Below are 63,051 nucleotides of genomic sequence, written 5' to 3'. Positions count from 1 at the left end.
CCATCTACTGGCCGTTAATAGAGTCTGAGACAGAAACTTCTTGTTTCAAGACAGGTTGAAGTCGCTGCATGTTCACGTTACAAGTCAGCAGTTAACAGTGTACAGTATGTTTAAAATAGCACAGTACTATTAATATTTCTAGTATGTATACGGTATCCAGATTGTGTATGTATACATAGATTAATCTACTACATCTGCCAAAATACTTTGTACACCCAATATTTTTTTAATTAGACAGTCACAAAACTGGATTTCAAAATGCAAAATAGCATTTAAAAATATTTTATTTAAGGATAACTGAATTAATAAAAACAGGATGTAGTATACAGTATTTACAGTGCAGTAGTTACTCCGAACATAAAAGTGCTAAAATAAATGTTCTTCTTCACCATTCAGATATAGGGCAAAATTCATTAATATTTAACAATTCATAAACATAATACTGGCCAAATGACTAAAACACATGCCCACTCACTCTACAATAATGCTAAATCATTTGTTTAACCACTCTGTAAACCCAGCCTTCCAGGCATTTCTTTTTGTAGTTTTCGGTCATGTCAAAGCTTCAAATAACCAGCGGTCTACAGCTACGATTAAACTGCTTCATAAAAACACAATGACTGCACATGCAGTGCAAATATGTCTTTCTATGTGAAGTCCGTCCCTGGATCAATTATTGTTAACACTAGATCCTTCTCTTGTAGGACATGATGTTACATCATAAGGATGTTGAGCTGTACAAAGTGTTATAAAACCATCAAACATCTGATAATGACCTTCAGATAATGTGCAGCAGATGCAGTGTTAAACAGATGTGTAATTATTCAACTCCAAATGCTTTCATTCATCTCTATCTCTCATCCATAATTCCACACTGTCTCAATGGACCTATTTATCCTAAATATCACACATGCAAAGTACTGTTCAAACATTTGTGGTTGCTAAGATGTTTTTAAAAGGAGTCTCTTCTGCTCACCAAGGCTGCATTTATTTGTTCAAAATACAGTAAAACTAATATTGTGATTACACTTTCAAATAACTGTTTTTCTATTTGAAAATATATAAAAAATGATATTTATTTTGTGATACAAAGCTGAATTTTGAAAACACTTCTCAAGGTTTTGATTATTATAAAAGTTGAACAGCAGTTTTTCATATTTTTGGGAAACTGATCTTTTTTTTCAGGATTCTTTGATGAATGAACATTCAAAACAACAGAATGTATTTTGAAATATCTTTATAAAATTACAAATGTTTTGTTAATGTCACTTTTGAGCAAATTAATAAATCCATGCTAAACAGAAGTATTGATTTCTTTACATATATATATATATATATATATATATATATATAACTTTTTTATTCTTGCAAATCCAGTGCAAATTAATTCTCAATAATTAATCAATAATTTAACAATATTATTATTATTTAATTAATAAATTACATTTAAATGCAATTTTAAAACTCAAAATCCACTTGGATCAAAAATCGGAAACTGGCAAGATATTTTTGCTTTCACAGTTCTGTAATTCTTATATCAACATTTCCCTTCTATTGCCCTCATAAGATCAGATAGATAAGCGATCACGACACTCGCTCAGGCTGCCATGCAGGGGTTAAACGCTCAGATACCAGACACACAGCTCTACCGTGGGCTGTTGTCTCAAAGCAAATGTAAGTGTCCGTAGGGTGATAGTTTTAGTCATCATAAATTATATTTTTGTAACACTGAATCAATCAATAAGAGTCACTTCCTTTAACCATTATGTACAAACCTTCACATACAGGTACTTAATGCATTGGATGTTTTCTATTTAAATATTGACTTTATTTATGGTTTTAACAACCACACAGCCTACTAAGTTATCTTAACATAAGACACTACAGGTTAACAGGGTAATTGTTTAACTAATAGATATAACCATACTTCCCCAGTTAACTAATCACAGTACATTAAGGCATTACATTTTGTATTACATGGTATATTTTAAATATGCATATGTGGCATTATCTAATTAAAAATGTGCTAAATTGAATACATTTTGTATATTTCTGTCAAACTGTCAAACACGTTTATGATGCTTTTAGGGGAAAAAAAATTAAACCAGTTTTATTTTAGCATCATTGATTGTTTGTAAAAATTTGTAATTGTATATTCAGTTTGTTATTTTGGTACTTTAAGCTAAAGTTAATGAAAATGATAAATGTTGCCTCCACAACTATCTGCCATAAAATATTTATTTCAGTTAGCATTTATTTTATTTAACTAACGAAAATGTTTATGGGTTCAGTTTTTGTTTTAGTTAACTATTATAACCCTGGAACAAACCAAAACAAAAGTTTTATCTACTGTTGAAGTGGAGATTTATGGTTCAGTATATATGAAAAAATCATTTTGAGAAAATATCCTTTAGAGATTGAACTGTAATAAAATTTATAGACACAAATAGATGTCGAAATAAACTCTTAAAGGTGCAGAAGTGATTTCTGAGGAACACTGAGGAAAGTGGGATCAAGTGGCAAAACACACTTGTAGCCAATCACCAGAAAGGGGCGTGTCCACTGATGATGCTGCACAGCATGATGATGAATTTGGGGGCGGAGCCATCAAGATACATGTGTGATTCTTTTGATTGGGGGAGTGTTTGTTTCAGTGATTTAAACTATCAACAGCGTTTCTCAGAAATCTTTTTTTTTTTTTTTTTTTTTACTACATTCTCAGAAATAAAGGTACAAAACTTTCACTAATGGGACCTAGTGAAGGCACTAATTTGTAAACTTTAGCCTAAAAATCAATGGCTATAACTGTAGTGCCTTAGTGTCTATGACTGTACCATGAGAAACTTTCGACCAAAGCAGGTGTCCCCCAGTCAGATTTGGCTAGTCTTGTCTCGGAGCGAGGTGATCTTGAGCAGCAGACTCCTGGTGCTGCGTCTGTACTGCGGCTGGGTGAAGTAGAACAGAATGGGGTCCAGAACGCTGTTCATGCTGGCGAAGGGTCTGGTGCATTTGTAGACCACAGACAGCAGGTTCCTCAGTTCGCAGGGGGCCGTGGGAAAGGTCCTCACCAGCAGGTAGAGCGTTTTTGTCACGTGGAACGGCAAGAAGCTGATGGCGAACACCAGCATCACAATGATGATCATCTTCACAGCTTTATTCTTCTTCTCCATGGCTGATACTTCTCTGGCTTCGCCGACCTGCCAGAGAACCCAAGCCATTTTGCAGTACAGCACCACGATCACTAGAAAGGGCACGACGAAGCCCAGACAGGTCAAAGTGATGCCGTATGGGAAGTACGCTGTGGAGCGCTCTGGAACGCTGAGGTCGTAGCACACTGTTCGGTTGCGCTGGATGCCGGTGGCGGCGAACTCGAACGTTGGAGCGCAAAGAAGCACGACAGCCACCCAGACGCCAGCGCAGACCAACCACGCCAGCCTGCGTCCACCTTGTTTGGGCCACACCGTCAGCGGATGGCAGATGCCCATGTAGCGCTGGAAGCTGATGCACGTGAGGAAGAAAATGCTTCCGTGCAGGTTGCTGTAGAACTGGAAGCGAACCAGGCGGCAGGTGAAGTCACCGAATGGCCAGTAATCTTTGCTGGCGTAGTTGTATATGAGAAGCGGAAGCGAACAGACGTACAGGAAGTCTGCCACCGGCTAGATTCAGCATGTAGATTTTGGTCCGTGTCAGAGTGCGTCGGGAGCCCCATATCCGCAGGATGATGATGAAGTTGAGCGGGAGACCAAGAACGAAGACCAGGGTGTAGACGGAGGGGAGGAGGAAGCGCTTGAAGTCCTCCTTGTAGGTGCAGGAAGGCAGACTTGAGGCGGAGTGGTTAAGAGATGCCATCTTATCAGATATTGCTTCACATTCTGAAAAACAGAAATGTTTATGCATCAGTGTAGTCGTACATAAACAGATGCATGAATAAAGTTGTATTCTGATTAGCATTTTACTTATTGTAATTTTTAATGGTGCTTGTCCATGCGCCAGCTTATTATAGTTAACTGAACAAATTTTAAAAAAATCACTGCTTGAAAAAAAAACAGATGTTAACTTGAAAAAAAAGAACTTAATCTCATTTTCATTTAGTTTAACTTAAAATACTAAAATAAACTAAACCTGAAATAAAAAAACTCTACATTATCCCCATATATTATTTTGTATTATTTGATATTATATTATTTTAAACAAATGGATCTCTAAATGTTGCAGATAGCACATTCAATCAGCATGCAAACCACATTTATACAGTCCAAATATAGTAAGTTAGAACCAAATTAGAGGGAAATATAGTTCATTCAAACCCAATTAGAGTAAAAACATTCAAAAACAGCAGGACTGATGCAGACCGTGAGTGAACTAACTGTGTTAACCAGACTCAGGAGCCACTGGGAAAAATTCATTTATCATACTGCAGAGAAAAAGCACACAATGCTATATTTTACTCCATATTCTCTGGTATTGAATAACACTGAATATTAAGACACAGGTCAGATAGTTAAAACTTAAACATGACTGGATTTACAGACAATATTTTCCCATGTGACTTGCCTAGTGTAATTTCACATGAAAATATTAGAATTATATTTATATTGGTGTCGCTAATAAAAATGCAAAACACAGTTTTGAAAATTGAAGGCAGGGAAGCATTACTTGTTCAGCAGTGGACTTTGTTTATTATTGTGTAAAGACACTTTACAAAAAGATGGGATGTGGAGGACATCATCTGCACTTGAGGTTATAATATACTAATATGGCCTTAAAATGTATAATAAATCCTACTTAGCATACTCATTTACAGAAATGACTCGAATGAGGCATTATTTACACCCACTGACCAGATCAGCCACTAGTGGCAGGAAATGGAATTGCAACATTTCTGTTATTCACAATCCTGATAGCATTTTATTCCGGATAATCTATTTTTTAGAGACAAAATTTTATTTTACTAAAAATACTACACACTAAAATAAAGCTAAATATAGCATTCTTGAGCATTTACAAAGCAATTTCTAAGTCGCACAGTTATGCGTTCCTGTAGCTCAAGTGGTAAAGCATTGCGTTAGCAAGTGGTTCGAATCGCAGGGAACACATGTTAGGAGAAAATTGTTAGCCTGAATGCATAATTTTATTTATGCTAATAGAGAAAGAATTCTCTTTGCGGTACATTAAAATTGCAAAAGATTTCATTGCACTTTTAATAGACAGTTAGAGATGCATAGATCATGTGACACACGCTTGCTAAAGACACAGGAAAAGAAAGATTTTACATTCCTCTTTTACTCCTTTCAGTTCCCACTTTGAATGAGTTAATTCATATTTAAATCAAGTGCGCCATTCTTACTATCAAAGGCAAAACATTCACGAGAATGGAGATAGAGGACGGCCGCAAAGACTCCTCTAAGTCTCCATTCATGTTTTCTTTGCCTTTATGTTTAAATCCTAATTTTACTTATCTAAAAAAAGAAAAAAACTACTATATAACAACAGAGTACAATTAGAATAATTAATCTCAATCCTTGGTAGATAAATTCTATAGCTGTTAACACAGAGTGTGTCCTTATATGTGTTATTTTTTAATTGTAGGCCTATGTACACATGCAAATCAAAAGCTTTTAAAAATCTTGCTGTCTGGATCAATTTCCAATACATGCTCTTTCAAGCAGAAACCTTATTTCTGGTTATGCCATCACTGCAGGTAATCCAATCAGCAAATCTGTGTTTATTGCATAATACCTTATCTACGCAATGATTAGTGATAGCTTCACTGCAGTAAAGACTTTCTATAAAGTTCCTGTCTTTAATCACAGTGTCTGACGTCATTATCAAGAAGTGTTGAGCAACAACAGACACGAGACATTCTGTTTCACAAGAACGACTCTGTCTAAGCTTGTGTGTTTGTGTGTGTGTGTCTGCACACTCTTAGTAGATGCTGTTAATCCAGTAGTTTGGCATTAGTCTGTCTTCAGTAACTGTTGATGAAGTGCCCGATTCTCCTGATTCTTTATCATTAGTCAGGCCCAGCCCAGCTCATCAGCTCTTCATCGTTTATCTCAGAGACAAAGCAAATGGCTGGATTTGTCTAGACAGGTTCAGGAACACACATCTGATCGCCCTCAAGTAGAACTGAGCTCTGAAAAAGAGGAATGTTGGTTTGGTTTTCTAACAAGTTTATGTTCGCAGTGGATGCAATGGTGTTACTGTGGTATTTCTAACCTTTGCCGGAGTGTTGCTATGCAGTTTCCAAAATGGTGTGAGTTTTTGCCAGGGCATTGGTTACTATTTTACTGGTCACCTAAGTGTTGTACGCATCGTCAGAGAGTTGCTCTGCAATTGTTTTGGTGTTTTCTGTGGCTGCTAGGATGCTGGGATGCAGTTGCTAGGTTGTTGCTTAGTCAATCACCTAGCCAGCTGTCCAACAAGCAAAATTTGTAGATTAAATGATTGCAAATTTGCACAAATCTTTAACCCAAAATAACAATGATGGTTGCATTTTCATTAGAAACCGCCGGTAAGTCAAAAATTAAAAGTCTATATAAATGGAAAAGTGTCATTCTTCGACTCCAGCCAGGGTTATTTGAGTTCTTGCCTGAAGCAAAAATAGAAGAGCTGGAGTTTGTCATATTTATTGTAGAATTATTTTTTATATTATATTTTTATTTATTTATATAATTTATATTTATATTATAGAATGTTATTTTTTTATCATTGTATCTTGATCAATTAAATTTGATGGAATGAATCTCTTTAATTATTATTCCAAGGACAACCCAAAATAACAGTGATGGTTGCATTTTCAAAAATAAAAGTCTTTGTATATTGTGTCTGGAAAAGCATCGTTCTTCTACTCTTTCACAGGGTTATTTAAGTTGTTGCGTGAAGTCATAATCACAGACAAAAATAGACAGTAAGGCCAAGAACGCAGCTGGAGTTTATCATATTAATGGTAGAATGTGACATGCATCTTAACTGCATTTATATAACAATGTTGAGTGAGCTGGCGGAGCTTCATGGAGTGGTGGTTATGGCTGTTGATTTAAGCAAACAGAGATATCTGTAAGCTGTCTGGTGGCCAGAAGAGCATTCAAGAAACCCCAATCAGGGCTTGTTTGAGTTAAGTGTTGTAAATGGGGTTTCGTTTTTGTGTGACTGCATATAATTCTTTGTGACACTTAAGCAAATATCTGCAAGGGCGGTGACAGAACGTTTTGAGAGAGCCGCAACTTGAAAGTGCAAGAGTCCTAATTTAGCAATTGCTCCACATGACAAGCTCTTACGCAAATTTAAGACAGACATCTGAGTGATAGAATTAAAGAAAGAGAGCATTATGGGTTCATGTTCACAGCATTTACCCTTTTCCAAACACCCTCTTCCACACCTTTTTCTGGGTAAATTTGTCACAATCATTCTTTATAAATACCATTGCAATTGAAAAATGTTCAAATTTTCAGTCAGGTCATGAATTTGATGCATTTGTTTTAATCAATTTTGAATACTTACATTGTGATTACACCTATGACAAGTGACTGAATCCTGGTTATACAATAATGATATAGCCTAGTGTCAGTTTGTGGGCATTAAACTGGAAGCAGATACTGGTCAGAGGATCGTTACCTTGCAAGCATTTATCAAACTAGTCAGGTGCAAAAATAGCACACTAAAGCATGGGTTTGCTTCCAAGCAACATCAAGTGGTGACATTGCTTTACAGCACAATTACAAATATTTCAACAAAGCAATAACAGAAGGAAACTTGCCATTTTGGCAAGGAAAGGAAAGGAAAGGCATGTTTCTGTGTGGGACATTCTCTCTGCTGAGGGCTCAAACAGCCCCTTGGTGCCACTGGTTGTCAATGCGACGAATTTAAGGCAAAAAATAAAATAAAAAAAGGAGTCTATTGTAGATTATGGCCTGGATTAAGAACTTCTTGGAATGTTTTCTACACACATTTCTTCCCACACTATGATGTTATTTCCCTTAATGAGGTGTCAGTGTTTGTACATGTGCATGAAAGAAACACAGAGCACAAAAACCATTCACTAGAGCATCACTAACTTACTGGAATCTGCACTGCAAACAATGACTTACAGTGGAATCCTGCACTTCTGTGGAATCACACTTCCTAGACCTGTTTCTAAACGAGTTAATATCAATCAGGACAGAATGATACTTTTCAGACACAGATGTGATTTACAACATGGCATAACTGGACAAAATACATTAATACGTGACCGACGGTAAATCAATCAATAAATCAATGATTTAAATGATTTCACAGCACATAGTTAAATTATAAACCTAAATGGTTTTTGTCTTGTTTTATAAAATCTATATTAAAAAAGATCATGACCATGTTTTAAGTAACTTTTGATATAAATTTTTTAATTTTAACAACAAAATCTGAATTATGAATATAAAATCCAAAAAGTACAACAGGTGTTAGTCATTAGAATTTGTTATGGGTTATTGCAATTATTTGTTATTGCAATTAAAATCAGTTTCTGTAATGTTTCATTGTTATTAATTTATTTATAGTACTTGAGCAGATTTATATCATTCATTTTGAAACACCAGGAAAGGCAACGGAACATAATATATATTAGTATTATTCATCAGTATTTACAGGCATAAGGAAGGAGCTAAACATCACCATGCACGCCCATTATAAATAACTAATGCAAATAATAAAATGCTCATTGCATGCCTTATAGTAAACAAAGTGTAATTGTTTTAAGAGTCTCCTAAACGTACCTTTGCATCCACTCTTTCGTTATTTCCCCAGTTGAAAACCGCTAAACAAATCTGTCTGCGAAGTAAAAGTGAATCTCCTCAGAGGTAAAGAAAAGAGTAGCATTCAATTACTCAGCACCGACTCTTCTTCTTTCTGCACTTGCGCGTCATCGACATCGTGTTTACACTAACCCGCCCCCGTCTCATTAATATTAATGACGTAACGTTACGTTCCGTTTGATTGGCTGAAGGATTTTGATTAGCGCTACAAATTCTTATTCTTATTCTGTGTGTAGATTTCTGTAGATAAATGTATTCATACGATGTAAGCACACTCAGGCACATTGTGTAGCTGTTTATTATCACATGGAAAGACAACATATTGAGAAACGCCATAATACCTGTATTGTCCAAAACAAATTTCCCGTAAAAGGGACAAATAAAGTGAGAGATAATAGTTCAAAATGCCCCCGAGTTAAAACGGCTCCTGCAATGAAGTGAGCGTTTTCTACCATCAACAAACAACTGTCAATCAACTCAGTTTTCTTTTGTACAGGATTGCAGCCTGCAGGCAGTTGGCTGCTGTTTCACCGAGAAAGGTTTCACCAAACTTCCCCAGCTCTTCTGCAGCTGACTAATTTTAAATGGCATTACAGGTACTGATTTTATGTGATCCTTGCAGATCTCTCACGTTTTTGTTCATTTTGTAATGGTGAAGAACAAGTCAAAGCAGGAATGACCTGAAAACCTGGGTGAGATCAACACTCAGAGATGTCCTTAAACCAACAGTAAATTTGAGCAATTACACTGTATTTCTTACTGCATAACAAGTTGTAGGACAAATAGTCCACCTTGGTATTCAAATGATTTGTGAATCAAAACAAACGGGTTATTTCTTTCCACACACATTGTGTGGCTTCAAAAGTAAGAAAATAAAAACTTGGCAACTGAAAAACCTCTCAAAACTTGGCATATGAAAGAAAGTGAGTGTTTATGAAAATGTTTGCGTATCTTTCCAGTGAACTGGAGCAAATATTCAACAGATGTTGGGTCATAGTGTCAATTTATTTTAGGCTTATGGATCCAGTAATGTTCCGTTTAACAGGAAGAGGTTTTGAACGCATGCAGATTCGAGCGAATCAGTTTTATCAAAACCCAATAACAGAGTTTTTTCATTTTCAAAATAGAACTTTAATAAAATAAAAAAGTTAATAAATGCATTGTATTAATTATAAAATACAATTGTAGCTCTTGACAGTTACCTATGGCCATGACTTTATTAAAACATTTGTCTAGTTTATTTTGCAGTCTCAAACATTCAGAAATCATGCAAAAGAAAACGATTTTCTTCAGTTCAGTTCTGTTTCTTCAGTTTTATATGATAAAAGCATGGTTTATTTTGGCAAGGGTTTTGATGTCCACATGTTTTTTGTTGAATAAATTATAGAGGCTGTGTCATCCGTAGCAAAAAAGTGGCCAAATATGAACAATTAAGTGAATATTTGAATGAAATGTTTGGCCAATAGCCTAAACAAGGATTTGATCCTCCTGTAAGTGTAAAAGCTACCATTTGACTCCCTTTGCAGGCATGTTATAACATGTTATAAATGTGTTTTAACAGTATTATTAACCAATCATTATTGCCTCATTGTTTTTATATAATGCATTTTTAATAATTTCAAAGGCTATTGATGGCTTAGGTCTGTTTTTGAAGTAACAAAACCACGGATAATTTGCAGTTACCATGGCTATAAGAACAATTATTTTTTGGGTGTTATTCTTGGTTTCATAAGGGAACATGGAAAGTCAGAGAGAATTTTAGATGCACTGGTGGTGGAGAAATTATTGCCGACATTAAAACATTTTATTATTAACGCAAACAGCCAAAAAAGTTTCACAGGATTGTGTCTGGAAGTGATGCACATTCTTCGTTTTACCTTTAACAAATGATTTACAATTTATTTTAATAAAACATTTTTAAAGTGTGCATTTCTCCTCGAATGCTATTTATATTTAACATTCCAAAAACTTTAGAAAAAGTAGCAGAGTTTACATATGATTTACAGTTTATTTGAATAAATATCAAAAATGTAAAAGGTTAGCATTACAACTGAAACCTAGGTTTACAGTTGTTTTTATGACTGTAAGTAATTCTCCTTAAATGCTATTGACATTAAGAAAAAAATATCACATGTAACTTCAGAGACGGCCCCTAAATTTGATTTGATTGCTGATGTCTTTTCCACAGGCATAGATGTCCATTCATCAGTTATGAGTATTCCATGCAAACACGAAGGGTGAAAGGTCGTGAGCGCAGATTGGGGGAATGGTGGTGCAGGTTTTTTTGAGTAACTGGGATGGTGCCCCCTGTGAGTTGGTGTCTTATGCAAACTGCACACTCTGTGTATGAGCGGCGGTACTGTAAAACAACGTGAAAATGAAATAGTCTTTAAGAAAGTAAATTTCACAGTAAAGTTGCTGGTAACAAAACCAAACCTCAGTGATAACAAATTCTGTGCTTATATAATATATTAATATATTTATTTTAGCAACAGACATAAAATATGATTTATTTCAAAATAACATGTTACAAATTTTTAAACAAGTTGAGAAAAAAAAACATCCTTTTGTCTGGTTCAGTATAATTGAATTTCATATCAACAAATGATATTTTCTTACAGTAATGCATTAGAGAATTTAGCTATAGATCAGATTATAAAAGGGATGCTATATACAGGCAGTGCACAAAATTTTTTATTAACTAAACATATAACTAAACTAGGCAAACAAACACCCACTCATTCATAGGGAGGCTGGAAGTAGATGACTGAAACTATTAGAGAAACCAGATAAAGCAGTTATGTAAATGAGTCAGTTAACCACCTGAGTGAAACCATCAGCGATGTTTTATAACAAGGTCTACAGCTTATCCTAAACCTCTGTTTCTTTTACTTAAATGTACGATACTTGCATTGCCTTGGCCTTGAACGAGTGTCCGGATGCAGTCTCGGATGAAAGTCTTGATGGTTTTGAGGTTCGGTGGTGTAGGAGTCTGGATCACTTTCTTCCGCGTTTAAAGAGTGATGAACTCCAAAAAGATGTTATTTTGACTCTGTGGTGGTCGGGAGAGTTTTCTCCAAGATGGAAGGTGTAGAAGAGCTAAAAGAGACATCAGCTGAGATCCAAGGAGCATTGGTGAATGTAAAGACAAGGCCGAAGCATGGTGCTAGCTCACATCCTCATCTTCTTAGAATCGGACAGAACCACAGACTGAGAACAGGTCACTGTGAGGGCTTTATCTTCTATCGAGGTCACACCTCCGGGGATCAAGGAGCCAATGGTGTCTTGAACTTTTGGAGGGAAACTTTACGACTCTTTGTCTTTGTCTCCAGCATGGTGTTTTAAAAATGAAACTCAATTGGGTGTTCAAGGGAAGAATCTTAAATATTCTTATAATGTTAATGTCTTGCATCAACATATAATATACACTCTCACAGATACCAAACATCTTATAGCTGAGGTTATATTAACTTGTGATCTATCATAAGCATGCATAAAACATATACAATACACGAAACCATATACAAGAAGGTAGTAATCATACACTATGACCTGGGGATATGCATGATAGAAAAAATGGCCTATAATTAATGTAAGAAGTCATGCCGCAATATGTGTCAGAGAGAATTAAGCAGTAATGAAGATTCTCTCTAAAGTTGATCTGATCGGGCTCAGGTGTCCTGGTTGTCATTCACAGACATATAGTCTGGTGTTGGATGAGGGGTTTGTGATTGTTTCTTAATCTAATGAATAATTGATTTGTTAATTCTAATGAACAATTGTGTGTAAATGCAACAAGTTAATAATTTAAAGAACCATTTTCAAATACACTAATATTTTTTCGTTACTAACATTAAGGTTCCATGAAAAACATTTGAAAATCGATGGAATCTTTCCATTCCACAATCATCAACCTACATTTTTAAGAGTGTTTGGTGACATTTGAGGATGCTAGGCCCAAAATGCCCATAATTATATTCCTTTCCCTTCTCTCTTATAGGTGAATCCAAATCTGGCCTCATTTTAAGCTTGTTTCTTTTTCTTTTGACCACTTTTGTCAAAGTAGTGAGTAAGGAAATCAAATAAATAGTGTTCCTGTAGCTCAATTGGTAGAATATTGTGCTACAGAGCGCAGAGTTGGGGGTTCGATTCCCTGGGAATACATGATAGGTAAAAATTGATAGCCTGAATGAATGCACTGTAAGTTGCTTTGGATAAAAGCACCTGCTAAATGCATAAATTTAAATAAATGGGAATGGGATTGGGAAACACATCACATTGCCCACGTAGAACTTGTAGGAACACGTGCATTTATGTTCCAGTCATCTTGAGTGGGATGCAGAAGTTCAGGTTCTTCAAGACCTCAGGCCTGATTAAGATCTAACAGACATTTCCGTCCATGACAGGGCTGGATTATGGACTCCGGGGCTCTTGAACTGCCTCTGAAACCTCAATCTGTGTGGTCCGAGACCTCCAAAGGAAACATAAACATGAAAATAGTTGAATCCATCTCTATCTGATCTCCGGTTGCCGGGGCTGATTCTTGATCAACAGAGACCCCAGCAGAGGGCCTGTATGATTCTGCACACATGCACTAATGCTAATTAATGAGGAAAATTGGATTGTGGGAAGCATGCAGCTGGGATAACTGGGGCGATTAGGGCAGGAAATGGACACATGCAATACAAACGACCATTACGTCCTTTCTAAATTTACCCAGAAATGACCTCTAATAGTGTTTTTGGGACAGATTCCACAGTCTACTAAATCTTCACTGGAAAACAACTTCTGGGGAAAAAAAACGAATATAAAACAGAGCATTCATGGGAAGGCAAATATAACGTGCTATATTGGTTTCAAAGCAAAAAAGTTATATTGATGATTCAATATTCTTAATAAAGTTATATTTCTGTCACTATTCTTTTCTATTCACTAGAAATTTTCAGGGAAAAAGGCATGATACTTTTTTCCACGTAAGTCTAAGCTGCTTGAATAGAGTTCAGAATTTTCAGAAGATGCATAAAACTGATCAAATGTTACAGTACTACTACTTTATAACGTTATAAAAGATTTCCATTTCAGCTAAATGATTTTACACATGTGTTTGTGTGTATAATATATGTTAAAATTTCAAAATAGCTTTTAAGTGATTTCTCTGTCATATGCATGGTAGTTATTTTACTTTACTTTTATTTATTGTTATTATTATTACTATTATATCTTTTTTTATCTGTGTAAAGAACTTTGAGATGGACCTTTTAAAGGTGCAATAGAAAATAACGTTTATTATTATTATTATTCTTATATTAGGACAAATTGGGAACGTTTTTGCCATTAATGGGAAAAATGTCTCAATTAACCTGAACTCACCCTTTCTATATCATCAATGCAACTTGAAAAATAGCATATATAATATTTAAGCATATAATAACAATTAACAATAATTCAAACATTGTGTGGTAGGAAAAAAAAAAAACAATATATTTTTTTGGAAAGATTTTAATAGTTATTGAATGTTCTACATCTTACAGTAAATATTATACAATTACAAACTTGGCTTAATTATGTCACAGAGATCACTAACTGATCTTCAAAAACAAAAACAAAAACAATAAAAAACCCCAAAATAATAAAAACAGTTTTACACTTCATTTCACAAGCCTGATGTGGGTCTCCTTGCTCAAACGGTTGAACGGCACGGTCCGGACCGCACTGGCGAAAACACGCTCGGACCTGCCACAACCTTGCAGGAATGAGATCTCGACGATGCCAGAACCACGCAGTAGTGCCTAATACATACTATATGGTGTAAGGGCTCTTTAACACTCACTGAAGGGAGTTAGATTCTGGAAGACTTTCCCCTTTTTGCTCTACATTTAGGATGCAAACAATGAAGTCTTATTCTCCGTACAGGTCAAACACAAAAAGCTGTTTTCCTAAACATTAGTGTGAAATAGCAACCCTTCGTTTGTTTGCATTTAAGCCTATGGTACATAGCACAGGTTTTCAGCAAGAGCGTGAAACCAGTGCCACGATTAGTTAAGAAATACCTTAATTAACATACTGGTGAGGTGACACTGACTTCACTAGAGCTAATAACCCATCGCATGCATCACGGGCGCTAGTAAACAATCCTTTGATCGATGCCCTGAAACCAAAGAACAGAACAGTGCATGGGTTTGCAATAGCAACATCAAAACGATCCAAACAAAAAAAAAAAAAAGGAAATCGAAGCCTCTTCCACACCACGACCAAAAAAAAAAAAAAAAACAACACCCAGAAAAGACCACTTGATTTCATACAGAAGACAGGTGGATTTATTTTAGAATGGGAGAAATTCAGCAAAAACCCTCACTGGAATAATTTGTGGTGAGCGTTTCTTGCTATTGGGAAAATACAAGTGTTCAGGATTAAAGGAATAATTCATCCAAAAATGTAAGTGCAGTTATCATTTTGACTTCACATAAAACAAGATGTTTTCAAACAGCGTTTCATTTTTGGATGATCTGTCCCTTTGAATTCACGATGACCCTGCATTAAAACATTGTAAACCATCTTCGCTACAATCTAATTTTCACCGAACGCTGAGTAAAAGTCTGCCACTTTTTGAATCGCAGCTTCAGATGACTGAACTCGGTATTCCGTGTCATTTGGCCGAAAAGTAGAAGAGAAAGACAGATTGGGGAGATGCATGAAGAGGAAGAGGAAACCCTTTGAAGACTTGTGCTCTGAAATGTCTCGACCACATGGACTGTATCACTCCACCCCAGATCAACTATAAAGATCTCCTAGTTAAGAAAAATGAACATCGATCATTAGTTCAAACTTTAAATAACACTTACGGAAAAAGCGCCTAAATTACATGTCAGAGTTGATGGTAATGTCCTCTTATTCGGATTTAAAACCCTTTATTCAGGTTGCAGTGTAAAAGGTCACTCAGAGGTCTGACGGCGGTCTGCTTGCGTTTCAGATGAGTTTCATATGTCGACTACAGTGATTAATTGCATCAATCAAGTCTTGTGATGCAAACTTAGGCAAAGACACAGAAAATATAGCTCACTGCTTGATATAATACTGTATAAGACCAGAAAAGGAAAGAGTAGGGCAGAAAAATGACATCATATGTCATCAAAACATGCTGTGAATTATGCAATTTCATCCAATAATTAACCGATGAGCCAGTTTGACTCATTTGCATTACTTATTGATGACTTCACATGAATAAAATTCAATCGTTACACAAATATTACACACACTGAAGGACTTTTGACTCGCTTTACCTGCTTTTGCCAAACAAATCTGCTCTTACTAAAGGAAAATGATCATACTGCAATGAAGTTACAGTCATTTTCAGATGAAACCTGTCAAGAGCATGTCTAGGTATTTCACCCTAAAAAGAATACATATATTTTGCATAAAGAAAATGAAGCCTATTTTAGATTTTTTCTTCTATTATTATTTTCATGACAATTTCCTTTATAAATGTAGAAATATTATCCACGCATCATGGTGATATTTGTTGACAGCAAATATCTGTAAAAAAAAAATCTATTACAATATTGCAGAAATTCTATTTAGAATAATAAACAATAATTAAAGCTGCAAGCAGCGATGAACGGGCCCTCGCACCCGGGCTCACCGCCATCGTGTGGCTTTAGTAAAAAGGTGAACGTTGAGAAATATGCATTTAATGTCCTAAATATAAGTGGAATATATCAAAGTATGTCCCATATATGTGCCAATCTTACCGTTGCCAGCAGGTGGCACTATCATTATAATGGTATATTGGCCTTCAGATGTGTTCAGGCCATGACTCTTATCAAACATGTGAAGTTTGGGGAAGATTGAACATTTTATGCTTGAGTTACAACAACTTCTCTTGCTGTGGCAAGACATCAAATTTTGTCATGGCGCCATGGAAACGCCCTTCAACAAAAACTCAAGATCTCCACAAGTTAACATTGCACAGGCCTTTAGATTAGACTGACCACAAAATATATGTTAATCTCAAAAAAATTATAGGAGTAGTTTGTCGCAGCGTAAAACATGTCACTTCCTGTTGCCAATAGGTGGCGCTATGACTATAACTGAATGTGGGCATGTAGATCTGTTTAGGGCAGAAGTTTCATCTAACATGTGAAGTTTGGGGCAGATTGGACATTGTATGTCTGAGTTACAGCAACTTCCTTTTTCATGGCGAAACATCGAAATTTGTCAGGCCGCCATGGACCCGCCCTTTAACGAAACCTCAAGTCCTTCGCAATTTATTATCGCAAAGGGCTTTAGATTACACTGACCAAGTTTGGTGTTGATCTGAATAAATGTCTAGGAGGAGTTCGTTAAAGTACAACCCCTGAAAATGGCAAAAACAACAGCAATTTTGAAGGGAAAATTCAAAATAACCGACTTCCTGTTGGGATCCGGATTTCGTACCAACAGACTTTTTTGTATGTATTGGAGTGTTACATGTGTGTACCAATTTTTGTACATGTACGTGAAACATAGCTCGAGGCGCACTCCGTTGAAAGTGTATAGGTGGCGCTATAGAGCCATTCTGCCACACCCGGAGGAATATTGGCCTGAAGATCTGTTCAGGCCAGGACTCTTATCACACATGTGAAGTTTGGGGAAGATCGGACATCTTATGCCTGAGTTATAACATCTTTTATTCGCATGGCGAGACATCGAACTTCGTCGCGGCGCCATGAACAAGCCTTTTAACGAAAACTCAAGATCTTCACAACTGAACATCGCACAGGCCTTTAGATTAGACTGACCACAAAAAATACATTGATGTCATAAAATTTCTAGGAGTAGTTCGTCGCAGCGTAAAATATGTCACTTCCTGTTGCCAATAGGTGGCGCTATGACTATAACTGAATATGGGCATGTCAATCTGTTCAGGTTCGGAGTCTCATCAAACATGTGAAGTTTGGGGCAGATTGGTCATTGTATGTGTGAGTTATAGCAACTTCATTTTTCATGGCGAATCATCGAAATTCGACAGGCCGCCACGGACACGCCCTTCAACGAAAAGTCAGGATCTTCGCAATTTAACATCGCAAAGGCCTTTAGATTAGGCATACCAAATTTGGTGTTGATTTGAAGAACTCTCTAGGAGGAGTTCGTTAAAATACAACACATGGAAATGACCAAAATTACACAAAATATGCTCATAATATTAAAAATAACCGACTTCCTGTTGGGTTTAGAATTTCGCTCCAAGAGTCTTTTTTGTAGGTATTGGTGTGTTACATATGTGTGCCAATTTTCGTGCATGTACGTGAAACATAGCTGGAAGGCTGTTGATTTTCTTGGTATAGGTGGCGCTGTCGAGCCATTTTGCCACACCCTCTTCTGAATCCTATATCAGACGAAAATTTTCACCAGGTTTGACGAGTGTGCAAAGTTTCATGACTTTTTGAGCATGTTAAAGCCCTCAAAAATGCGATTCATTCGGGAGAAGAAGAAGAAGAAGAAGAATAATAATAATAAAATATAGCTGCAAGCAGCGATGGCGGGCTCAAGCCACCAATGCCATCACCACCCCGGTGGCATCAGGTAAACTGTGCCCAGCGGGCACATGCATTCACAATATCCCTCTGGCAGTGAGGTTTTAAAGGATATGGCAGTTAAAGGGTTAATCCGAATCATCTAGACTTTAAAATCACATTCACAGAACAATATATATGTATAACTTTAGTAACACTTTACAATAAGATTCCATTCATAAACATTATGTTAACATGAACAATATTTATATAGCATTCATTCACGTCAGTTAATATTCCAAACTTAAACATTAAAACATTGTTTTATTGTGATTTTTTTCCAAGCACATTTTACCAATTCCTAACCATATAAATCTTAATAACTACCATTATTTTTTATTTAATCATTTATGAGTACTATACAATAGTCCAGGAAAGCTGGAAGAGAAAAACTCCTTATATTCATGTGTGCAGAATTATTAGGCATGTTTTCTTTTACAGATGAAATGCGCTAAAATAGACTTTTAACTCAAACTGTAAGGTCGAAAATTATGAAATACCCATGAGAAATATCAAACACAAATGCAATACAGAAATGGATAAGTTAAGACTTGACCATTGTACAAAAAATACTGACTGGGTCATGAGGTCAGAAAAGAAGAAGAAAAAAGCAGGTCAAGAAGAACTGACAAAAAGAATTGCAAAATAATTAGGAATTAATGTGAAGATTAATTTTTAGTCAATTCTGCAAGACAGACTTTTCAGGAAAGGAGGTGGAATAAAAATGAGCTCCTAAATCTTAATCCTGGATTCTGGAAGATATATTCCTCAAACCATCGAACAAGAGGAGGTGGTGCTGGTCCTTCACGAGTCACTCTAATCTGTTCATAAAGCCTATATATAAAGACTTAATATATAGTATTTCACAATACTTCATGGTATTCTAATTAAATCATTTTTTGGAATCTTAAGTCTCTCAGAGCCTGACACCGAGTAATTCTGGAGACTCCAGGAAAGTGGCAGTTCTGTAAAATGTTGGCGCTGGAGACTAAATGCACCCTGATAGTTTCACACCTAATTCACTTAACACACACACACACACACACACACATTACCCACAGTGACAGTGGGACTGAGTGACATCAGATGTATGATAGTTTTTTTTAATTTTCTATCATCCATACAGTGTTGTATAGTCATGAAACTATGGTCATGAGACCAGTCATTCTGAGGAAATATGCCTCAGAATGACTGGTCTTCTATGTGTACATTTTTTTTTTTTAAGTGTTTAGAAGCTGCACTTTGAAAAAATAAAAAGACATTTACTGGTTCCTTTTTTACTATTATTTCAAAAAATCATCACGGCAAAACCATTCAAGCTAACCAAAATTCATTCACACCTATTCTGTAAGATTAATTCTTTAAACAGTGGTAAAAGAGGATGTGGTGCTGAACCTTCAAGAGTCACTCAAAACGTTATCTGTCCATAAAGCCTATAAAGAATTATTCTTAATATACAGTTCAAAATACTTCAGCTTGTTATTCTAATTAAGTGAATAATAATTAATAATTAATTTATTTTATTTTTTATTTTTTATTTTACATTTTTTTTAGGGAGATTACAGCCTTTAATCTCCTCAAAATAAATGTGCATATAAACCATGAACAATTTAATTATAGCTGTATTTATAAAATGCTTACTATAATATTAATTTTGGGAGAAGGCTATATAAAGCATGAACTGACTATTTACTAATGCTTAGCTAAGAATTGCAGCTATTATGAAGTGTTACCAATGCATTTACTAATGTTAACAATTGAGACATTATTTTAAAGTGTTACCAAATCCTTAAATAATTTAAAAGTGTTTTGTTATGATTTCATTAACCTATAAGCATTTGTGAAATAGTTCTGCTTGCATTAAAGCTTAGTCTTCATCTGTGAGCTGAACAGTTTTACTGTTACATCCTTGAGATTATGTAAATTCAAATAAATGTCATGTCACAGGGTGACAGAGGTCAGTATCAAATGAGTTTGAAATTATTATTTGCAGCACAAATAAGGTTTTTTAGGATTTTTTTTAATCCCTGAAACTGTCAGAAAAGGATAAGGCCTAAGATATTTCTTAAGATGTAATGATAACAGCACAATTAGCAACAACAACAAAAAAATAACTATTTAAAATACAGTTTTTTTTCTGGTGATTAAAGAGATGTTTAAGTCTCTCTCTCTCTCTCTCTCTCTCTCTCTCTGTCTGTCTGCCACTCAGCTCACACCCCTCCCCCACTCACACTCACACACACACACACAGAGTCAGCACACAGAGTGACAGAGTGAGATCAGATGTCTGACAGTTTTTTAATTTTCTTTTAATCATACAGTGCTGTAAAGTCATGAAACTATGCATATTTCCTCAGAATCACTGGTTTTCTAAATGAAAAATGTTTTTTAAAGGTTTGGAAGCTGCAATTTAAAAATAGAAGACGATTAATGTTTCACTTTTTACTGTCATTTCAAAAAATCACCACGACAAAACCGTTCAAGCTAACCAAAATCTGTTCGCAATTTAAGTTCCTCGATGTTTTTTCTTCATGTAGACAAAGTTTTGTGTGTATAGTGTACTTCCCCTGTGAGGAGTATTCATTAATTTTACAACTGTAAAATCTCAAAAATACACATTCAAATCAAAATAGCTGACTTCCTGTTGATCGTAGCTTATAACTATGAATTAGAAAGTTGTCCGTCTTGATAAGAACAATTTATGTACCAAGTTTGGTGTCTGTAGCTAAAACTAACCCCCCCACTTTTGACAAAAGGTGGCGCTATAGAGTGCCTCTTCCACGCCCTTTTCAAAGCTTTTGCCATGGTTTAGCTATCTTTAATACTGATATCTGTTTCGAGTTTCATGTAAATCTGAGCTTGTTGTCTGCCTAAAAATCACCAGAACAGAACATTCAAGTTTGACACGTTGCCATGGCAACACTATATTAGATATCAATATCCCCACAACAGATTTTCTTCGGCCGTGTTTTGTCATTATTCTGATGAAGTTTGAAGCAAATCAAGTAAAAATAAGATGCTGAATTCAAAGCGTTTTGAAAATGATTCACTTCCTGCTGCCAGTTGGTGGCGCTATAACTTTGACTCCTAATAGTCACATATATACGATCGGTATCATACAACGAACAAACAAATTAAGTTTGATCAAATTCAGGAAATGTATGTGGATGTTATTAGACATTTCCTGTTTCTCATTTCTCGCCATAATTTCAACGCCTCGCCACGGGCAAACCGTTCGAGATATCAAAAATCTCTTCGCAATTTAGCATCCCCAATGTCTTGAGATCGTGTTCACCGAGTTTTGTGGTGAACGGGTGGAGTTCCTCAGAGGAGTATATCAAATTCCAGAGCATGTGTTTTTCATAAAACCCTAAATAGCCAACTTCCTGTTGGGCGGAGCTTATGACATGCAGTGTGAAAGTTGTTTGGTTTGATGAGTTATATATATGTACCAAGTTTCATATGTATACGTGCAAGTATGCATGATATATGGCCCTCAGTACTACAGGGGGCGCTGTAGAGCCCCTGTGCCACGCCCGTGTATCAGACTCTGCCCGGCCCTAATGGCCGCAGGTTCCAAGGTGTGTGCCAATTTTCAAGAGTTTTTGAGTATGTTAAGGACCCCAAAAGCCCCCGAAACCTTGGAAAAAAATTAGAAGAATAAATAATAATAATAATAACAAATAATCCTAAGGAAAACAATAGGGCTCTCGCCCTCCAGGCTTGAGCCCTAAAAACAAAGCAGATACAAGAGGGTCCTCGCACCTCGGTGCTCGGGCCCTAATAAATAAAATATAAGGGAAGTATTACATGAATTACAATATGTGGTGAAATTAATTATTCTGAAAATAAAAGGAAAAAAAGCAAAAAAAAAAAGGCTTCATTTAATTTATGCAATTATATATATATATATATATATATATATATATATATATATATATATATATATATATATATATATATACATACATACATATTCCCCATGAGATTCAGTCACTCTGCGCCCTCACTCTCTCCCTTTACTTCAACGAAAACTACCAAGGGGTATGTGCTGTAATGTTAATGTATTATTAAAAGCAATCCATAAGCTGCAATTCAACATGATGCAACCATGCTTTGCGAGGGCATAGTTTCCATCTGATTACACTATACTGCATTCACCCGCATGACACATGCATTACTAGACGTTATGACTTTCACATAAGATCAGACAAATCGCTTCTTCCCACTTTTGAGTGTACTATATATCGAAATAGTGGTTGCTTAGCCAACAAAACAACAAAAAGAGTGATACTGTTCTGTACTGACAATAATATTACTTCCAGAGACATTACCAAGACTAATGGTTTGCAGAGTAAATGCTTGATTTTCTTAATTACATCATTTAATATGAGAGTGTACCGTATAATTGGTTATTACGTTATGTCTATTTGTCAATGTGCAATGCTTCGGTATGATAACATTTCATAGAATACTTCGATACGTCACTTCTGAGTACACTATTCATGGATACAGGCGAGGCCTCGGGATAAGAAATCAAAATTTTCTCTTTATCTCTCTAAAAATGCGGTAAATTACAATTAAAGGCCATTCAAGCAGGCCCTTCGTATTATTGCATTGAACAACTCCGTTTCTACACTTAAAATCTGTGCAACTACAGGCCTAAAGGCCCAAGGATTCACAGAGGACCAGGGGTTAGACCCACTCTCGAGCCGGAGCTGATTGGAAATGAATGCCGGAACGCCGTCCCTCCCTTGTTTTATTCGCTTATTTTTTTATTTATTTTTTTTGTGTTACCTACGATACCATAAAGTCCCTTTGCATGGGATGCGATCCTAATCGTTCCGTCAGAGTAGCGTCCGTCCTGTCTGGCCTCAAAGTTGGCACACGTTTCGATCGGGTTCGATGTCAGCGGGATCGACATCGCACCCAGAGGCTCCAGCTAAGTGCCACTGATAGATTTTTTTTCCTCAATATTCACTGTGAGCGCATGCGCGCACACTAATATAATCGAATATACACGTTATAGTTTGGAAGCTTACGCTATCCTGACACATAAGCTAATAAAGTAACCAGCTCACGCAAACGTTCTCTATTTAGTGAATAACTAAGATTACTGAATGTACTCGATATCCTAATGAAGGTTAAAGCACGTTTGCACTGCCCTACTAATGATATATTCCTTACAAATCTACATGAACAGCTACAAGCTGGAAGACACCCTTGTTATCGATGACAGAACGAAATGGGAGAATTGAGTTTAAATGAAATCAAATGATTCCCAAGCGCTTTGGGAAGGCTGAAATGAAACGCCGCTGTATATAAATAAAATGAAATAAAAAACGAAACCCTGTGCTGATATCTAAAGTTTATCAAATTTGGCAGCGTAAGTGGATGATTATGATCCGAGTGTTGCTGATATTGCGTCGGTACATTCCTGCACGCACATCAGCGTTTATACTGAACACAAAGACAGATCGTGATTGGTCGAAATCATTCTGGAGTTCTTCGAGAAGTAACTATGGAACAATGAAGAATTAAAATAACCTAATGCAAGAACATCATCCCAAAAAAATGAGAAGAAAAATAATAAAACAATTAAAAATTAAATAAAAGGATAAAAAAGCAGCTTTTACAAAAACACGTGACCCTTGCACTTTTTTTCTCTTTTGTTCTTGCAAACAGACGTGGCGCCTCACTGTTGAGCACAGAGCGCCGATGTAAGACTTGAGTAGTTGCATACAATGTTTGACTCCAGATCTGTGAGAGAGAGAGAGAGAGAGAGAGAGAAAACGAGAAGTCGGCGAATGCTCCTGCACTGGGTGGGTGGAGCAAAGATGAATGAGTCATGTGGGCGGGGTCTCACATGATTGGCAGGTGGGCTCTACCAGTGAGGTGGAACGTAGCTGTATCCAGGTGTTCCTTGTGGTCGGTACGTTGGCACGGTGACGGGGTGTCCTCCGATCTGAGTGTGCTGAGGGGTGGTCAGCAGTGTTCCTTTTGGGAGGGATTGAAAGGTCATTTTTTTCTTAAATCAAAATTATTTAATTACACTATTACACAAAACACATTAAGTCCTGTAACCAATAAGAACAATAGTGTGCTGCCTTGCTGCTTAACTAAGAGAGCCTGTAGTATGTATGTAATATAGCCTTTAGTAATAATATGTAATTTTTTATAAATCTAATTAATAAATAAAAAAATTATGTTAATATAAAAATATATTTTTAAAATAACTTTTATAAATGATAAAATAAGTATTTTTTTATAAAATATGAATTTCATTAAAACATTTTTTTTTATTAATTTCTAATATATATATATATATATATATATATATATATATATATATATATATATATATATAAATATATATATTAGAAATGAATAAAAATGTATTTTTAATGAAATTAATATTTTATTATTTTATTTATAATATATATATATATATATATATATATATAGACACACACACAATTATAAATAGTGCTTTATTGTAATTTAATACTTGTGATAAATCTAATAAATAAATTAAAAATTAATGCATTAATTTAACATTTTTTCATTATAAAATTCCCCCAAAATATTAAGAGATGTATAATGAAAATAATATATAATTAAACATAGACATACATGTTGCTTAATAAAAAATACACCTTAATGCTGAACTAAAACAGTAGTTGAAATAGTTAAAATAATAAATTAGTTAATAAACTAAAAATGTATTAAAGACATTTATTCTATAATTTGTGAAACCTACTGTTTTTTATAATAAAAACTTATTTTTATTTTATAATGTTTATATACCTAATATACCTATTGATGAAGTAGGGGAGTAGTAGCTGTATTTTTAATACACATTCAAGTACATATTAATACATTTTTTTTAAATATAATTTTTTTAGCTTCAATAATATTCTAACTTTTGAGCGTCTCACCAGCAGACATGGCCATCGTTGTCCCGGCCACCATGCCCATGGCCATCCCATTGGAGCGGGGTGCGTGTACAGGAGCGGGGTAGATGGCGGAGGGGATGCTGTTGGGCTGGACCACGGTGGTGTGGTGGATGACATGAGGCTGGGCGGCGTACACAGGCTGCGTGTAATAAGCACCCTGAGGACGAGATCAACTCAAATTACAAAAGACCGGTGACGGGAGCTGAAGGCTCAACGTTTAAAACCTGTGAGGGATGATTCACTGGACTGGGATGGTGGGTGTTATGGGAACAAATCCCAAAAGGCCTGGATGTGTGGCAAATAAAGGGTATAACCGTATTTTCCGGACTATAAGTCACACTTTTTTTCATAGTTTGACTGGTCCTGCGACTTATAGTCAGGCGCGACTTATTTCTCAAAATTAATTTGACATGAACCAAGAGAAATGAACCAAGAGACATGAACCAATAGAAAACATTACCGTCTCCAGCCGCCAGATGGCGCTCTATGCTGCTCAGTTCTCCTGTAATCTACACTGAAAACATAGAGCACCCTCTTGTGGATGTAGACGGTAATGTTTTCTCTTGGTTCTTGGTTCTAAATAAATGCGACTTATAGTCCAGTGCGACTTATATATGTTTTTTTCCTCATCATGACGTATTTTCGGACTGATGCGACTTATACTTAGGTGCGACTTATAGTCCGAAAAATACAGTAAGCAGACTACAAAACATCAACCATTTATTGCACTCAAAAATATTTCAAATAACAAATATGGTACTTTTTGGTACTCAAACAGCATTTGCATTCCATTTTACTTTGTGATGTGAATTATTTGGGTGAAACAATATTCTATGAGGAAAAATTAACTTATTTTTTTAAAACTAGGATTTTAATTTTAATTTCACATTTGCTGCTATTATTGCTGTCACCTTTATTGCATTCCTATTAAATGCATTAACTATTAGCAAGACTTTATAATGCTTGCATAGCTATGGTTTGACCTCGATGACGTGAGTTGAAAATCAGTGTCATTTCAGGTCAGACTAATTCATATCTTCTGAAAGAAATTTACATTTTTTTTTCCTGATGCAGAATAAGTCAAGTTGGATTTCTTAGTCAAAACAAAGCGTTTTGCTAATCATGGATTGTGGAGTAATTCCAGCTGGTTCCAGGTTAGAATCGGGTCTTACCTGCGCATAGAGGTTCTGCTGGGGATAGGCACTTCTGATGGGGTACATGGCCGTCTGGTAGGGGTTAGGAGATGGGGAATAGGGTGGAGGAGCTCCATTGGTCTGAGTAGGGGGCACTTTATAAGGTGTTCCTGCAGTATATCCTGAAACAGAGAAGTAGACAGAGAAAGAAAGCATTAGGTCAAGCAGGCATCTGCCACAAAACAATGGAATAAACACTATTTATGTCTAAAAATATATTCCTGTCCATGTCTCCGGTTTCCAACACCTCCATATCGCCACCTTCTGGTGATCAACAGTAAAGCACACTAGAGTTGCAAGGATGGAGTGCACTGTAATTCTACAAAAGTGTGCCAAACTAAACTAAAACACATATGAAGTGCACACATACACACACACTTTCCCCTTTTCTACACACACTGTCTGTTAGGCTTTTATTGGAAAAATGTTGACACAGTGCACAAGAATGTGACTTCAGCTGCACATATGGGAAGAGTAGATGGCCTGAGGCGTTATTAGTTAGACAACACACCAACAGATTCCCTTCATACCAAAGACATTACTACACGTTTGATCAACCATTGATGCAACACACCGGATTCAGCTCTCTTTCGTCTAGCTGAGCCTTTCAATCAGTCTAATTCAGTCCCACAACACTCATTAACACTGCACTCTCAACTCTAGAAGCCCTGCTGACTGTCTGTGGAAAGAATGAAACCTCACAAACTCTAGTGAGCTGCCTACCTAGACAGTATTTTAAGACATCACAAAAGAAACACAAAAGAAAATCTGTTGCATTTCAAAATGAATGTACTATACTTATACTTCAACTTATTTCATATCAGCTAGTTCAAGTTCATTTAGTTGATGCATTACAATAACTATAACTGAAATCAAAACTAATAAATATGACAAAACCACACAACAAAATGAAAATAGAAAATTATTCATAAAAACTGTAAAGGTATTTCAATGATTTGCACTTTCGGCCAAATTAGTATAGTATTTATATTTTGCAGTAAGTATGCAATGTGAAAAAAATCATCCATTATAATAATAAATCAAAATAAATATAAAATAGGCTTGTTAATTAATAGGCATAATACTTACAAATAATGTTTTTTATTTTATTATTTTTAAATTATAAATATTGAACAAATCAATATAAAAAATATATTGAATATTGAGAATTCTATTGAACTACAAAACAAAATTAATATTCAAATTATTAGTAATATTACTATTATTATTCAAAATGATAATAAACACGGTAATTTTTTTCCTTTGCATTTACCAAGTCATAATTCAGGTCTTAAAATATGGAAATCTATATGAATACCGAAAATTGCATCCCCGAATGAAATAAATGAAATAAATATATATATAAAATGTATTTGACTTAGGATGCTCCCTTAGAAATCAGTTGCCTACGTAAGCAGCAGAGGGTTTGGAACAGAACTTGTTGTAAAGTGTGTTTACACAGCATGCGTGAAAGTCTTTATGTGATCAAATCCTACAGGGCCAAAAGTGTGTGTGTGTGTGTGTGTGTGTGTGCGCGCGCTCACTCAGGGGAAACAGAACAATAAGGGCAAGTGTTCTTTCTGTGCCGTGTGGGGAAAGGGTGTGTGTTTGTGTGTTATAGAGTCACAGGGAACACACAGCAGTTACAGTAGAGTATAGTAATGATATTTACTGAATGCTGTAGATGAGGCCTGGTACTGCCTGCTCTCTGAGCCAGCGTCCATAGCCAGGTCATAGGAGCCTTCTGCGGGCCCCGGAGCAGATGCCGTCTGGGGCCAGGCCTGCTTCACCAGCAGCACTGTCCCAAACAAACACAACAACACAAGAAGGGTTACACACATGCGTCACTATTGTGTGGCCAAATCTTAATCTCCAAAATCTGCCTGACTGCCTGTCTGTCCTCCTCTCAGTCCATCAGTAAACCTGCATTAACAGAAACACCAAAGTAGGTTTCCAGAAGTAGAAATACCATTCAATTAAAGACAGATCTACCATAGCAACCAACACTATCAACCCACAATCCTGAAGCAAGCAGTTGCTGAATTAAGCATGGAGAGTTTTGCAGGGCAGGTAAGTGAAACTACAAGTTTCCAGCTAGTTTCCTAATATGGGACGTGGCATTGTGTAAAAGACGACAATAAACTACATGCACTTTGCTCTACATTGGTATTCTTTTCTAAAGGCAATAAAAAAAGACAGTAATGCACATTCAAATCTTCAAAAACAAAAAAATTTAAATAAATAAAAAAATGACAACATTCACAAAGATTTTTTTTCTTAAAAAATAAAAGTACAAAAAAAATCATGCTAAAAAAAGATGGTTCAATTCCTCCCAAAAACTGAACATCACTGAATATCAATAAATCACACTATTGTTCAGAATCAAAACACTATCATACCGCTTACTTAATGCTATGGAATCTGCACTGTACACAGTCCAAAATAGTAATAATAATAAAAAGCATATAAAACAATAAGCATTATTCACTTCTATCTGAAATGGCAATATGCTAGATTGCTGTCATGTGACCCAATCACTTTATTTCCTATCCTTAATTCAATTTTGCATCAAATTCAGTTCAGAATGACGGAAACCTGGCATACAATTCAGTATATAACATATTGTATCTTTAATTCAGCACGTGGAGTCTAGTGAGATCATCCCAGCAAGGTTCATTTGCACTTTAATCCAAGTTCATTCAACAAAGAGACGTTAAAAATAATCTATGGTTCATAACGTTTTTTTTAAAAAAATGGAAGATTCAGTGTGTGATACTCCATGTAGTGTGCTACAAACATCTACTGCACATTTGGACAAATGTAGTTATCGTTATCTGTGGTGTTTGTGATGTCATGCTACATATACAGCAAAAAAAAAAAGTATTAGAAATATGGTAGAATGCTAACTCGTATTTTTTTTTTTTTTTTTTTTTTTTTTTATGTATGTATGTATGTATGACTTGAGTTGACATAGAGGACCTCAAAGGGAGGTCATGAACTACTGGCCATTAGATAGCCACACACCGGGTCACTCCAGGAGGACTGTCTGTCATAAGATTGCTGGAATCAGCTGTACGTCAGATAAACGCATCAGCAAACTGATTAAAAGGTTTTTCTTCCCAATGCAGCAATCCTACCAAAGCCGCGAGGGGGCGATTGAGTGAACTCATGCAATGTTCCCAAACACAAGAGAGCACAGAGGGGCCGAGAGAGAGAGAGAGAGAGAGAGAGAGAGAGAGAGAGAATGGCATGGGACTCTGCCGCATAGACGCTGCGCACATGATTTTACCGCATTATTACAGCTCTGCGTTATGCATGCATCAGAGCTTTAGATCTGATTCAGATATCTATTTTGATAACTATGATACTAATAATGATTCTTCATTATACGGTACTGTTGGAAGTATGGTCTAAAAGATCCATACATTTAATAGATAATAATATACATTTTGCCCATACTGATAACTAAAATGGCAAAATATAGCTGATAACCCATTATAGTCACGTCAATAACGTGGGAAAACCTTTCACTTAATGTAAAGCTGGCACTGAACATAATTAGAAAACTGACAATGACTTATAATTATGAGAATATTTTGTAATTATTAAAAGAAATTAAAATAGATACATACAGCTAAGCTTCATCACCACTGATGTTTTTATTATTCTTTATTTTATGGTCATGTGAAATATAGAAATAATGTTCTATTAGTGAAGAGAGAAAATAACATACATAAAAATCGATAATAAAAAATAATGGATTTTGTCGGTAGGATAACTAAAATGAGGCAGATTAATTGCTAAAAGTTTTTAAAATCAATAATATGAATGAAAACGCTCCAGCTTGTAAAAATGTGCAAACATAATGACTAAACCATTAGCATATTTAGTAATATGCATTAGCATATATATTTAGCATTTAATAATCACTAGCCTTATGGCACAGACTATTTTCTTTATTTGCAACATGTATTTTAATGGTATGTAATGGAGATACTGGGTGGAAACCAAAAAAACTTGTTGAGGAAGTGTATCAGATCGTGTAAATAAAGTGTCGATCAACCAAATCACATTCAAAAAAGCCAGAAACTACACCAAACATAAAAAAATCTGAATAGAAATACACACACACACACACACACACACCTGTTTCTATCAGCAAAATGTCAACTTGATCTCTGATCTAAGACAGACTGTACAAGCATCTGAAAATGGCAGGTGGCATGTCATAACATTTCAGACAGAAATTCTACAAGCATCTGTTCAGCGTGGCTCTAATCACACCACAGACCTCACAAACCAATCCACTAGAGCACCATTTACATCCTGATCCGAAAGTGTCTGCTAACAGCACAGGTCTGCTTGAATTTTTGAACAAAACAATGTTAACTGCCATGCTAAAAGCTGAGTCACCGCTGGCTCAAACAAGTCTGTTAACACAATACTAATGGGAAACGATCTGCATTAAAGTCAACCTTCTTCACATGACTCATCCTCACTGTGTCTGGTTTGTCTCCAGACTGAATTTCTCACTCAAATGAAGCAGATCTACACCTGAAAAACTTTGAAATGTCATTTGCATACATCACTCTAGATCAAAACACAAAGAGATTTATAGACTAAAATCATTTCAGGAAGCAGCTCATAAAGAGACAAAGCAGTGGCTTTATGAGTAACACTGTTACACGGATACAAATGAAGCTATTTTTCGAACAATTATGAAGATGTTGTATGTACGTCACAAGCTGGAAGCAGCACTACAGTACAGAACACTGTTGAACTCTTTCAGCATCATCAAAACGAGGCTATAGACAGTGTAATGTATTAATGCTTCATAGGTGTTAATGGAGCACTAGAGTGTTCGGCATCATGTGTTTTTTGCTAATGTAAGTGTGTAATACTCCATGTACACTGGCCAGCGTTGAGAAAGCATGTGTGTACACACCTGGGGGGTATCCCGGGCTACCTGTCTGATAAAGATTGGCTGTGTAGGTCGGGGCAGTCGTAGGGTAACCTCCTGGATAACCTGTACACGGACAAAGAGACAGCAGTTGAGAAATGACACTAAAACATCTTGAAAAACAGCATGAAATCAAAACGAGTGGCCATTTTTAACGACCGAATGGTACTTGCTAATAAAGTAATGTTTAAGCAAGATAATAAATCGAGTAAATACTGTGGATATATGTCATTTGTACTGATATTAAATGATGTATACCATTGTTCAAAAGTTTGCACAATTTTCTCTTATGATCATCAAGGCTGCATGCATATGATTAAAATGCAGTAAAAACAAATGGTAAAATATCATTACAATTTAAAATACCAATTTTTCTATTTGAAAGTATATTTTATTCCTGAATTTGCAGCATCATTACTACTCATTACTCTTCAATATGCTGATTTGCTGTTTAGAAACATTTCTGATTATCATGTTGACAACAGAAAACATTCTTCTGATGAATAGAGAGTAGAACAGCATTTATTTGAAATAGAAATCTTTTGTAACATTATAAATGTCTTTATTGCCACTTTGGATCAATCTCATACATCCTTGATCAATAAAAGCATTCATTAAAAAGATAAAAAAAATAATATATATATATATATATATATATATATATATATATATATATATATATATATATATATATATATATATATTTAAAGAGATGTATTGGTTGAGCACTAATCAAAACCGACCCTCTTTAATACAAAACATCTGGAGATTTGATCAAGTACATGCATTCGCTGGAAATCAAACCCAAGATCTCGGCACTGCTGATGTTTTTGAGCATAAACCAAATTAGACAAATGTTTCAGTCATCAGAACATAAGCTCATGACAGCAAATGCAGATTCCTTTCTGCTCAGTTTTCCAGACATACTGATGCAAGTCACTCTCTGGAACCTGCGCCATCATAAGAAAAGGACAGAGCGAGTCGGAGAGAGCGAGGCGAGCTCTTGATTGGACAGGATGGGCACAGATGGTCTCCATTATGACTGGTCTGTCTCAATAAGACACAGTCGGATGAGTGTGAAAACCAGCGCATGGCTCTCATACAGAACAGCATGAGCTATCAGACGTACAGGGCATCATGGGAAAGAGCGTTCAGGTCTGAACAGCTCGCAGCCAGGGATGCATCTGATCAACACTGAAGGATGCAGGTTCAGCTCGTCAAACGCGAGTCTGTGAGATCACCCGCTTCTTACGACTTCTGCAACACTGACATATTATTAAACTGAACACTGAACTAAATTAAGCTGAATAATACTGTAGAAATGTGTTACAGTTGAAACGGATTCATAATAGTTTCATCATTTATGATTTGAAACAACCTGTAATGCATATGTACATTTATATTAATAAATGTGACCTGACTATAAGCTTTTTAGAACATTTAATAATAATAACCTAATTAATGACTGAAATAAATATTTGCTATTAAAACGGATTAAATTATGATGAAAGATTACAAAGACCGATATATATTTTCTTTGTAATAACATGCACTGATGAATCATTAGCAACAAGATCAGAAACGTGTGCTAAGAAAGTGAATACGCTGAAATATTCGTTCTGTCTTTAAAGCTGAAATTTGTCATTTTTGACAAATGAATTCAATGAATAAATTCAAGACTACGCTAACTAACTAATGTCCAGCTCCCCTCTGATTGCATAAGTGCAGCAGAGTTTTGAAGAGTTTTAGAAGAGATCTCAACAATGTCTTAAAATGTGCATCGAAACCAAAGTCGATTCATTTCCCGTCAAACTACGTTGCGCAATAATCTACATTCATTGTATCAGCTTATATCAACAACTGTCACATCTGTCTCAATTCTTATTTTTCCTGAAGTATTTTCTAAAATAAAACTGACACTTGAATCTTAAGTGAGAAAACCTCTAATTAATAACATTTTCCTCTCGGTAACGGCAGAAAGGCATTATGAAAAGACTGAAAGCGAGGGAGAGAGAGAGAGAGAGAGAGAGAGGTTGGCATGTAAACAGTCTCTATTGACCCAGAGAATCCCTCCAATAAGAGGACATCAAACATGAGCCACTGTTGCCATAGCAGCAGACAAAACACCTGCCACGAGTGACAGAGATGCACACGGCTCTACATGCATGAACACACACACACACACACACACACACACACACACACACACACACACACACACACACACACACACACACACACAGAACAGAGGTGAGAGTAATTCACACACTGCAGCATTCCTGCTCATCAGACAAACCCTGCCGCTAGTGATGATAAAAACTGCACTTATTACAGAAATGTCCTCTTATTGCTGAATCATTACATTATAATGAGAGATCTTTTTTTTTTGTTGCATGCACTGTTGAATTGTATGGAGTAAGACATGAATTATTAAAGCACGGTGTTGTGTGTCTCTCATCACATACCTGCGTATGCCATATTCTTGGGGTTTCCGTAGGGGGTTCCCGGCTGCACTGGACTGTACACCGGGTTCATGGTGGAAGACAGCCTGTTCTTACTGAGAGAGAACGAGACATAGAGAGAGAGAGCGAATGAGTTAGAGCAGGGTTGATTTAACACAATCCTCTGCCTAAACAAACCAAAATTATGAAAATACACACACGCACTCATACACACGACTCAATTTGTAGCCCGTACATGATGCATCATATTTCCTGTATAAAACACGAAAAGCCCATCGCAGACAACTTTTACCTGGTTTTGAAGAATTATGTCAAGCCTGGTTTAACCTTCATATGTGTTTGACTGCAGCTTTTCACATGATTGGGTTGTATTTGGATGATAAAACCTTGGGTTTCAAATTAAGTATTAGATTATCATTAATGTCCATTTACTTGTCTGAGGTAGTTTAAAATGTTACTTTGGGATCAGTAAGATTTTTTTCATTATGCTCATCATGGCTGCATTTGTTTGTTCAAAAATGTAAGAAATTCTGTAATATTCCAAAATATTATTACAATTTAAAGTAACTGGTTTCTATTTTAATATATTTTTAAATGTAATATATTCCTGTGATGCGCAGCTGTATTTCCAGCATCATTCCTCCAGTCTTCAGTGTCACATGATCTTCAGAAATCATACTAATTTAATGCTCAAGAAACATTTCTGATTATTATCAATGTTGAAAACATTTCTTCAGGATTCTTTGATTCATCTTTGAAGGAACAGCATGCGTTGGAAGTTTAATCTTTTGCAACATCATAAATTGTCATTTTTTAAATATCAATATAATGCATCTTTGCTGAATAGTATTCAGTCCTTTCAAAAAAAGGTGCAGACTACAAACGAATGAGCAGTGTTTAATCAGTAACTACATCTGATCATTTTACTTCTATACTCTACACACCATCTGAAAACATGCAAATATACTCTACACTTTTACTTCTCATATGCATACAAAGACAGGAGACTGAGTATACAAGTATATGCGAAAAACCCTTTATCTTTCATTGTGCACTAAAGTTTAACTTTGGTCAATCCATTAGCGAATTAGCAAAGCCACAAAGCCATACATTAATTTTTCCATCAAAATAAGCAATTTCAAAACAGTTATCATTTATTATTTACTATGCAATGTATTAATTATTGAAAACACAAGTCCTGGAGTGTAACATCACATCTGGTAGCTAATAATCCCTGCAGGGTCTGGAAAAATCTTGCATGTGATGGATATTTACCAAGACTTCAAAAAGAATCATCTCAAATTATGTAACTTAAAAAAAAAAAAAAGTGCTAAACATGGAAACAGCACTAGATTTATAATTCCATCGTGAGACTTCATTCGTGATCAGATGCTTATGGCAAACAGTGTGTGTGTGTGTTATCCTCTCTCATTGTGCGTCTGTGTGAGTCTGATCTCCACTGACCACTCTGATGGATTCATCAAGTCAGTCATTCAGGGGAATGACAGGAATAGAGGAAGAACAGTGAATAATAGGGGAGGATCATGCGTCAGATCCCTCTCCTCGCACCTCGGCCACACACGACGGAAACAGGAGACGGCCGCGGGCACAGAGCTGTTAGCATGTGTTCAGATGTGCCATGAGTGTGTCACGAGCTCGTGTGTGGGAGAGGTGATATGTCAGAGGGGAATGTGGCGTCAAAGCGAGTGGATTTATGATCTATGATCACACACTCACGAACACCATCATGAAAGATGAAGATCACCACATCCAACTTGGATACTGCATGAAACATATCAAAGATTCAAAAAGAATACAGCTTTCAATTGCCCTAAACATTTTATAAGCATGTAAAAATCACTAGTAGAGAAGTATATTATAATATTGGAGAAAACAGAATTAAGTCATGAGAGCTCATTAGTTACAGTGGTTTTTACTATGTTTAAGGGGGATCAGTTACTTACATCGAATAATCATTGTAACACATGGCCTCTCATGGCTTACTGCTTTAATAAACAAGTATACACTTAATTAGAGACTGAAAAAAAAATGACATTATAATACTATGGATGAGCCCTGTTTAAAAAGGCACTGTAAAAGTCAACACACACACACACACACACACACACTTGAATACTATTGACAACCATAACCATGTTTATTGTGATTATTCAGCAAAGATACATTAAACTGATAAACTTGACAGAAAATTATATTTGTTCTTGAAATGTTTCTTGAGCAGTAAATCAGCATATTAGAAAGATTTTTGAAGAATTGCGTGACACTGAAGACTGGATGAATGCTGGAAATATAGAATAAATTACATTTTACAATATATTACAATACAAAAAAAATGACTGTATTTTTCATCAAATAAATGCAGCCTCTGTGAACATTAAATATATATATATAAAAAATATTACTGACAACTTTTCAACGGTAGTGTATATTTAATAAATTATATATTTAATTGAACACGTATTATAATACCACTTTTTAATTTGTGGTTAATTAGGATAAAACCCACCCTTTATTGCTTACAGTCAACATGATATCAGAGTCTATTTACTTTTTTTAATACACATTATTCCAGTGACATCACTGAGACCTCTTGTTTTTTGGCCACACAGCGGGAATCCCCTGATTCTATAATGGATATTTTCCTTTCGGATGTGATCTGGAAATCTATGACATCATCATTATGAAAGCAAAACGGGTTATGAATGACATTTCACGGTGACTTTAATAAGAGGTACAGAACCAGCAACGAGCAGGTGAAACCCGTGTGCCGCTCTGACACGAAACACAAACTCAGAATCCTGACATACAGCTGGAATCAGAGTGAACACAGCATCACTAACGCAACACAACACAAACACATACACACACACACACACGAGCACTAAGACTGACCTCTTCACGTTCTGACTGGTGTCTGTTGGGTACAGAAAACTGAATTTGTCAGTGGAATGCCCGCTTGCCATTCTCAGTGAAGGAAAGGCAAATGAAGGAGGTAGGAAGAATGGATATGCAAATCTGGAAATGACAAAAAAAGAAGGAAACAAACAAAAACGAGAGCAGGTCGTGAATAAAAGGCAAACCATCAAGCACAAGCACAGCAGAGCAAAGCAAAACACGGCAAAGCAACATAAAGCGAGCAAAGCAGTGGCCTGAGCGAGCGAGAGAGAGAGAGAGACATAAAGTGACAAGCAGCAGAAATCAAAGCTCACACACCTTCACACACTGATGGACAGATCAGTACGGGGTGAATGATGGTGTGTCGGGGACAAGCATTCTGGGAATGTTCTCGCATACATGTAGATTTGATTAACTGCAGTCAATATTCCTTCCCTTAATAAGCCTCAAACAGCTGATTAAAACATCACAATAATCCTGCGAAGCCAAAATCCACAAAATTATGATGTTCTCATTCTGACGGCACCCATTCACTGCAGAGCATCCATTGGTGAGGAAGTGATGCAATGCTACATTTCTTCAAACCTGAGGAACAAACAAACTCATCTGTATATTGGATGGCCTTAGGGGGAGTAGGTCTTCAGCAAATTAATATTTTTTTAGATGAACTATGCCTTTAAGTAGGAATGTTTGCTTTGCATAAATGTGCTTAAAGGGACAGTCCATTAAAAAAAATAGATTCTGTCAATTCACTCACCATGTCATTCCAAACCTATATTTAAGTTATTATTTTGGGGAAAATAAAACACGATATTTTAAAGAACATTGGGAATGGGAACCAAACAAAATAGAAGCCTATTGGCTTTTTTATGGACAAACTATCTTCATTTATGTTCCACATTTTTATTTTGGGTGAACTATCCCTTTAAATGTAATAACCAATGGCAAGCAGTTAAGAATGAAACATCATCCTAATAATGTAAAATTAAAGACTAGACAATATGTTACCCAAAAAAAAACTGGTATTGATTAGAATCAGAATGAGATTAGTCAAAAATATAAAAAATATGCAAACATGTTTTTTAATGTTACATGACTAATAATTATTTTACTGTAGAGATTTTGTTGGGAAAATCTTTATAAATATGCATGTATGCATCTGCATATAAACATTGTTTACACACAAACTGAACCGCGGCCATTACATTTTCTTACCTAAATAAAAGTATATGCATTGGGTTGCATGACTAAAAATCAACAAATACAACAAGAAGAATCTAAATATTTCTGCACATGTCTAGGGTGCATGTGAAAGCACACGGTATCACCTCTCAACACATCAATGTCATATGCATATTAAATGCATAGTTAGCTTCCCAATTAACTGCTAGCTTTCCATTTTTATTGTATGAAGTCTTCATCCTACTAAGCAAACCTGTACAATTATTATAAATTCTGTTTTTAAAGCACTACAAAAATACAACTAAAGTGGGATTCTTGTGGAGCATTTGACATACATTCACAAATGCTGGATTGTAGACTCCTGTAATGTCTTTATTTCTCTTTTATTTCTTTATGTAAAGTAGTGCAACCAGGTAACAATAATGCATGCAACAACAGCATGCAAGCAAACCAACAGCGCTCTCTAGTGAAGGTACTGTGCACCTGCGCTTGCCATCATCAGATTATCATCACTTCTGTTTAATGGACGATTTAAAGTGACATAAAGCAGGTTTGACTGCACTTTGTGCATGTGCATGGTGTGTTTTATGTGCATGGGTGGCTCTGAGGCGCTGGTGTTCTGCAGACCACCAGTCATTAATCAGGCCGTGACAGATCACCTTGAGCTGCTGGAGGATGAAGGTGCCCCTCGCAGCAGCACACAGTCACCTCTCCTCTCTTCCTCAGTAGGCCAGAATGATTGATAGCATGGTGAAGGAGTCCAACGGGGAAATCTACTGAAACTGCAGGTGTGTGTATTCAGATAACGTTCAGACGTGATGTAATCGACTGCCTCGCGATTCAACGATTCTTATTCTTATCAGATATGCGGATGGAAAATGAAAGACCAGATAACATGATTCTTGAGCAATAGAGACAAGATGCAGGGATGCTATTCTTTTTCACCAATAAAATTGCATCTCAGTGTCATCAAGCTGGCAAATTTTCCATTCATAAAAATATTATTTAGTAAATTAAATATTTTACAGCAGAAAATAATTAAGAAAATGCATAATCAATACAGTCATCTATTAAAAACCATTTATGTTAATTAGAAAAAATAAACATGAACGGTAATGTACATGTATTTAGCAGATGCACTTATGCAAAGCAACTTACAAATACACACACACAAACATATATACATAAATATATATACATACATATACATACATACATACACACACACACACATATATATATATATATACATATACACACACACACACAAAGGATCCTTCTTATGGCTCGATGAGCGAAATGCAGCACAAATCTGGAGGCAGAACACATTGACGTTCCCTCATTATCAGGAGCAGGTATTATTCACTGCTCTCTGTGCTCTTCTACAAGCCAAACACACACAGTGGCTCATGACGGGTGGAGAATGGGGTTGTGAAGAGCACACTCGGGGAACTAACCAGCATTAAACGGCACCAGACTGCTCTTCCTCCGTCCCCATAGAGTCGTTCATGGGAGAAAAGATGTGCAGGAAAATGGCTGACTGCTAATACACGGCTGGTTTAATAGATAGCAGAGCTCAGAGACGGCAATAAAAACATGGCATTAACTGATATTAATGTATGCAGATGAGAGAGAGAGAGAATATTACAGAGAAACTGGTGCTCAACACTTCCTTCTCGTCTTCATTAAGGGTTTATTTTATGATCCTAGCTTAATTCTAGGCTTGGATATCGAGAAATGGTTCTGGATATTTTTAACAATTAAAAAAATGTAATTAAATGATTTATTATGTTCGTTTACAGTTCTGGAATGTCTGCTTTCTTTTATTCATGCAAATGAAACAAACTATGCATTTACAAACATACTTCCTCAAAATTACTATATATATATATATATATATATATATATATATATATATATATATATATATATATATATATATAAATAATGCACAATTGAGCTTTCTTTTTGTAATTTTTTTATTTTCATCTTGACAGAAATGGACTATGAAACTGTAACTTTAAAATAAAAAGCATGCTGGATTGTATAAACTATTCTTTTTTTTAAATTATAAATTAGTTATACATATATATGCATGCTTATTTATATTAATGTTAATTTCTTTATTGCAACGGTTATAATAAAATATGTAATTAGGCACAAACATACTACCTCAAAATTATAAATATATATATATTCATTTTACATGAACTGTTCCTTTAAGAAAAGTGTAATCACTATAATCTAAATCAGAATCCTTCTGTCATCTCTCCTCTATTTGACTGACTTTCAGCATCTCTCCTGTCCTCCTCTAAGAAAATCAATGCCTCCTCCATTCCAGCGTCTTTCCTCCTCCTTTCCGTCCCTCCCCCTTTCCCCAATCTCTATGAATAACTCTTTTTTTTTTTTTAATCAGGGTGAATCTGAACACACTGCAGTGCCCTTGAGCTCTCGCTCCTCTCCTCTCCTCTCCTCTCCTCTCTTCTCCTTCTCTCTCAGGCTGAACACCGTTATGTAACACGTTGCTCTTTATAACACATTGTTGAAAGGTGCATTGCATACTGCTGATTATATCTGCCCTGCAGCATCAGGAGACGAGAAACCATGAGGGGAAATCCAGGCGCTAATTCTGCCTATTGATACAATATTCAAGATGATGTGGATCTGGATTTGATTTTATGATTCAGCATGAACAAACCATGTGAGCACAGCTTACTCAAAGCCTTTAGATCTACAGAAAGAAAATCCTACATTTAAAATGCATTCTACCTCTAGATATAGGTATATTGCAAGATAAAAGTAATCGGGACCAAAATATCAAATAATAATAATAATAATAAACTGTTTAATGGACATTAAAATATTATGCTAGCAAATCTTTTAAATTGGCAAGTAAAAATAAAATAAATTAATAAATCTAACAAAATAAATCTAACAAATCCTGTCAAAAATGTCTGGGTCATATTTGACTACAAAATCGTAAAAAAATGACATACAATTAATATAGACAAACACATAAATAATAATATTTTAGAAATCCTAAAAATCTTACAAATAATAAAACGTGTAAAAAATTATACTATTAAACTTATTTAAAAGGTTAGTACTGCCAAAAATCTTAAAATAAATAAATAAACTAAAAAAAAAGTTATGCTTTGTGATAGAATAAGATCACCGCTATCATTTTTTTTTTTTATGCAAACAAAAAAATTATATTTTATATATATATATATATATATATATATATATATATATATATATATATATATATATATATATATATATATATATATATATTGAAAACACATTAGACAGCAGTCTAGTCTGCTGGAGGTTGTCCCTGCTGACTGGGGCAGTCAGGGTAAATCTAAGGACACACACTCAGCACTTTGACCCCGTGGTGACCCTGCGGTGGACACTGCATTGACTGCGCACATCAGCTTCCTGCAGCACAGGATGTGTTTTCCTGTGACTCTCAGACTGTAATTCTCTGTTCTGAACGGTGCGACTGCAACAATGAAGCAGCTCAGATTCTGTTGATGAAAGCACAACCAGAAGCAGTTCCTCTGTCTTCTGCTGCTCACTCATGACCTTCATTCACTCAGAGATCCTCAGGCAGGGGACATACAAGATTTCATTTGTCCAGTCAATAGCTGCAACATCATATCTCATTTTCACAATCCAAAGTTTTTTTATTTGCTAAAAATGTACACATAATGTGTCACTGAATGGTCATCGTTGGTGTGTATTATGTTATGTGATGTGGACAGTATCACAGCAGTTATCACTGGACAGTATCAGCAGATGTTTTAAAGCCTGATTTCACTAAAAGCATAAAACTCTAGAGTGGGGCTTAGGTATGCACTAAACCACACAGTATATATTTAGTATAATATCCCTCATAAAATAGCATTAAACATGAAAAGAATTTTCAAAAAGGGCCAGATTGCTGCGTCATTTCATCATGAATCGATCTCTGCGTGCAGAACTCGTCGCTAACTCATGAGTTAATGTGAGGGTGGGACGGTTCTCCCGGTGATGAACACATCCATCTCTCTTCTGCTCAGCTCCACAGCACAAACACACTGAGTTAATGATGGCACTGAGAAGAGTCTGACCACAGAGGTGGGATATCACTGACGGATGATGATTCTGGGAGCGCTTTCCTTTCACTAAGATGCACAACAGTCAAATAAAACATTCAGAAATGCATCTCAATTTTAAGTAAGAGCATGCAATATTAATGTGTAGGCTGTGTATAACGCCTGTTTAAGGGTGACGGAAAAGAACCGTTCCTCTTTCGGTCTTCGGGGGGCGACAGGAAAAGAGGGTTTTCTGCCTCCATTACTCTGATCTGACAGGTACAGCACACACACACACACACACACACACACACACACATGGTGCAAGAGGGGGTGAAGCACAGGGGCGTCTGAATTATTTAGATAATAAGCGCTTAAAGAGCTGCTGTGAACAGAACAGACACCACCACCTGTGTATCTGTGTGTGTGTGTGTGTGCCAGTGATCACGCTGTGGGGACAAAACAGCCTCTGCTGTGAGGTCCAGCTGTGTGAGCTGTGCAAACAGTGGGAGAAAGACAAGCTAAGCATGCACACACAGCCCGGTGTCAAAGACTGACACCTTCACACCAGAGCTGTATCTCACAGCTCACAACAGATCAACTCAGACATTTGGAAAGTAATTCTGACTTTATAACTCACAATTCTGACTTAATAACTCGCAATTTAAAAATATAAATATTCATATAATTATAAATATAAATATTTGTACTATAATTATAATATTATACACAGTAATATATACTACTAATAATATACTACAGTAATGGGTACTGGAGAGGAGAATTCGGCTGATAGTGGAACCTCGGATTCAGGAGGAACAGTGTGGTTTTCGTCCCGGTCGTGGAACACTGGACCAGCTCTATACCCTTTCCAGGGTGCTGGAGGGTTCATGGGAGTTTGCCCAACCAGATCACATGTGTTTTGTGGATTTGGAGAAGGCATTCGACCGTGTTCCTCACGACATCCTGTGGAGGGTGCTCTGGGAGTATGGGGTCGGCGGCTCCCTACTTAGGGTTGTTTGGTCCCCGTACGACTGGAGTTAGAGCTTGGTTGGCATTGCCGGCAGTAACTCAGACCTGTTCCCGGTGCATGTTGGACTCCGGCAGGGCTGCCCTTTGTCACCGGTTCTGTTCATAATTTTTATGGACAGAATTTCTAGGAGCAGCCAAGGGCCGGAGAGTGTCCGGTTTGGGGACCATACGATTTCGTCGCTGCTTTTTGCGGATGATGTTGTCGTGTTGGCATCCTCAGACCAGGACCTTCAGCGTGCACTGGGACGGTTTGCAGCCGAGTGTGAAGCGGCTGGGATGAGAATCAGCACCTCCAAGTCCGAGGCCATGGTTCTCAGTCGGAAAAGGGTGGATTGCCCACTTCAGGTTGGTGGAGAGTTCCTGCCTCAAGTGGAGGAGTTCAGGTATCTTGGGGTCTTGTTCACGAGTGAGGGAAGGATGGAACGGGAGATTGACAGATGGATCGGTGCAGCTTCTGCAGTAATGTGGTCGCTGTACCGGTCTGTCGTGGTGAAGAAGGAGCTGAGCTGTAAGGCAAAGCTCTCGATTTACCGGTCAATCTACGTTCCTACTCTCACCTATGGTCATGAGCTGTGGGTCATGACCGAAAGGACAAGATCCCGGATACAGGCGGCCGAAATGAGCTTTCTCCGTCGGGTGGCTGGGCGCTCCCTTAGAGATAGGGTGAGAAGCTCGGTCACTCGGGAGGAGCTCAGAGTAGAGCCGTTGCTCCTCCACATCGAGAGGAGCCAGCTGAGGTGGCTCGGGCATCTATTTCGGATGCCTCCTGAACGCCTTCCCAGGGAGGTGTTCCAGGCACGTCTCACCGGGAGGAGGCCCCGGGGAAGACCTAGGACACGCTGGAGGGACTATGTCTCCCGGCTGGCCTGGGAACGCCTCGGGGTCCTCCCGAAAGAGCTGGAAGAAGTGGCTAGGGAGAGGGAAGTCTGGGCGTCTCTGCTTAGACTGTTGCCCCCGCGACCTGGCCCCGGATAAGCGGAAGATGATGGATGGATGGATGGATTATTTTATATATTATCAATAATTGTTTAAGATTTTATTATATAATTTTACAATGTCTTGTATTGGTTTCTTTTTATATTAGAACACCACTAAAGAATTTATTCACTTAATAATAATTATTCATTTCAATATTGTATCATGATTGATAACCATGCATAATGGGTCTGGCTATGTCAGATCATCTCAAAACATGTATTAGTATTAACCTAGAACTAATTTACTGCTCGGCCGAAATGTTTTCGAATGAATCTGAGCTAAAACAACAGCCTCTAAATAGCTATACAGATTTCATAGCCTACCATCTAAACGTTAATCAATAAAATCCATTCATTCGCAGCACAAATGAAGTGTTTTAAGGACTCCGTGAAGCTGTGAATGAACTACCTGACATTCAGCGATGACCTGAGTGAATAAAAATCCTCCCAGACCGGCTGGGTTTTAACAAACCTCATTTCATCATCTCAAGTCTAGAAGATCAGTCCAAGAGGCAACATTTACAGATTCAAGCTGCACGACAGTCATTTTCCAATTCCAAGTTCTGAACAAGAACAGGCTCTCCGTTCTCTACGGTAATAACAAGAGGAACAGTCAGACAAAGAGAAAGCTATTCATCCGCCGGTGCCAATCCACGCGTGAATTTCTAAAATCTAATTTGGTGAAAGAAGCGCTTCAACAGCTGAGAACGCTTCACACACACATTCAAGCAAAGGACACACGGTTATCCACACACAGTCTATAAATACTGCGTTCCTACACCTGCTTTCTGCTTCCAGATGATTTCCTACAATTCATCTAAACGTCAGTTTCAATACGCACTATATGTGGGATTGCTTTATATCTGTTTCTCATATTGCAGATCACGTACACAACGTATGAACACGCTGTGTGTCTCTAAACAGTGTCAACATCAGTTTCAGGGATTTTAAACCTGTATCATTTTGGTGGTTACCTAACACAGAAAACAATTCTGATTTTCAGTCAGTTTTGAAAAACTTATAAAAGATTAATAAAGCATTTAAAGAAACTATAATATATAAATTCACTAACACGGTCATGAAATATAATATGCAGTAAAACTTTTACACTGAATAATTCATGTAAGTGTGCTTAACATTTTTCTTTCTTTCTATTTTTGTGAAACTGTGATGCACTTTATTTTTTATAGTTCTTTGACGAACAGACAATTCTAAAGAACTGCATTTATTTGAAATATTTTTTTTCTTGTAACATGTCTTACTGTTTGAGCAATACTAAAATGATTATATATATAAAATCCCACCGGCCCCAAACTTTTGAATAGTAGTGTAGTCTACTTTAGTTTCCCGCAGAATAAAGTCTGTGTTAACTGTGTGAACTCTCCTTTAGGTCGCACTGAACCAGGAATGTTCCTTTAACTGGGTCAAGCACTAACTTTTGATTTGCACAAGAGAAAACGTGTGAAATGGAAATGCTGGAAATGTTGGTCACTTGTTACAGACTAGCAGGTTCAGGAGGAAAGATCTCACCTGAACGGACAGCCTTCAAGCCTTAATCTCACTCTCTCTCACAAACACTCATAAGAAGCTTAATTAGCTATTCATTAACAATAGTCACACAATAAGCCTTCCACTCCCAGCGGTGCTCTAACAGGACCTGAATGAGAACAGGGCACGGAGGGGAGTGGTCCTGTCCCATTGTTTTAACTGCCCCGCAAGAGCTTGTCCTCTCCGATTCTAAAAAGGTCCATTCTGTCTCAAATCCTGCCTTTCACCGAGGCAATACCTCGATTTTGTATAGGACATTATCCTGCAAACAATTGCCTCAAAACCAACATGGTGTGCGGAGATGCCCCTCTCACGCTTCAGACCCCGGGTTCTTCTGTTGCCCCCCGACTCACACACACAGCGCCGCTAACTACAGCTCCGCAAGAGCTGCATTTTTCAGCTTCTTTCCTTTCTTCACCCTGACACCTTCTTCCTCCGCGGAGAATGGTTTTCTTATCAAAGAGCTTGACTGGAACTACTACACACAGCATACTGCTTTCAAAGTATGCATTGTGTACAATATGTGGATCTTCTTGAGGTTGTTAAAGGCTGTGTTTATTTGACCAAAAACTATAATAAAACCGTAATGTGAAATATTATTATGACTTAAAATATCCGTTTTCTGTTTGAATGTATTTGGAGAAGAAACATATTTCTGTGATGCGCAGCTGTATTTCCAGCATCATTCCTCCAGTCTTCAGTGTCACATGATCTTCAGAAATCATTCTAATATTCTGATGTGCTGTTCAAGAAACATTTCTGATTATTATCAAAGTTTAAAACAGTTGTGAAAACTAAACTGAACTGAAATCACTCTCTAAATTAAAGTCATGTGACAACAATGTAGCAAACTGCAGTTTAACAAATATCTCCCGCTGCCTAGTGCATGTTATTTCACACTAGAAGTGCATTTTATTCCACTGCAAACACATGCATTCACTGAAGTTCTCCGTCCTCCGTCTGCATCGTTCAGTCTTTCGTCAAACCGCTGCATTCTTCAGATGGTTATGTGTGAGGGAGTTCACACTGAACACGCTCAGTTCTTGTGTGACACTAAATTACGTTTGCAAGGCTGTACGGCACCCAAGCACACACACACACACACACAGTGAATCACTCTTTACCCAAATGTGTTGGTTCAGCAGGATTTCTGTGCAAATTATGACAATGGAGAGGAGCCAGCGGCTGGTCGAGATTGTACCCCCCCCCCCCACACACACACCCACACACACAGGATAAACGCAGCTGTAATGTCCTTCATCTTATCAACGGATATTAAAAACAATCACATTCCGATGATCTGACGGGCAGCAGGAGGACATGAAACTATGCCAGCAGGTCAGACCTGAAGGCACGTGTGTGTGTGTGTGTGTGTGTGTGTGTTTGCTGCTTGAGGGTCTACAGTACTGCTGAGAAAGCGAAGGTCAGCTGATATGAGTGATGGAAAGGGCAAATTAAAGAGATAAGACAGATTATCACTCTACTGAATACAATCTTCTAATCTAAAAACAGCAAGAGTCTGTCTGTAGGTTTGATTATACATGAACTTCTGAAAATACAGCTTCAACTGCAACCAAAAGGCTTCTTCCGACATTAATTCTCAAACATGCATTTAAACAGAAGTGATGCGACTCAACTTAAAATATGAAAAATACTTTTATAAAAATGTATTATTATAAAAAACTTTTATAATAAAAATGTATTTAATTTATAAAATGCGTACAATTCACATAAATAAAAAAATAAATCTTTTTTTTTCCCCAGAGATTTTTTATGCAGCACGGAGGCAGCATAACTGCATCTACACAATAACTACTGTGGGAAAAAAGCCTTATTGTGTATAAAGAAAGCATTGCCTTCTTCCATTGAGTGATTACCATGCACAGCGTGCAGAAAACATTTTTAGATTATATTACATTTCTTCCATTATGCCCAAGCACATTAATTCTTCATTTGCATCACTTATATTCCCAAATTAAATGTGCATACCACACAGAATTTGTATGTTTTTTTATAAAAATGTGGCACTAGGATGATCTGACTGAATGTTTTAAAAACTTTAAAAACCATTAAAAATAGTTTTGGTAATGGAAATAAAATAATAATAATGTCTGAAGAAAGACTTAAGTGTTTTATTTCAGGTAGCTGCCAAAGCAACATTTATAATATTTATTTAAGTTGAAGTGGTAAAATGAATAAGTGAAAAAGCTAAACTGAAATATATATATAAAAAGGAAAAAGGAAATGCAATATGAAAATATACAAAAATAATAAATATTATATGAATAATACTAAAAATCACAGTGGGTTTTAAGAAAACCACCTGGTGCAATAAAGAAACCCGTTAATCAGAGCAAAAATAATGAAACATCAAGAACCTAAAAGAGAACCATAAAGTAACTGTGAAGAACCACTAAAGAACCTTCAGCAGACTTAAACTGCCCCTGAAGCACGTGTTCCTCTGTCTCAGCTGTGCCATGTCTTGAAATAGACTTGAATGAGTATTTGGGTGGCTGTGAGAATATGAATGTACTGTACGTGTTCATGAGCTGTAGTTGACTGTAGCTCAATTACAGCAGCTTTTCAAAGGAACCGGGGACGCTCACAAAGCCAGACTCCTTTGTTTACTTCCTTGAAAAGGAGACTAATCGGTTTTTTCGTTTTGATATGTTTCGTGTGACTAAACCTGTAGGAGTTTCATTTTTCCCACAGAGAAATTCAGCAAGGCTGTGATTTCAGTGTCTGCCCACAGAAAGTCCAAAAATACGCCCATCCAGAAGCGTCTCAGCCTACACGCCGCTCAGATGATGTTTAGTAGATGTTTGTTCACGCAGTATGTGTCTACATATACTACAGCATGCACACTAACAGCAGCACAATCACTCCGTTATCAAATTTTAGTCTAATTTCTTACTAATTCCTAAAAATGAAGCTTTTTTTTCTTAAGTCAAAGGTATGTTTTCTACTAAGACTTTAACCAAATAGCAGTTAATTAGCACCAAAAGTGAGTACCATATTTTCCGGACTATAAGTCACACTTTTTTTTTCATAGTTTGGCTGGTCCTGCGACTTATAGTCAGGTGCGACTTATTTATCAAAATGAATTTGACATAACCGAGAGAAATGAACCAAGAGAAAACGAGAGGGCGCTCTATGTCTTCAGTGTAGGCTACAGGAGAACTGAGCAGCATAGAGCGCCCTCTGGTGGCTGGAGACGGTAATGTTTTATCTTGGTTCTAAATAAATGTGACATATATGTTTTTTTTTCCTCATCATGATGTACAATATGGTCCCAGGGAGCATCATCACCACCAGGATAATCTCACTAACTCTAGTACAGTCCAGCTTTCACTAGCTGGTTATTATCCCCTTTAACACCTTAACTCGGACTGATCTGTGACTCGTGTTGTTCACTCGGTTGAGGTTGAAGGCATTTGTGAAAATCAGAAAAACAAGCTTCTTGTTTAGCTATATGGAAAGGCTTGCATACAAATCTTACTAGAAAGAAAAATAAATACACGAAAGGTGCATTAAACGTGTTTAATGACCAAAGAATAGCATATAATTGTCTAAAAACCCAATGGTTTTATTTTTAGACTAACAAAATAAATAGTTCTGCATATTAAATAAAAGTCACTTGTAGCACACAATGATAAATACATTTTCTGGCTTCAAATTTTATTCTACAGAGTAGACACAACATTCCTACATTAAAACTAAATAAATAATTGTGCGTGATACAGCGAACAGTGTGCAGAAGGATGCTTCACTGTTTCCCGTAAAAAAAAAAAAAAAAAAGAGAATCACGTAAATACTGTGGTTAAATGAATTAAGTAATCATACTGTACCATTTCCAAGTTTATTTCAAGTTCACAAGATGCTCATGCTTAATAGTCTATATTTTATATGATGTTGCATTTCCCATGTTCCTGTGAGCTGATCTCAGGAGGAGACACTGATGCCCTGCAATGTCATCGCAGATCTAATGGGATTCCCCTGTAGCCAAAAGGAAGGATCGCTGAGCATTTTCTGCTTCTGTTTATCAGGGGGAACCAACATCCCCTCAGGGTCTGTGTGTGTGTGTGTGTGTGTGTGTGGTTAATCTGAGCTCTATAAGCACTATTACAGGGAATGCATCATAATCTTTGCATTTCACTGTGGACTTGGCTCACAGCCTCACACAGACAGTTCATCAAAAAACATCCATCCGTTTATCCACTCAAAAATAAAACCACCTCTGATGAAAAAGGAGGCGCACAAAAGACACATTAATGCCAAAGTGTGCAGACATGTACTGTGACACAATTAACTCACTGCCACACACTCACATTCTAACATCTTTGACTTTCAACCCTTGTGAGAAATTCAGCGTCCCAATTATTGAGAGTAAGGGTGAAGAAAAGCTTCTAGGAAAGTCGTGGGAGGAAAATGCAGCAGTGAATTTAACTGAGTGTCCTTCTCTATGCTACAGTTCTCCAGGCCATCATTAAAGATGCCACTGAAGAACACCAAATAAATAGTGCAAATACTCTCCTTTTACATGCAGTCTTAATACCAAATCATTTGAATTACTACATCCAAACCAGAGAACTTCTACTTGAAATTCTGAAGAACGTGTAGTAAACATTTTCAAAATTATTGCAAAATTATGTTTAACAAGAAATTAATCTTTCTACTTCCAAATTTCAGGTTTAATCCAATATGCTACTCCTTGTTTCTTTGGAAAATTCCTGAGTGAAAGCTGTTTTTTTCCCCTCTCTCACTAAGATGTTTGGAGTGTTGCTAGGTGGTTATTTAACTGAAAAATAACCAGCAACCTACAAAGATTATATACTTAAAAAAGCCCACTATCAAGAAAAATGTGATTTTTTTTTCATTATAAATTGGATAATTTTGCAAAGTAAAGAAGTATGCACAGAGGATTCATTGTAAAGGTTTAAATTTGAAGCATGAGCTGTTACTAGTGGTACTGGCTTGAAGTATGCACACTAATTAAGACATTCTGTAATTAGGCCATTTACATACAGACTGAGATCTCAATCTTAAAAAGCACATTTGTGTTGTTCCGGTCCATTAGAACACCTGCTCCTCAAGAAATCCTTTAATTATGACAAAAACCCAAACGCTTCAGCATACTTGCAGCTCAATCCATAAAAGTGTAATATGTCGCAGTCATACTGTGATGGGGAGCTTTTCTGAACAAATTGAATTTCGAGCGGATAATGAAACTATCAATGAAAACAAACGAAGCGTTTTCTGTGTCTCTTCAGCCACTATAACGTTAAGACCATCAATCAGAAAGCTATCGACACTTTTATTGCAGGAATGGTGGACTGGACAGCACATGATCAGGAAGCCAATCCAAGCTTCATCAATGCGGAGCACAAACATCTCAGATATTAACTAATACTGGGCAACGATTAATCGGGATTAAACACATCCAAAATAAAAGTTTTTGTTTACATCGAACAGTATGTGTATACCGTGTATATTTATTATGTATATAAATCCACACACATACAGTATGTTTTGAAAATATTTACATGTATATATTTATATTCATTTAATTTATATTATTTAGAAATATATTAAATATATAAATATAATATATTTTTTCTTAAATGTACACATGCCTGTGTATTTATATACACATAATAAATATACACAGTACATATACATATACTATGTAAACAAAAACTTTTATTTTGTATGTGATTAATCGTTGTCCAGCTTTCTGGACTTTGGATTATGAACACTTTACATTACATTGCCTCTGCTGGTTAGAGATATAACAACAAACGTAACAAATTAATTGGAATTATTTTGACGTTAAGTTTAAACTGAAACAATGAAGAGATAATCAGACTACAAAAATAAAAACATAACATCCATTAATAATAATAATAATAATTATTATTATTATTATTACTAACAGTAGTATTAGTAGTAGTATTTATTTATTAATTTAAAAAAAGCTTTACATTAAAGTGCCCAATGACCTTTTATTTCTGCATATTGACACAATTATAAACAGATTATTAGATATAATAAAATCCATTATAAAATACAATAAAAAATAAAATAATAATAATAAAGTATTTAGTGGAGCTGCTTAATAATTTATATGTTTAAAAAAATTATATTCTCTCTATAATAAATTTTATTTATTAAACAAGTGGACAATCGTCTATTGTTATATCCGTAACTGAAGGTGGTAATAGTTAACATTGATCAATATTGTTTTGCATTCCTTTACTAAAGCACTAAGTACCCATATACTGTCTTATGAATGGCTGTAGATTTGACAAATGTGCTGCTTCCCTTTGTAGCAATCAACCAGGAATGCAATGACAAAAATATGCCCAATTAAAATCGATAACGCCAAAAAAAATAAAAAAATCAATGGAAACCGAGGGCATCATGTATAAATGCAACCAAAGCAAAAAAAAAAAAAAAAAACAACAAAAAAAAAACATTGAGAATAGAACTGACACTAGAACGCGCATTACATTGTACCGCTGAACAACAAAAGATCTTTATTGCGTCATAATCGCTGTTACATTGTTGCACATGAATGCGTCGGATTCTTTGATCGCGCCCTAACAGCGCTTATGATCGGCTCTCTCGTGTGTTTAAAGGCCTCAAACTCTCCCAGACACCATTTTGAGCGTCTCTGTGTCTCAGCTCTATGGAATGTCCAAATGCATGACAGGGGAATGAACAAAAGTCAGCTTGAAAAATCCCTCTCATTCATGGATCCGTCCCGAAAACGCCGTTCATCGATATTCTGAACTAGAATAGCTAAAGCGAACGCATTCGTTTTCTCTGAAATCACCATCAGGCAAACCAGAAAGAGCTTCACCATCACTAACACACACACACACACACTGGCAGGAGAAAGGCATTGCTGCTGTTTGATGGTGGTGAAGCTCTAATGGTGGCTGATGGATGGTGTTTCTGGACTTTAGGAAGGAAAACTACCTCAAATGTGACTTACCAGAGTGAGACGGTTTAGATGGGTCACCCTGATCCAGTCTGTGTCCCCGGTTTAAAGCGATCTTCTGGGTTGCTGAGGGTCGGTCTATTCTCCGCGAGTGTGAAGGTTTCCTCCTCCGGTTGATTTTTCAGGCTGTATGGAAGCACATAAAGCGATGGGGGATGGGGGATGCCAGAAGAGAAGAGAGGAAGGGAGGGGGATCGAGAGCTAGAGAGGGGGGCAGTAACATAGAAACACAAGGGGAGGACCTCTGTGTCTGACGCACGACTGAACGCACCAGTCATTCAGTGCACCATCCATTCGCCATATGCAAAAATCATCCAATATGGCCAAATGTGAATGCATGCGACTGCATGAAAATAAACCACGCTTCGTTCTGCCCTGATGACTCGCATGCATTAACATCCACGCATGTGCAGGGACTGACCAAAACGAAAGTCAGAAAATACGCCAGGTTTCATGTTTAACTTACCTGAGGCCAAGCACTGCTTCTTCATTTTAAGATGGAAACCCAGGGCTTTTATCACACTAAACATTATTAAAATAATATTAGTATTATTCAGATGCACGAACAAGAAAATAAATAAAATTGACCATACCTATTGTTTTCTAAATAAATAAAAATAATAATAAATAATAAACTAAAATATAAAATAAATGCAAATACACAGTGCTTGCTAGATTACTTACAAATTGTAGTACGTTACTGATTCTAGATTACACGACAAAAACTGTATTAAAGTAAATAAGGGCGAATTTACTTGCTTGTATAATAATTTCTCATTTATACAAAAACCTTCACAAAGAAACTAGTGAAACTTTGGTTCGCGCGCCCTCTGGTGTCTGTAATGCACCTCTAAATTAGGGAGAGAAAGATACGAACGAGTTTTTTTTTCTGTTTTAGAAGATTCAAGCAATTGAAACAGGGAATATGTAAACGAGTCTCACATTTCAACAAGTGGGTCAATGACTTAATCTCAGCATCTTTCTGAATGGCTAATTTCCTCGTGAACTGGATAGAAAGAAAGCAGCTCAATCCGCTGGGAAAGATCAACATTGCCATCTAGTGTTTCCAACATGTTAGATCCTCACATTTCATCTGTATCAGATTTCTTTTTGTGTACTTAACAGATGATTTGAAATTTAGAAGTTATATAACATAAATTCCATTACAAAGGAAATGAAATTACATTACACCAAAGAGCACAATTAAATTTCCATCATGGTAGATCACAGAACAGATCACCATAGTGCATGCACCTCTGATACCTTTTTATATTTTTCATTTAATGCGTCACATTTTCATGAAGTTGTAATTCTAAAAAAAAATACTCAACCTAAATAAACTTAGACTAAAACGTTTAGCCATATTAACATAAAAACTGATAACTAATAAAAACTAATTACAAAATTCAGACGCAACAAAATTACTAAAACTAATTACAATTTAAGTGAAAACAGTAAATATAAAATACAATTTAAGAAAAAAAGATACTCAAATAACATTGTCTTTATTTCAGAAGGGAAAGCTGCTTGTTTTTCTCCTATACCTCAAGCTATGAGAGAAAATCCTCCCTGTATTGACAACGATTCGCCACTAGAGGGCAATGGAGGTCTATTCTTATTGGGCCAGAACATCTGTTGGGCTCCACCCAAAGTACTGCGTGTCCTCAGTTCAAATTTCTCACTTGTTTTTGAGAATCAGAACTGAGAATCAACCAGGCAGAAGAGTGTTGGTTTTTTGAGGAATTTCAAAAACTACCAAGGTGCTAAATGTCCAAAAACATGCTACTAAATAGGTTACATTGGTATGAACAGTGAGGTAATTAACATGAGGAATAAGTATATGTAATTGATGTTATTGCTTATGTTTGAGTGGTTAAAGCTGCAGTAGGTAACTTTTGTAAAAATATATTTTTTACATATTTGTTAAACCTGTCATTATGTCCTGACAGTAGAATATGAGACAGATAATCTGTGAAAAAATCAAGCTCCTCTGGCTCCTCCCAGTGTCCTATTGCCTTTTGCAGAAAGTCATCTGCTCCCAGTAAGAATCAACCAATCAGAGCTGCTGTCCGTAACTTTGTTTGTGTTCAAAATGTAGAAAAATGTATATAATAAGCGAGTACAATATGAATCCATTTTCCAAACCGTGTTTTTAGCTTGTCCTGAATCACTAGGGTGCACCTATAATAAGTGTTTATATTCTGACTATTTTAGATTGCTTCGGGGGTACCGCGGCGGAGTAACCCAGTACCTTTGTGATTCTTCATAGACATAAACAGAGAGAAGTAGTTCCGGCTACGTTGTTCTTCAGCAAAACGCAAGCAGTTCTGTTTATTAACCGCTAGAGCGTCAAAAGTTACCTACCGCAGCTTTAATTCCACTACTTCTTTCCATGACAGAACAGAAAAACCTGTTTATCTCACCCAAGTAACTCCTGTGGCAGATACGTTTTTTGAAGTAAAAGTTATATTTTCTGCATATGTGAGTGCACAAGGGTCCGCTAGGGTCAGTGTGACTTAAAAAAATGATCATCGGAGGGTGCACATGGAGGCTCTGGCCCTTTCTCAAATTGCATCCTAAACCCTTGTGGTCTTCCACACTTTTTTCACGTAATGCTGCTTGCCTCAGTGCGGGCTCAGTAGAAGTGTGCATTGAGGGTGCATAACGCCCACAAAGGGGGCGCTCGCAAGCACCCTTCTAAAAGCTAAAATGACTAATAGGGCACCCTATGGTCTCATGGATTTAATGGACACATGCAAGCGACAGCCATTGTAAAACCACAAGTGCACATGAAGTGTGCCATTTGTGACAGGGCCTCTTTGTGGACATCCATGTGCTTCCCATTTTTTGTGACAGTGCGGACAAGTAATGCGGTCACTAGGCTACAAGGAACTAGAGCATCTCGAGGCAGTTGATATGTAAGCATTGCTCCAGGTCTGACCAGGAGCCAAACGCTGGTCTTCCCTCATACAGAGCTCCCCAACCTGAGTTGGAGGCATCTTCTGTGACCACCTTTCTTTTGGAGGTCAGTCCCAATGGGACGCCAGATTGAAACGTGTGTTTTTGTGACATACTTGTCCCTGTTTAAAAAACAACAACAACAACAACAAAAAAAAAAACTATTCAACATAAGAAAGCAACTCATACAGGTTTGCAATGACACGAGGGTGAGTAAATGATGACAGAATTTTCATTTTTGAGTGAACTATCCCTTTAAGTTTGCTGGATAGCTGCAGGGGAAGTCTTCTGGCTTCTTCCTCTGCTGTCAGAGCTGTGAGCAGGCTGAACGTCTTCTTCTCTACTTTTTGCTTTTATAGTAATCGGCTCCTCCCCTTTTGGTGGTTTGAAGTGCCAATGGTTCATTCAGCTACATGAACGTGAACAAATCAGGCTTCAGTAACAGAGTAAACAGGAGTTTCCCAAAAGCGTCAGCGACACAACGGGAGAGACCGATAAACAAAGTAACTTGAAGTCAACAAAGTGAGTAAAACTTTACACACAGGTCAATTTCTGTTCTCATAAACATCATGAAGGCATCCCGATATGTGTAGTCCAGCTCATTGTTACTTCTCTACACGTCTGTCTGGTTCCAAACCCTCAGATATTCCAGACTGTTTCATCTTTTCTTTCTCATTCTGCATAGAGTAAGGAAAAAAAAAACATGCATTTCCCTTTGTATTTCTTTTCTTTTTCCCCCCACCAGGTCCCACAGAGATACCGATGTGACTTTGAATGAAGAACCTGAGGGTTGAACGTTGATGTTGGTAGGTCTCATGAGATGCTACAATCTCATATGACTTCTAAAAAGCCCTACAACAAGCCCATAGAGCCTTGATTCGGCAGCCGTCGAACACAGCCGAGTTAAAACAGGACAGAGAGAGAGACAGACAGAGAGAGCGCGACAGTCTTGATGTGTTCGTTTGGAAGGAACAAGGACAACAGGTGATAGCCATCAAGAAGACAAGAACATATTTCATGTCACAAAATAGTTGAGTCGTCAGATAGTTTGTTGTCAGAGCCACGTTCTCAGTTCAATATAGCATCATGGAGAGGTAACTGCAGTCAATGACTGTTTTGCCAAGGACAAGCACCTGAGAGTTTTACATCATTTAAAGTATCCTGATGCCTGGAAGCAAGAATTTCAAACAACTGAAAAAGTGAATGTCCTATCATTACTGATAGAGCTGAGTGTTTTTATCTCGATGGGACCTGCTGTTGCCCTGCTAAAAGAACGTGACTGGTATGTTGAGTTTTAGATGCTGGTGTTCACATCAGGCTTTTGAGAATGTTAAACCAACAAAGACATCCTTAACCAACCAGCTTCACTAAGTTTTTCTGGTGAATAGCATGGCTGTGCAAACTAGATTCATGCTACAATTCTGAGATGCCACAATTGCAGCCATATTGGAAAGGTCAATAAACAAATGTGAAGTGAATTGATAAAGTAAACGTAGCTTGTGATTGATACAAATCAATGATGGGATCAACTAAATCTTTTTTTTAATTATTATTAATTTAAATGATTAAAAAATAATTCAAACACAGAGTGATTTGCTAAAGAATCATTCAGGCCAATCTGTGAATCAGTTGACTCGTTGAAAGGAACCAACTAAGAACCATTCATTCACAAATCTAACTTCACTATGGTGTGGCAGCAAGTTTCACACTGTAAAAAAAGATTTTTCAAAGTTGTAAAAAAAGGTTTCAAATGCATTCTGTATAATATTTCTGTCTTTCCACAAAAAATTCCATATTTAATTGAATGTGTTATTTTATAATGCTGTTTTTTCTTTGTGTGAATTTTCTGATTGAAAATTGTTCCTACACCATTTTTTTTTCTCAGCCAAAACAATTATCTATTAATTGAATATATATTAGAGTCAGTTATGTTTGACCAAAACTATAATGAAAACTAAATAAAATACATTAAAATAAGTACTAAATATAAATAGTTAAATTGAAAAGGTTTACTCAAAATATTACTAAATACTATAATAGTACATATATAGTACTTAAATAAATTTACTTAAATAACAAAGAGCTTAACTAAAAGTCACTAGATGTAGACCTTTTTTTAATTCCCATGACTTTGCCAGGACTATTTTAAAACGTATTATGCTGTTTTGTCTTGGTTCAGTGGCTTGTTGGGGTGGTTGTGTCTGAGCAATGATTGGAGGTTGACTAGTGATTATTTTTGATGAGTCTAACCAAGTCTTTCCAAGATGGCTGATACACGGATAAGCCAGAAGCAGCACGCATGTATTCCATTGCATGGTTCCTCTTTATGTCATCATGACTTTCTTACTGTCAATAATGGTGGTAGAAAAGCCAAAAGCATAAAACAAACAATCAGAGGAAGCATTCAAAATGATCATGCTCTGTTTTAGTGCTCCAAATTAAAAATAAGATAATAGACATAAAAAAAAAATTTTTAGGCCAAGGTGGATTGCCGTTAAACGCCATTAAAATATTTATTATAAATGTGTATAGAATGCACAGAGTCACATATCTGAGCACTATATTTTAGTGTGGGAAACTTGGCTAAACTCTAGCTCCTTAACTTTAGGTTTGATTGAAATATTTCCTTTTTTTTCACGAAAAAGAAAAAAGATCAGGCAAAAATCAGCAGACCTCCTGCAGTACTGCCACTGACCCCTGTTGACCAATTTCATAAAACCTCCAGAAGTTAGTCAGAGTGTATTGTCTAATCAGGAGAGATCAGTTTAAATAAAGTGAATGATCTGTATATTCTAGCTTGTAATCGCAGACGCTATCTCATTATAAAGCCACGGTCGATGAGGGCTTCCAGTTTTGCTTCATTAAAGATGAAACAGAAAACAACATTTGCTGATTGATACAAGGGGCTCCATGTGAAGCACAGTGCCAGACTGGACTTGTGAAGGTGCGTCTCTCTATCCGTTAACAGCCCATTACATAAAGCACTGGAGCTCTTATGCACATCTCGATGAACACCTCACCACCGACCTCTCATGAAAGGGCCATGGAGATGAGGAGAATAAAAAAAAAAAAAAAAAAAAGGAAATAATTTAGAAAATAGTCAAAATATAGCCCTGAAATGCACTTTAAACTGTTGAAAATGAATTGAAATGCAAAGAAATTCATAACTGTATTTTTTGAATAATGGCTTGATAAACATGTTTGATAGTTTAAAAAGCCTTTGAAGTTTGAAGGTTTATAGACCTAACAGACAGCTAGCTGGCTTGGTGGATAGATAAGATGATAGATAGAACAAGACACAGAACAATAGATAGATGATAGATAGATTGATAGATAGATACATAGTTAGAGTCAATTTTAATTTCACGTTGACCTTTCACCAACACACACACACACACACACAACACTGAATGGCTCTGAGTTTAGCTTGATGTGACTTTGAAGCAAAGCTCGGTGGAGTTTTCCAGCTGTTAACATTGTATTCACAACAGACAGTGACCACAGTCACAGCGATATAATGCTGAGAACCTCCTGTAGATTCATTTTACTTTCCCCAACTGTCCTCTCTGTGTCAATATACCTTTCTATCTCACTTTTTTTTTTTAAATACACTGACTTCAACCTTTGCTTTGAGCATACATTTCTATTCTTTCATTAACAATGTTAATACTTCGATTTCAATTTCCATGTTTGATTGGAGAGACATTTTTTAGCGAATGGATTGGGTTGTAAGATCCACATGTCACTCCCATATACGACTGAACTCTGTGCGTACAGAACGAGTTTAAACTCACATAATATGTCAAAGACATATCAATTCATGCAGTTTCTCATTACGCTGAGAGAAAACATGGAGGCAGTTGTCTCATAAGTACCCAGAAGAAACCACTGCAACTTCAGTTGTACTTTATTTTGAGATTGACCAGAAGGTGCTTTCAGCTGATGCTCTAGTCCGGGTTTCAAAGACTATTGTTCCTCTCAGTGTGGAAAACTGCCTATTTCTGTTACAATGGGGAACTGTGTCTCAGCTCACTGTTTATCAAGGAAAAAACTTTCAAATGTTGCGTCCTGCTAAGTCTGCACTTCTCTGCTGGAGTGAGGATGAATGGAGCCAGTGGGGGAGAGAGTGAGAGACCAACAGAATTTAGAAAACAGCAGTTTCACGCACTCTCCACCTGGGACAATTATGCCACACCAGCAAATTTCTTCACTGCACTCGTTCCATGTATGTGGCCTTTACCATGCCTAAAGCTTGAATATAACTCTCTGACACTCAGTAGTCAGCTGTTTTCTGTGCTTAGAATATCACACTAACATAATGCTTACTGCACAGAGCCAAATAATTAAATATGGCCACACTGTCGCCACCAATATTTGAAATTATTAATGCTGATCTGCTGCACTCCATTATGCAGCGCTCTGCTGATGACAAAAAGTTATGAAGGTCTAGGACAGACTACTTCAGCTGTCTAACCGTGCTCATCAGTGTCAATGTGAATGAGATGACCAATCAAATCAAGCAGGGTAATACTATTGTAAGAAGTTCGAGCACGACGCTTCAGTTTTAACGGCTGAAAGTGTGTGTGGTAAGATTTATGTGGCTAAACATAGAATATATGACAACTTTTTAATTATAGAAATGTTAAATGACCGACAGAACTATGCTATGATGCAAACTACTCGACTTTTTTTTGTCAGATTTGATAGTTTTAAAATGACAATATAGAAAATGTGTTGAGACAAAATGTTTGTCGGGCTTATTTTTAAATCAAAATATATTTGCAAACATTTCTAAAGGATCAAATACTAGGTTTTCTTTCTTTCTTTCTTTCTTTCTTGGTTCCCTTAAATTCATTTTAAATCCTTATTCACTGTAATTCCTTTAATACCATTTTTATTCTGTTAATTTTGTTTTGGAGGTCTAATTAAATAATGAATCAAATATGTACTATATACAGTTTCCAGTTCATTAATTACACTAGAATCAATGGATGGTAATGTTGAGTATTGCATTCTGGGATACTCTACTCCAAGTAATGTGTTACAGTTAAATACAGCACATTTTTCCAAATGTAATAGATCATAGACATTCTAACCATATTGAAAATTGACTGTGTATGCATATTAAGAGTAGTTGCCCATGCTATTACAAACAAAGATAAACTTTTCTAAGTACATACTGTGGGCAACTAATTTTATTTATTTATTATTGGATATAGTGGAAAAACACTATGCTTAATATTAAGGAACCACTTTGTATTTATAATTTGTCATTTTCTTTACAAAGTGTCCTGAATATCCATGCTCTACTACTTTTTTACTTTTTCCAAGTAACCAAACAAACATTTTCTCATCCAACTGTAATAATTCAGAAATCATCTCTCTAATTATTCTCTATATCACAGCAGACACACAGGATCAGTGGGCAATTAAAATCTCACTCATTATCAGAGCCACAGAAGCGCAGACTCACCTCTGAAGCAGAAGTAATGAGGTATGAAACGATATTAAATAATGTTCTCTTTGACCTTCGTTACTCTTCTTTCGTTGTTGTAAAAACAGCACATCACCTTGATGTTTACAAACTTTCAAGACATGAGAGCTCATAAAGCTTCTGATGAAGCACTTTCCAGAGTCCAGACATTTTCTAATTCTTGTTCTAACTTCTGAACATTTTCCATTTGCTATCATTTTGAACATGGACCACCAAAATGCATCTTAAAATCCCATTCAAACAACATGGTGATTATGAGGGAGATGTGGGTTTGAATGTGACTTCTGTCCTGTCCTAAATCCCCCTTTCTCCATTATTTCCTGTCATCTCTCTTTTATCAATGTCTATATTCAGAATTGCATACTACTGTACTATAAATAAAACTCTAAAAGGCCTATACACAGAACAATTTTCATGGCATGCATTTACAAGCTTTCAGTCTGATTGGCTGAATTCAACACATTTCAACAAGTTTCTACATATTTATAATAAATACACAATCAGAATGCACATTTAACAGTATTGTTTATTTTATCTAACCTACAAGTTGAGAAATGTCTAGACCTTTGATACTACATTTGGAAACATCTTAGCATTTTGGAGAGTTTTAGTAAAAAATGCATATTTAGAAATGTAATGTGACTAGTAAACCCATTTACATTTTACAGTGACACAAACAAGACAAAAAAAAAAAACTTTTTACCTTTTCTCATGAAAAAACAAAAAACTACATGAAATGATTTATTTACAAACCTTTGATGAACTTGGGACAATAACTTTTCATACAGAAATATGACAGGGAAATGCAGACTGGATTGCATTTTTGCATTGCATTTTCATATTTCAAGGAAATATTAGAAACAATGCAACTAATAGTGGGGATCCATAAAAACATTCAGCAAAAATAAAGTATCTACACCATTCCTCAAAGTAGAACAAGTAATCAGAGCAAACATAATGAGTCTGAAATTATTTAAAAGGAGATAATGCACTGAGAAAGCAGAAAGCTAGTTTACAAGACATAATCCAAAATCAGCAATTATTGTGCTTTTACTTTTTTAAAAGACCTGCGAGGATCAACAGCATTGCCTGTACACAGAAAATGGTGAAAATGTAATTGTAACGTCCCTATAATAAGCTACTCCAGCTGTCTCGCATCAGATATAATGTTTGAGAAAATTACGAAGCAGATGGCAAAGCTGAATTTAAAGAATGAGGAATTTAATTTGCATAATGTTCTTTTTTAGAGAAAATTACAAAGACAATTCTCACAAGTTGACCTTGAAGTTGTTTTCATCCTACATGACTCTAAACCCCAGGGAATTGAAATCAGGACAGATCCTATAACCCGCACCAGCACTTGAAGGTAAAAGGACGTGAAAGACTACAAAGACTTTATATTGAAACTCTGAAGACTTTTTAACTGTAAGTGCCATCGGCATCAGTGAAGCGAATTTCTGTCAACTTGAATTTCAAGCCATACTAAAGATGCCATACTATAACACCAGATGAAAAGTGAAAGCTATATTATTAATAAATATGCTAAAGTGGTGTGACCCAAACTTGAACTGAATATGTTAAAATAAGAGGCTCATGTTAGAATAAGACGCTGATGTGAAACGCAGCATAACATGGCAAATTTAAAGGTATAGTTCACTCCAAACATCATTCACTCACTCTGAATTCGTTTCAAACCTATGCATTTCTTGTTTTTGTTTTTGTTTTCTGCTGAACATAAAAGAAGATCTCTTTAAAAATGTATGTAACAGTTGCTGGTAGCCATTGACTCCCTTAGTATTATTTTTTTTCTCCAAACTATAGAAGTCAGCAGGGACCATCACTGTTTGATATGCACCACAGTTTCAGAAGCCTGCCTTTGTGTACTTTGTACAATACCTTTGGGCAACCAGCACGCAGAACAGTCAGTTATCTGAGGTAAAGCCTG

General features: G+C 36.4%; 1 protein-coding gene and 1 pseudogene across 3 annotated transcripts; both read right to left on the bottom strand.

The window, feature by feature from the left end:
- Positions 1 to 2,459: 2,459 nt before the first annotated feature.
- On the bottom strand, positions 2,460 to 8,883 carry LOC113077134 (P2Y purinoceptor 3-like; annotated as a pseudogene).
- A 13,883-nt stretch (positions 8,884 to 22,766) lies between these two features.
- Positions 22,767 to 53,016, bottom strand: LOC113077132 (protein FAM168A-like). Of its 3 annotated transcripts, XM_026249586.1 has the most exons (9): positions 52,649 to 53,015; positions 36,828 to 36,950; positions 33,918 to 34,009; positions 31,438 to 31,518; positions 28,165 to 28,290; positions 26,472 to 26,614; positions 25,282 to 25,456; positions 24,210 to 24,340; positions 22,767 to 24,103 (listed from the first exon to the last, which is right to left on the bottom strand). In XM_026249586.1, the coding sequence occupies exons 2-8, from the start codon at positions 36,896 to 36,898 to the stop codon at positions 24,228 to 24,230; spliced, it is 801 nt and encodes a 266-aa protein (XP_026105371.1). In that variant the 5' UTR covers positions 36,899 to 36,950; positions 52,649 to 53,015; the 3' UTR covers positions 22,767 to 24,103; positions 24,210 to 24,227. The 3 variants fall into 3 exon arrangements, with proteins under 3 accessions (XP_026105371.1, XP_026105372.1, XP_026105373.1); XM_026249587.1 differs by lacking the exon at positions 36,828 to 36,950 and having other exon boundaries at positions 52,649 to 53,016; XM_026249588.1 differs by lacking the exon at positions 28,165 to 28,290 and having other exon boundaries at positions 52,649 to 53,010.
- Positions 53,017 to 63,051: the final 10,035 nt, after the last annotated feature.

The sequence above is a fragment of the Carassius auratus genome, unplaced genomic scaffold (genome assembly GCF_003368295.1).
Source record: "Carassius auratus strain Wakin unplaced genomic scaffold, ASM336829v1 scaf_tig00021643, whole genome shotgun sequence".
Classification (NCBI taxonomy): domain Eukaryota; kingdom Metazoa; phylum Chordata; class Actinopteri; order Cypriniformes; family Cyprinidae; genus Carassius; species Carassius auratus.
The sequence above is the reverse complement of the archived record's forward strand: the minus strand, read 5'-3'. Positions and strand labels throughout refer to the sequence as shown.

Coding starts and splice junctions, on each gene's coding strand:
- LOC113077132 (XM_026249586.1), bottom strand. CDS start 36,898: ATGGCAAGCGGGCATTCCACTGACAAATTCAGTTTTCTGTACCCAACA. Junction 28,291..31,437: donor TAGCCCGGGATACCCCCCAG/GTGTGTACACAC, acceptor TGTTTGGGACAG/TGCTGCTGGTGAAGCAGGCC. Junction 26,615..28,164: donor GGCCTCATCTACAGCATTCA/GTAAATATCATT, acceptor TCTCTGTTTCAG/GATATACTGCAGGAACACCT.